This window comes from Gossypium hirsutum, chromosome D06 (genome assembly GCF_007990345.1).
Source record: "Gossypium hirsutum isolate 1008001.06 chromosome D06, Gossypium_hirsutum_v2.1, whole genome shotgun sequence".
In the NCBI taxonomy this organism is placed as follows: domain Eukaryota; kingdom Viridiplantae; phylum Streptophyta; class Magnoliopsida; order Malvales; family Malvaceae; genus Gossypium; species Gossypium hirsutum.
In genome coordinates this window covers 51,576,959-51,649,047 of record NC_053442.1, presented here as the reverse complement: position 1 = coordinate 51,649,047, position 72,089 = coordinate 51,576,959, and the positions used below count along the sequence as shown (strand labels likewise).

The following is a 72,089-nucleotide window of genomic DNA, read 5'->3' as shown; positions in this document are numbered from 1 at the left end:
GAAGGATGGGACCATGTGCATGTGTATCGACTATCGGCAATTGAATAAACTGACTATCAAGAATAAGTATCCTTTGCCGAGGATAGATGATTTATTTGATCAGTTGCAAGGAGCTTCGATTTTCTCTAAAATAGATCTTCGTTCTAGGTACCATCAGTTGAGAGTTAAAGAGGCTGATGTGTATAAGACTGCGTTTAGGAGTCGTTATGGTCATTACGAGTTCCTATTGGGCTGACAAATGCACCAGCAACCTTCATAGACCTGATGAACCGAGTATTCCAGCCCTACTTGGATTGGTTCGTGGTGGTATTTATAGACGATATCTTGGTGTATTCAAAAACTGAGAATTAGCATAATGCACATCTCTAAATTGTTCTATAGATTTTAAGGGAGAAACAATTGTACGCTAAGTTCAGCAAGTGTGAGTTCTAGCTGCGAGAAGTGACATTTCTGGGTCACGTGGTATCTGCCAGGGGAATTAGGGTTGATCCTCAAAAAATTGAAGTCGTACTGGATTGGAAACCACCTAATACTGTATCTGAGATTCAAAGTTTATGGGTCTGGCAGGGTATTACAGACGTTTTGTTGAGGGGTTTTCCTTATTGCTGCACCTCTGACTAAGTTGCTGCATAAAGGGGTACCGTTTAATTGGACTGATAAGCATCAAGAAAGTTTTGAGAAATTGAAAAAAGTTCTAACTAAGGCCCTTGTACTGATACAGCCAGAGTCTAGGAAGGAATTCACTGTTTACAGTGACGTATCACACGTTGTTTTGGGTTATGTGCTAATGCAGGAAGGCAAGGTGGTTGCTTACGCATCTCGTCAGCTTAAGTCTCACTAGGCGAATTACCCTACTCATAACTTGGAGTTAGCCGCGATGGTATTCACACTGAAAATTTGGAAGCACTATTTATTTGGTGAGAAGCATACTATCTACACAGATTATAAGAGTCTTAAGTACCTCCTCACTCAGAAGGAGCTGAATCTTAGGCAGGGAAGATGGATAGAGCTGCTTAAGGATTATGATTGCTCAATTGAGTATCACCCTGGTAAGTCTAACGTGGTAGCTGACGCACTGAGCCGTAGAGATATATCTGATTTGAGAGCGATGTTTGCTCGTCTCAGCTTGTTTGATGATGGTAGCTTGTTGGTTGAGCTGCAAGTTAGACCGACGTGGACTGAACAGATTAAAGGTAAACAGTTTTTGGATGAGTCACTAGTTCCTCGTTTCTGATAGGTTGAGAATGGGGAAACTTCAAATTTTAGGTTGAATAGTGAAGGAGTACTGTGCTTCCCTGGGAGAGTCTGTATACCAAGGGATAATGATTTGAGGCCGTCTATACTGTGAGAGGCGCATAGTAGTCCTTTTGCTATGCATCCCGGCGGGAATAAAATGTACCATGACCTTCGTGAGTTATATTAGTGGCCTGGTCTTAAGCGTGAAGTTACTGATTTTGTAAGTAAGTGTTTAACTTGCTAGCAAGTGAAGGCTGAACATCAGTTACCTTCAGGGTTACTACAGCCAGTTAAAATTCCATTTTGGAAGTGGGACAGAGTAACCATGGATTTTGTGAGTGGGCTGCCCTTAACTCCTACCAAGAAGGATTCGGTATGGGTTATTGTAGATTGATTGACTAAATCTGCCCATTTCATACCAGTCTGTATTGATTACTCTTTACAGAAGTTGGCTAAACTGTATGTGGCTGAGATTGTAAGACTGCATGGGGTATCAGTTTCCATCATATCAGATAGAGATCCTTGGTTCACGTCTCAATTCTGGAAGAAGTTACACGAGGCTTTGGGTTCAAGCCTGAACTTTAGTACTGCGTGTCATCCCCAGACAGATGGTCAATCGGAAAAAGTGATTCAAGTACTGGAGGATATGTTGAGGTGTTGTGTAATGGATTTCTAAGGCAATTAGGAAGACTATTTGCCGCTAGTAGAGTTCGCGTATAATAATAGCTACCAGTCCAGTATTGAAATGGCACCGTACGAGGCATTATATGGTCATAGGTGTCGTACTCCTATTTGTTGGACTGAGGTAGGCGAGTGGCGAGTTCTAGGGCCAGAGTTAGTTTCTGATACCGAAGATAAGGTAAAATTGATTCGAGACCGATTGAAGAAGCATCTGACAGATAGAAGTCGTATACAGATTTTAAACGTAAGGAGATTGAGTTTTTCATGGGGGACTTCTTATTTCTTAAGATCTCCCCATGGACAAAGATGCTGAGGTTTGGACGGATGCGTAAGCTTAGCCTTAGGTTCATTGGGCCTTACCGTATACTGAAGCGTGTGAGACCGGTCGCATATCAACTTGAGTTGCCTTCAGAATTAAACCAGATTTATGATGTTTTCCACGTCTCCATGTTGAGGCATTATCACTCTGATCCCATATACATAGTACTAGTTTAGGAGATCAAGGTCAGGTCAGACCTGACCTTCGAGGAGGAGCCAGTGCAGATATTGGACCATAAGGTTAAAGTACTGAGGAAGAAATCTATTCCACTAGTCAAAGTGCTTTGGCGTAATCATAGTTCAGAAGAAGCCACGTGAGAACCTAAGGAGGCGATGCGTCAACAATACCATCATCTATTTTGATTAGGTAAATTTTGAGGCCGAAATTTTGTTGAGGGGGTAGAGTTGTAACTCCTTGAAAATCTAAGTCTTTGATTTTTGCTTGTTTTGACACAAATTGCTTGTTTGCTTCAATGGTTAAGTGATTTGGGTGTGTATGGGGGTGTTTTAGAAGCCTAGGTTCAAGTGTTGGCTTTTGTAGAATTTTTTGCTTTGCTCTTAAATGAATCTAGATACAGGCATATATGCCTTATAAATATTAGTGTTGGGTTTATGACACAAAAGAGAGCTTGTGGTCTAGTGGCAATGTGGTGTGTAGTGTAATTGTGAGGTCTGAGGTTCAAGTCCTAGGTTGTGCAATGGAGTATTTATTTTGCTGCTGGAGCTGTGTGGTGGACTGAAACACACCTAAGAGGAGTCTAAATGGAATTTGAATGGAGTTGCTGGGGGGAGTTGAGGAGAAATTGGTGGAGTGATTCAATGAGAGATAAGGGGAGAGATTTTAGGAGAAAATCAAGGAAAGTGAGGGGAGAGCAGAGGTGTGCCGAAAATGAACTTGTTACTCAGGAAAATTTAGCTAGAGGGCATACTGCTCATTTTTGTTTTACTCAGGAAATTAACGGTTGTGATCAATTGTGGTTATTCGATGGTTTAACTGTGTAAGTGATTAATTGGAGATTGTTGGTTAAGTGTAGGTTTCCAAGGCGTGGGAGGTTTCTTGGCAAATAGAATCCAGGTGTGTAATCACACCCTCTTAACTACAAATCAGCAAAAGTCGAAAAGCTAGAAAAGATGGCGTACGAGACCATATGAGCGTACGAATGCTTGTGTGGTAATTCGAGCCCACGAAACATGGTGTTGGACTGTAGAGGCGTCCATGAGCATTTTCATAGGCTTACGCCGTAAGGAGCCACGTTGGGCCAAAATGGCCCGTGTGGTCCCAATCGGCTTGTTGGCCCCACACGGATGAAATCCACAAACTGTGGCAAATACTGTACTAGGCTATATAGTTCCCATAATCGTGGCAAATTCTGGGCTGATTGGGCCGCAAGAACGTGTGGGCCCACTTGGGCCGAGTAATAGGCCTCGGGCCCATACACACTGCTTTGCCCATTTAGGTTACCTTAGTTGCTCGAGGTGACTGTGGACCTTTCGTGAGGTCAATAAAGTGACCAAAATACCCTCATAGACTAAATGACCGAAATACCCTCGTAGGGTAAAATGACTAAAATACCACCATAGGGTAAAATAACCGTTATACCCTTAGGAGATTAAATGACTGTTATGGCCATATGTTATGTATGACTGATTTGCTCTATGATATATGTGACATTCTGCATACACGTATGATTTAGGACATGACATACTGCATGGGGTTGGGATACTGTATTGGAGGAAGTATACTGTACTAGTGGCTCTACCATATATACTATTACTGGCAACTTTGCTGCGATATTGGTGTGTTGGCTGGGTGGGTCGATTTTATCCCCACATGGTGTGTTGGTGGTACGGAGTGGTGTGTTGGCTGGATTGGGATAGTTTGCATTATTACACTGTTACTGTATTGGGCTAAGGCCCACACTGTACTGATACTAAATAGGGCTCATGCTCAGACTGTTACTGCATGTTGTATACTGTTTGATTGATAGGGGATTACACACTAAGTTTTCATAAACTCAAATTTTCCTTTTAACTGTATAGGTAATCCTCAGCATTAGACGGTTTGGTGCTGCGAGGGACTCGGAGGTGGCCACACAACTGCAGCTGTACTACACTTGCTTTTATTTAAATTATTCTATATGTTGGGTTTTTTTATGTAATAAGGCCTTTAAGTTGTTTAAATTTTTAATTGGGTTTTTGCTTACTCACTTTAAACTGCTAGTTTAGGAGAAGACGAATTTTTAAAATAATTACTGTTTTCAAAGACATGAGTTTTAAACAAAAAGGATTCTAAAAGCTTCCGCGATTTTAGATCAGCTTATTATAACAAAAGCAAACAACAAGGCAAACGTTTTAGCTAGATGATTGTTAAATAATAATTAAGAGGTTTTTAAAACTTAAAAATGAATGTTCTTCCAACAAGTTTAATTTTTGAAAGGCACTTCAATGTGACACGCCAGATTCGACCATAACGTGCAGGCCAGGTTTGGGGTCTTACGAAGATTATGAGTTAGTAATTGATTATCATCCGGCAAAAGAAAATGTTGCTGCTGATGCATTAAGCTGGAAATCTTTGTTTGCTCTACGTGCAATGAATGCTCAATTGACTTTATCTGACGACGGCTTGATTGTAGCTGAGTTCAAAGCGAGACTGTTGTTTTTGCAGCAGATTTGTGAAGCTCGAAATGTTGATAATGAAATATAAGCAAAATGAGATCAATGTGATTTAAACCTTGATTCAAAGTTTCAAGTTCATCCCGATTACTATTTAAGATTTCTGAGAAATTAGAGTTGATTCAGATGATTTTGAATGACGCACATAGTAGTCGTTTATCTATTCATCCAAGAAGCATGAAAATGTATAATCATTTGAAACAGCTTTATTGGTGGCATGGCATGAAACGTTATATTTCAGAATTTGTTTCAAAATTTTTAATCTATTAGCAAGTCAAAGCTGAGCATCAGGTATCTTTTGGGTTACTGCAGTCGATTATGATTCCCGAGTGGAAATGGGATAGAATCATGATGGATTTTGTATCGGGTTTGCCTTTGTCACCGAGTAAGAAAGGTGCGATCTGGGTAATTGTCGATAGACTAACTAAGTTGGCTCATTTCATTTCGGTACATACAGATTATTCACTTGATAAGTTAGTTGAGCTATACATCTCTTAGGTTGTGAGGTTGCACGCAGTACCTATGTCCATTTTTTATATAGAGATTCGAGATTCACATCGCGTTTTTGGAAGAAATTGCAAGATGCATTGGGTGCAAAGCTGCACTTTAGTACTGCTTTTCATCCGCAGATAGATGGTCAATCTAAGCGAGTTATACAGATACTCGAGGATATGTTGAGATGCTACATTTTTAAGTTTGAAGGTACGTTGGAGCGATACCTGCTATTGATTGAATTTGCGTATAATAACAACTATCAATCGAGTATAAAAATGGCACCGTACGAAGCGTTATATAGTCACAAATGCCGAACACCTTTGTACTGGACTGAACTTAGTGAGAATAAGATTCACGGGGTTGATTTGATCAAAGAGACTAAAAGGAATGTGAAACTGATTCGTGATAGTCTGAAAGCAGCGTCGGATCATCAAAAATCGTACGTAGATTTGAAGCGGAATGATATTGAGTTTCAGATCGAGGAAAAGATGTTTTTGAAAGTCTCTCCATGGAAGAAAATACTTAAATTCACATTGGGCCTTATGAGATCAGTGAGAGAATAGGTCTAGTGGCATATCGGTTAGCGCTACTGAATGAGTTAGAGAAAATTCACAACATTTTTAATATATCGATGCTTTGACGATACCGATTTGATCCCTCACATGTGATTTCTCCTTCTGAGATTAAAATTGCTGTGACGTATAACGAAAAACCGATCAGAATATTAGCTCGCGAGGGTAGAAAATAGATAAATAAGAAAATTTCTTTAGTGAAAGTCTTATGGTATCAACACGGGGTTGAAGAAGCTACTTGCGAAACCCAGGATGCTATGAGAGAGCAATACCCGAACCTATTCACTGGTAAGATTTTCGGGGACGAAAATCCCTAAGGGGGAGAGTTGTAATAACCCGTTTTGGGGTCAAATCAGAACAGTTATTTCGGGACCACAAATCTGAAGTTAAAATATTAATTTTATTATTATATTAAAGTTTACAACATGATATAACTATTAGGTGAAAGTTTCGTAAAGAAATTTTACTGTTTGAATGCTTAATTCGGTAAAAAGGACTAAATCGCATAAAGCATAAAAGTTGAGTTTTAATAGCTAAAGATATTAAATAGCTATAGGGCTTTAAAGTGGAAGTCCTTATATGGTAATTAGACCATTAGAGTTGATAGTGGATTTTAATGGCTTGGCATTTGTGTAATTTTTAAAGTTTATAAAGGTTAATTAAGTAATTAAGTAATTAAAGTTAATAATAAATAAAACCACATTAAACACCATTTTGTATCATCTTTCGTCAACAGAATTTTACAAAGAAGAAAGCCATTTTTTGTGCTTAACTTTCGGCAATCTTATATCCTTCAATTTGGTATGTATTTTTAACCTGTTTTTAATTATTTTTATGTTTTTGTGATCGTTGCAACTAGTACTAGCTAGCCCGTGTCTTCGATTTCAAAACTGTTAAAGATTTTGATAGTTTTCATTGATGAGCTTATGTGTTCTTTGATGTTTAATGGTGAAATATGAATAGTTTATGTTAGATTTTCATATTTTATAAAGTGATTTTTGATGAAAATGCAAATTAGGTATTAAATTGTGAAAAGATGAAAATGTGGGGTTAAAAGTGGGAATTAATGTAAAATATGGGCTGCTAGGGGCACTATGGTAATTCGGCCAAGCATGGGTCTTGTTGAATTTTATGAATTTTGTGTATTTGTGAAATAGGGACTAAACTGTAAGAAATATGAAAGTTTAGGGCCAAAGTGAAAATTAGCTTAAATATATGTTTTTGGACTGAATTGAATGATTATATGATTAAATGAGTTAATTCTGAATACATATAGATCAAGAAAAGTAGAATCCAGAATTAGATCGGGGGGAAAGGCAAAATTATCAAGTAATCGATCCGATTCGTCAATTCCGAGTACGAGGTAAGTTCATAAGTAAATAAATGTTTTTGAATTTAAATGTATATGTTTTATACATTTCCGAATTTGATTTGTATATGGATATAAATTGCTGAATTTGATTTGTATATGGTTATACATTGCCGAATTTGATTTGTATATGGTTATACATTGCCGAATTTGATTTGTATATGGATATTCATTGCCGAATTTAATTTGTACATAAATATACATTGCTGAATTTGATTTGTATATGGATATATATTGCCGAATTGATTTGATCATTGGATGACTGGTTTCATGCATGAATTGATTTAATTACGAAGTCGAAAGCTCCGAATGAACCTTAGTAAATGTATTGGATATTGATGTCATGATATTAGGACTTCCGAGGTGTGATTTCGTGTAAGACCATGTCTGGGACATTGGCATCGAAGTGAAAAAACGTGTAAGACCATGTCTGGCATCGTATATGATTCGTATAAGACCCTGTCTGGAATAGTGGCATCGATATGCGTTAACATGTAAGACCATATCCGGGATATGACATTGTACAAGTTTTGTATGATTTCCATATGATCTTAACAACTCCGAATGTGAATTTAAGTTGAATAGTTCAGGTATGTGTGAAGTTATATGTTCATGCAATTTTAAGGTAAGTTTAGTACTTCATGTGATAATATGCAATTATATGAGTTAGTTAAATGTTTTTGTGTTTGAGATTTATTTGAATTCGACCTAGTTGAATTGAATTATAAATATCATTGAGATGATTAAGAAAAAGGTTAGTACGAGACGATACAGGTACGTACAAAACCTATTTGAGTATTTAATAGAGAAAGATAATGAAATGGTATTTGATCATGTTTTAAGACATGAGAAAGGTTTGTTGTAATTGTATATATGGTGATGTTATGTACAATTAGTTGAATTGTATGTATTTGATGTATTGAATTATCCACTTACGAGCTTACTAAGCTATGAAGCTTACTTCGTTTTATTTTCTTATGTTTTATAGAGAATCGAGGCTAGCTCGAATCCAAAAGTCGTCGGGAACATCATCGAGCTATCGGACATCTAAGTTGGTACTTTTGAATTGTATATATATGGTATATGGCATGTATAGGCTAGTGTCATCTTGGTATGTTTTGAGTTATGATATTAGCCATGAGATTTGGATTTTAAAGGTTGGTGTGTATTTTTCCATATGACTTGGTTATTTAAGTATTGAGAAAATGCATATTTGAACTTAAGATGAATTGATGGTTTTAGTAAGTTAAATTGATATACTTTTGAGTTAGGTTGGTACTAAAATGAAAATGAAATGAACGAAGTTTATTAGTTAACTTTTATATAGTATTATGAATGTTGTTGATCAATTTGATAAGTAACTGTTTTAGGCATTATTGAAATATGTTTGAATCTGAAAATGTGTTGGTTTCCATATTGATTCTAAATTGGTTGCAGTTAATATTGCATGGAAGGTTAGATATTTATAAAGGGGTTATATTGAGTTCACAAAAAAAAATTTCTTTGAGTTTTCGAATTAGTCCCGAATCACTCCTAACTCGTATTATAGACCTCAAGGGTTTATCTAAGGGACTTTAAGATTATTTTTTATTATATTTGATAATTATTTGTATATTAATTGTAAATTGCCCGATAGGTCTAGCAATGCTCCATAACCCTGTTCCGGTGACAGACACGGGTTAAGGGTGTTACATCAAAAGTCTATCAAATTGGAAGACAAAAGGTGTGTGTTTCTCACTGATCCGGTTGACACATTCTGGGTGTCAAAATTCTACAGAGAAAGTAGTAACACAGGTAAGTATTATAAATACTTAGTAAGCTCATACAATATAGGCAATTTACTTACCTCAAATACTTGTCACATAATATGCAGTATGCAAAACATTTATTCCTATCAAGCATAATACAACATCATCGAATAGGTAAGATATTTGAATTATAATTACATATAATCTCAAAAAACCATATGTTAAGCACTAGTCAATTTGCATTTCATATCCCTATCATGTTCATCTTTTTCGAATATCAATTTCATAGTTCCAAAATTTTCAATATTTTATTATTACCCAATGAAACATCATAAAAGAACTCAGTACATAAGTGAAAAAATGTCAAATGTTCGTCTGGGTTAACCATAAACACCAGTGTCAGGTTACCTGTTCGGGCTAAACCTACACAACAAATAGCCTGGTTAGGGCTTAATATACATGTAAGGTTACCTGTCCGGGCTAAACCTATAAAATGATAGCAGGTTACTCGTCTGAGCTAAACCTGTGTCACATGTATCATCAGGCATCAATCCATAACCTCGTATATGAGACTTTTACTATGTTCATTAGGATTTAGTTTCAACACTTCTAATTTCGTATTACTCCATTACGATTAAGTCTAACTTCAACTCGGGTACTATCTCTTAATCAATCCAAACTTTCAATAAAACATTAATATACATTAAAATATAATTGAACAACAATTTAAACCTATTTATACTGTAAGAACTTACTTGGCAAAACAACAATAAACACAACGGTAGGGACTATTTTGCGATTTTCCCTTTTTTCGCGATTTTCCTCCTTCTTCAAACCTTGATTTATAATATAAATTTACTTTAATTTCATCACTCAAATATCATATAACAACCTGTTACGAAATATATGTAAGCTCAATTTCTTTTTTTGATTATTTATTCAAGTTTTACATTTTATTTAATTTAGTCCCTTAAACAGAAAACATCATAACTTTCGAACTTGACCTTCGATTTCAAAACCAATCTCAAATTCATCCTTAGCTAACTTACTAGCAGTACATAACATATAATTTTCACCCCACTATTTACAAATTTTACATTTTAGTCCTTAATAGCTAAACTATCAAAATCTCACTTTACAATTTAATCCTAATATCATTTAAGCTCAATATGCAAGCAATTAACACTAGAACATCCAAAATCCTTTAATGGTAACTTTTCAAATCATAAAATAGTCTCTGGGCTAGCTAAATCAAACTCTCAAGATCTCAAAAACATAAAATTTACGAAAAATGGACTTAAAAATCAATTACGTACATAGTTGGAAAGCTTGGAAAGGTTCGACCATGGCTGCCTATTTTTCTTTCGTACTTCAAACGGTGGAAACAAAGAAATGGTGAAGATGACCATAATGTTTTAATATTTTTAACATATTATAATGTAATTTTTAATTTATTTTACACATGTTTAACTAAAAACACCTATCCAACCGTCCACCATAAGTAAATATGGCATAATTTCCATATAAATCCATTCAATTTTACCATTTGCCACATTTAATTAATATAATTCATTACTGATTAACTTTTACAGTTTTGATGATTTAGTTCTTATACTTAAATTAATCATCCAATAACTAAAATTTTTGGACCAAACTTCAATTCACCTATATAACAACTCCATAAACACTTAGGTCTCGATACCTCATTTTCGAAAACCACTTGACTTTAGGATCGAACCACTTAAACTTAATTAGTTATCCAACTAATAAAACTTATTAGCTAAAAGTTCACTATATCATTATACTTGACTCATAAATATTAAATAATAATATTTATAGGCTTACTCGTCGGAATTATTATCCCAAAATCACTGTATCTGACACCACTGAAAAATGGGTTGTTATATTTTTGTTATTTCTCATATTTTCTCAGGAAACAAATAGAAAAAAATTCCAACTACCCAAAAACTTTATTAACTGTCAGGTTTCAATAACGAGTTTTTCATTTTAGGTCTATTGGGTAATTCGAATCTCTGTAGCCCGAATTTGAGCCTGCTTCTTCCATGCTCAAGAATCAAACCCAGTACCTTCTACGTCGAACAAAGAAGCAGTAGCAGTAGCAAAAGGTGAATGAGAGGAATTGAAATCAGCCATTGAAAGCAAATGTGTTTAGCAGAGAAAAGAAGAGAAAATGAAATTGGGAAGAAGAAAGGTCACTGGGAAAAAGAAATAAATAAATAGTTTTAAAAATATTTTTATTGATTTTTAATATTTTTTAGATTATGATATCATCATGATGTCATTTATGCCACGTGTCACAATCTTATTCTACCACCTATTATGAACTTAATAGCGTTAGACTCAGGTACCGATTTAGTTGTTGGAAAAAAAATCGAGCACCAATCTTGGATAAAAAAACCATAAATACCAATCTAGGAGAAGTGGACAAATTCGGGTACCAATTTTATATTTAACTCATTGCAATCAAATAAAGCTACTAAATATTTCTTATTTTATGCTTCATATACTTCAAAAACCGAAAAATTAATTAAAATTATTATTTAAATATTAAATTAAAGGATAAACTATATAGATAATCATCCAAAATGAAAATTGCAAAATGTGCACTCACATTATATAATTTGTTCATTTCGATTAAAATTATTAATGGAAATCCTACATGAATTTTTTAATAATAAAATTATTTATAAATTTTCAGCTAATATTATAATTTTCATGTCAACCTTTACAAGCACCCACTTTTGTTCCATCTTCCTCTACTTCATTTTTCCTAACCCATTCATTCTCTCTTATTATCACCACTAAGATGATAACTATTATGGCAATGGACATCATCTTCCCTGTTATCGCCATTATTGTTGATTCATAGAAGTAGAACCTAGTTTTATCCATAATTTTGAAAAAAATATATCAGATTTTGAAAAATATTTGATTTTTATAATTTTTATGAGCAAAGAAATGGTCACTAACTCAATGACAAAGAGCCTAAAACTGCAGAACTCAACTGGGATTTTGTTTTCTAAGCAATTGCGGGATACCCGAATGGGAAAGTTTTAAGTTTTTTTCTTTCTAAATCAACTGGAATTCATCACCAAAATAAATTAATCATGTTATACACTAGTGATCACCAACATGAGTCCTTGATAAGATCTGGGTCACCTACTCGTAACCCAAACAGGAACCACAAAAGGACAATAGAGGAGTTCGTATATTTATCTCGCAAGGAGAGCTCACAGATACAGCTCAAAAAAATGAGTGAGGAACATGACCCCAGTTCGAATATACCCAATATGCTTGCGGAAGGCTCAAGGTGCTCATAGAAGGGAGACCACGAGCTCTACAGGTGACCCATAGTGAAACACGTGTCCAACGGGCCTAAAGCCCACTTAGAATGTCAGTTCCAGAAACAAAGAGGACTGTGTACACTAGAAACGACCCTGGGCGAAACACGTGTCTAGCAAGTGTGGAGCCTGTAAGAATGTTAGTCCTAGGAACGATTGAGTCAAGACAAAATAGTGGGGTCATGTCGTGAGCTGTGATAGTATAAATACCTGAATACTCCTATTGATGAAACATGAGAAAAAGTGACTAAACAATTGGTGTGCGGTGAGCGTGGACAAACTTCCAATCATTAGATTTCAAATAGTTCGGTTTGCTTTTCTTCAATCGGAGAATAGAAATGGCTCACCCAAATGAGAATTTTCCCGTCAACATTTCATCAGAATAGGTCGGAGCCTCAAGCTTTGACAGACAGCATAATGAAGTGGATTTGTTTGTCAGATGGTTCGTCGATAGACCGAAGAACTTCTGCAATACAGTTCGTCAGGGAGTATTTGACCCCCTAGACTTGAATGCTTCCACCGACTAAGGGTTGTCGCTTCCTCCTAACCAACAGGCACCCCCACAACAATTCTTTGCCCTCTAGGAGCAAATGAAATTCATGATGAAGCAAATTGCCGTTTAGGAGGCACAGTTTGAGCAATAATAGGCTCTTCAGTAGGAGCTACTGAAGTAGAATGAGGAGTTGAGAAGAAAGGTGCATTTTGATAACTCTGGCTTCCACGACAATGTGAACACACAGGACGAGGTCCCGGGCATGTAGGTAAAAAAGTGGCAAAAATGAGATGGATGAGTTACGGAGAGATATGAGGGTGTTACACCCTGAATCTCGGGACATGGATTAGCTGTTCTGCTCTAACAACTCATTGGCCTGAGATCACAGCAGTGAACTTGCTGCGTAAATTCAAGGTCCCAAAGGAAATGTTCAAGGGAAGGAGGGACCCACGATCCCACTTGATTCAATACAGCGACTACATGAATGTACTAGGCGCATTAGACACAGCAAAGTGCTAGGTCTTTTTATGCCAGTTAAGGGAAGCGGCAATGACTGATATTTGTCCCTTTCCCTAGGGTTCGGTTAGGAGCTTCTCACAGTTGAGGTAGATGTTTTTAGGAAGACTTAGAGCCCACAGAGCAATCATGAACACACATATGGGGTTAATGTTAGTAAAGCAAAAAGAAGGTGAATCCCTCTAGGATTATATGAAGAGGTTCCATGCAGCAACCCTCAACACAAATAATTTGGAGGACTAGTGGGCCATAGATGCTTTTATAATACTCATTTACTGTTAACAGATCGTAAAGTTTGGCTGACTTGTACGAGCAAGCCCACAAGTTCACGTAGCCAGAGGAAATCAAGAGGGCATCCTGTAGCACCTTTCAAAGGGAAGATAGACAATCTAGGAATAGGGAAGGAACTCGCAGTAGGTAGGGCCCTCCCGGCCATTCTTTACGAGTAAGAAATGATAGGCCACAGAGAAATCAAGCTCAAGGTATTTCTCTTAAGGTCCGCTATAACACCACTAACCCGTCTCCGTCGTCGAATTAGGGTTACGGAGCATTACTGTACAATCGAAAACATTTTAACATTTTAACATTAAATAATTTAATCACATCATAAACTATTCATTCACAAGCACACTATCCCAAAATTGAGCCCTCGAGGCTCTAAAAATAACTTAAAAGTAATTTGGGACCAATTTGAAACAAATAGGAAAGTTTGGGAAAATAATGCAAAATTTGTAAAACAGGGGTCACACGCCCGTGTCTCAAACCGTGTAACCTTTGAACTAAAGACAAACAGCCATGTCCCAGCCCGTTTCCTCGTCCGTGTAACTCTCTGAGTAGGGTCACACGGCCGTGCCACATACCTGTGTGTCAGGCCGTATAACTCTCAAAGTTTCCCCACCCGCCCATGTGCTAGGTCGTGTGTTAGGCTATGTAACTCACTGACTTAGAACCTTAAGAAATTCTCAGATGACACAAGGCCATGTCACCAGCTGAGTCACACGTCCATGTCTCAAGTTGTGTGAACCCAAATTTCACTTAAATCAAGGCATTTTGACATTCAACTCATTTGTGCACACTTTTAATGGGACCTAAACAACATCCAAACATATGTCAAAATGTCATTTCAAGATCTTAGATCAACTAACCAATATGTTATTCAAAGGTACCACAATTATAACACAACGGTTACCAAAACATGTGATTATTACTTAATTTCGTGCATAAAGACTTCATTCTATTATGTGCCTAAAACACAACATAATTGAACATTTCCAAGTCAACATCTTGTACCGAAATACCATACAAATCAATTAGCAAAAAGTGACCAAAAGGACTTACCTAATCAAGCATTATATGTCCATCAACCATACTTAAACATCAAGGCACAAACATACCAAATTACCATTTACATATTCATCAAAGCACCATTATAAACCACCTTATACATGTTAATATTGTCACTTCCAAACATAATAACCTAGTTCAAATATGAACTAAAATATGTCACAAGTAACCATTTTCAAACTATCATCAGCATGCCAAGAAAACGATATCAACATGCACTTTAAAGTAACCAAAACCACATAATTTGGTAAGGTATCAAGGTGTACCAAATCAACATAGCTTTCCAAAGCTTATACATACCAAAACACCATTAACACATGCACCATATTACCATTACAAATCACCCTATACATCCCATTATAAACCTTAGCCAAATTACTCAAAAACTACCGAATTGTCCACTAGATAGTGTGATAGATCTCTGACAAACTTCCAACCAATCGAGCTTCCGATAATTTGTAAAACAAAGGAAAATAAGTACGTAAGCAATGAATGCGTAGTAAGCTCATATAAACCTTTAAAACATAACCTACCATTTACATAATAAAATTTATATAATAAATAAAAACTGTTACCAATGTCGTAAGCTTAGTAGAAGCCTATATATAACACCTTCAAACTCATAAGTTAGTATACTTGTTCATGATACATGAGAAATCAGCCATGTATAAACATAACAGTTAATTCATCGTCGTTACCATACAATCCTGATCCATTTCATTTCCTTACTTACCGTTTCCAATACAATGAGTTTAATATAAACTATTCAAGCATCATCAAGCTCACATGTTAGTAGATTCATTGAAAATCATACAAACTCATTTATAACCTAAATAGATTTCATAAGATTCATTACATAAGCATCAACCTTTTCATATAGTTATGAACCATACCATTAAGTTACTTACCGTTCCATTCCATTTCTTACCTGTTGAACCATCTAGAATTACATCGGATACTCGGGAAAGCTCACACGAAGTGTGCCTTTATAAATAATTGTAACCTTTTCTTTACATCAATGCTCACTCGAGTTGTGAAATGGGCCTACTCACACAAGTTGTGGTCAAAATGTAAGCTACATGATGTTGCTCACACGAGCTGTGGGTCAGAATGTAAACTACACGATGTTGCTCACACAAGCTATGCAGGGCCTTAGCCATCAGTAGGACATTCAAGACCAGCACCCGAAACATGAAATCCCTAATGACAAGTCATTTGTATCCTACGAATTCCTAAGGTTCAACCGGGACTCAATATCCATCAGTTCATCATAGCATTGATAAGGTTATACATCGATCCATTCACATTTAAAATAACATAGTAAACATTCAAATTAACCAACATTAATACGATAATCATTCATACGAACTTACCTAACTAAATTGCAGCAATGACTAAATACAATAGCTATTTGGTAATTTTCTCTTCTTCTTGATTTATCACCCGTTCTTGATCTAAAATAATAATTCCATTCAATTTACTAATTATAATAGAAAAATCAATTCATTTTATGCAATTAAGTCATTTTTAACATTTTTACAAAATTGCCCCCAATATTTTACTTTTATACAATAGTCCCTAAGCCCAAAACATGCAAATTGATCATTTTTATTCAATTCCAAGTTTAGGTGAACTATTTAGAAACCTAGTACAGCCCATATTTATTGTTAATTTATAACAAGTCCTTGTACTTTTACTAATTTCACATTTTAGCCCTTAAACATTAAAATCACCAAAAATTAATTAATAAAATACCTATATTTAACAATAAAGCTTAATAATATATCAAAAAATTTCAAGAACACTTCAATTTCATCCATGGTAAAATTCCAAACATTAAAAATTTAACAAATTGACCTTCGGGTTAGCTAGATTAAGCTTATACGATAACAAAAACATAAAAATCATTAAAAAGGGGTACAAAATGGACTTACATGCATAAATTTGGAGCTTGGCTGAGCTTTAATTAAAAAAATGGCTTCCTTCATTATTTGTTTCAGTTGGAGAAGAAGAAAAGAGAAGAAAACTTTTGTTTTATTTATTTTATTTATCAAATTACCTTTTTACCTTTAATATTTTAATTTAAAAAATTACAAAGTATGTCCATAATTTTGCACTATCAATATGCATCGTATATTTACCATTTAAGTCTATTAATTCACCTTTTCATAACCATTTGACCCATTTAATTAAAAGAAATCAACTTTTTCATCTTTTACAATTTAGTCCTTTTTAATTAATTAATTATCTAAATATTAAAATTTCTTCACAAAAATTTATACAACCTTAATAACATTTCGTAAATATTTAATAAAATATTTACAGCTTGGTTTATAGAAACGAGGTCTCGATACCTCATTTTCTAAAATCACTTGACTTTAGGGTTATACCACTTGAACCCAATTATTTATTCAAATAATTTAGGCCAATTCAAAATTTATTTTAATATCATATTTATTCAAAATGTAAATAACATTTACAAACTTACCCATCGAATTTGTAGCCCCAAAACCATTGTTTCTAACACTACTAAAAAATGGGTTGTTACATCCCTAAGAACCTCAACCAAAGCACGCCAAAAGATACATCCCCTAGAATAGGTTTAAAGCTTACACCCCCTTGAATGCCACCCGTACCTACATTCTCAATCAAGTCAAGAGCCTTGGCATCTTACCTAAATCACCCCCGATGAGGAGCACGACGAGAAGATTGAATTCAGGGGAAATATATGCCTTCCATGATCACATAGGGCACAAAACTAAGGATTTCTTCAAGCTAAAGGATGCTATAGAGAAAGTGGTGCAAAATGGCGAACTCTCAGAGTTTGTAACTCATAGTGGCCCCAACAGGGTCAAGGCTCATGCAACGATCCCATGGGTAAGTAGAAGCTTAGAAGTACCATCCAAGTGATTGTAGGCACAGATGAAGAGTGGATAGGTTTCAATGAAAATAAGAGGGCGCATATGAAAAGTTTGATGTCGGTTAGCACTCCCAAGAGGTCGTGTCAACAGGAAAGGTAGAGTTTTGAATTTAGTAGTGATGATGGGGAGTTAGTCTGTGACGAAGAAGGTAATGATCTGATAGTTTTCTCTGCAACAGTTATAGGTTTCGAACTCAAAAGAATACTTGTAGATAGTACCAGAGCAGTTGAGGTATTGTCCTGGGATGCATACCAGAAAAGAGGGCTGAAAGAACTAGAGTTGTCTAAAACTAGTTATTTGTATGGATTTGTGAGCCATTGCGTTGAGGTGAAAGGCTCTATCACCTTATTAGTCACCTTAAGGGATGACAAGCACACAACTATGGAATATGTTTAGTTCTACATGGTAGACCACCTAATGGCATACAATGTTATCTTCGGGCGACTGATAATTAGGATGGCAAAGATGGTGGTTGCAACATTCTATATGAAGATCAAATTTCTGATGAAAACTAGGGTCAAATTCTTACGCTCAAATTAGTGAACTGTAAAACAATGCCATATGTTGTCTACCAATCAAACAAGGGAGCCCATTGCCGAAGGACAGAGTTTGTAGGAAATAGTAAGGGATGAAGAGAAAAGCAAAAAGCCTGAGGTCGTAAAACACATTAAGACTTTGTAGCTATTTTGTGAAAATGAGAAAAAAAACCTATCAGAATCTTGTCAGTGTTGGTGGCAGAAGAAAAAGCATGTTAGTCCGATGTTTAAAGGATAATTCAAAAATTTTTGCCTAGTTAGTAGTGGATATACTAGGAGTGGACCCTCAAATAATCGTCCACAAGTTGAATGTCCTCTAAAAAGCAAAGCCAGTGAAGCAAAAGAAGAGGAAGTTCAGGCCGTCAGTAATAGAAGGAATAAGGAAAGAGGTAGCCAAATTCTTGTCAGCAGGTTTCATCAGGGAGGTAGACTTTCCAGATTGGGTCTCCAATGTGGTCATGATGAAGAAAACAAATGGAAAATGGAGAATGTGCATTGACTTCACTAACCTCAACAAGGTGTACCCTAAGGACAAGTTTCCTCTACCTTCTATTGACCATCTAGTCGATGTTTCTACAGCTCACGGGTTCATAAGCTTCATGAATATTTTCTCAAGCTATAATCAAATTCTTTTAGATCAAGATAACTAGGAAAAGATGACTTTCATCACCAAAGAAGAGTTTTTCTACTATCAAGTTATGCCTTTTGGCCTTAAGAACGTGGGAGCAACTTATTAGAGATTAGTAAATAGAATATTCAGAAACCATATAGGTCACATGTTAGAAGTCTACATGGATGGCATATTGGTAAAAACTGGGTCAATAGGGGAGCATTTGCGAAGCTTGTCTGATACTTTTGCAATTCTAAGGGCTTACAACATGAAGGTTTTTAGGCTTCCTGATTTCAGAAAAATGGATAAAAGAAAACACAAAGAAGATCTAGGCGATAATGGAAATGTCTCTACCACAAACCATAAAGGACATACAACCCCTCACAAGCAGAGTAGTGACACTCAACATATTCATCTCTAGAATGGCAGACAAGTGTCTCCCTTTCTTCAAAGTTTTAAGAACCTTTTTCTCATAGATTGAGGAATGTCAGGCAGCCTTCAAAGAACTGAAGTTGTATCTTACCTCCTCTTCACTTTTGAAATCATCTCGGGTAGGAGAAACCCTTTATCTATATTTGGTTACCTTAGAAAAAATTATTGCAGCAGTGTTAACTAGATCAGAGGCTGTTCATCAATTTCTAGTGTATTACATCTGCAAAGTACTCTAGAACGATGAGTTGAGGTACTCAAAAATAGAAATGTGTATTTTTGCTTTGATAATTGTAGCTTGAAAGTTATGGTCGTACTTCCAATCCCACCAAATCGTTGTTGTGACCAACCAACCCATGAAAGAGGTGTTGTCCAAGGAAGATACTTCAGGAAGGGTAACAAAGTGGAGTATCGAGCTGACTAAATTTGGAATATACTTCACTCTGCGGACAATGATAAAAGGGCAAGGGCTAGCTGATTTCATGGTGGAATGCTTTTTTGAGAAAGCTATTTTCACAGTAGGTAATATAGTTTGCAATTTGAAATATCGGATAATGAATATCCTATAAAAATTGTATGTCACATGAACATTGCTAACAATTCAATCTCTTATATATTTTATGACGAAGCATGATGAGTTTAAAACTTTATACTAAGATATCTATTTTCACTTGTTGTGTTCCATTTAGTAGCTAACCACCTCCAGAAAGTGTACACGCAACTAAAAATTCAAAAAGTTGGCTAGTTTATATCGATGGCTCCGTAGCGAAAACAAGATCAAGAGCAGGTGCACTCATAATTGACCTCAGTAGCAATGAATGGCAGTACGAATTATTATTTGAGTTTCAAATGTCCAATAACACTTTTGAGTATGAAGCTCTAGTATCATAACTACAGTTAGCATGCCAACTAAGAGCGAAACACCTAATTGTACACACAGATTCACAGTTGGTGGTAAAACAGATGAATAGAGAATAGGATGTAAATAAAGAGGTGCTAAAGAAATATCACACTATCGCAATCCAGTTGCTTGCGAGGTTTGACAAAGTTCAAATTAAACAACTCTCAAGAAGTGACAACATACATGCCTATAGTTCACACTATGTATCATTTATCGTCATCGAACAAAGAGGTAAAAATACTACTCGATCATAGAGAGACCCTGAGGTATGACACACTACGAGTACAATGTATAGATAAAAAGGAAACTTGGATGACTCCAATAGTTCGCACTCTCCGAGGTGAACAAGATAACAAAGACAAGAAGGAGCTCGCAAGGCTACAATGCAAAGCTGCAAGATATGTCATCATCACAAATTATAAATACCTATATAACCCCTAATGCATGAATTGAGTATTTGAATGTTGCAAACTCATTTAATCGCATAATAAATTAAAACAACATATTTTGTCCTACGTTTGATAGATACACCCATCTGGAGGGTGTACTATATAGAAAAGGGTTTTCACATCCACTACTGTGGTGTTTATCACCACCTAAGGCTGAATACATAATGCGGGAAATTCACGAGGGAATCTGTGGTGATCACTTGGGGGAAGATTTCTTGCACAAAAAATCTTTATGCAGGGATATTATTGGCCAAAGATCCAAAAAGACATGCATGAATTAGTTCACACATGTGATTCCTACTAGAGATATGCCCAAGTGCAAAGACAACCAACAAAACCTCTTCAGATCATGTCGATCCCTTAGCCATTCACAACATGGAGAGTCGACATGCTTGGCCCATTCCCTATAGCTACGACATAGAAGAAATTCATAGTGGTTGCGGTGGACAACTTTACTAAATGGGTTGAGGTTGAAGCCTTGGCAATCATCACTGAAAAGAAAATAAAGTCTTTGTTATGGTAGTATGTTGTGTGTAGGTTTGGTGTGCCACATTTGATTATCACCGATAATGGCACGCAGTTTTAAGAAAAATTTAAGAGCTTTTGTACCGACCTACATATTGCTCTGGCTCATAGCTCTGTTAAGACACCGCAGACGATTAGACAAGTAGAAACTATAAGTAAGAAAATCTTAACAGCCCTGAAGAAGAAAATGGGAGAAGCTAAGGGCTCATGGTTAGAGGAGAAACAACTCTCTCCCTTGTTTATGGAGCAGAAGTTGTAATCCCTGCAGAAATTAGTATGATGTCTCACAGAACCCAACACTTTGATGAAAAAGCTAACCAGGAGACTATCAAGCTCAACCTTGACCTGATTGATGAGCTCAGGGAAACAGTTAAAGTTAGAAACGCAGTACGCGCTCAGCAGATGGTCCGCTGCTACAACATCAAGGTTAAAAACAGGCAGTTCCAAGTGGGTGACCTTGTCTTAAAAAATATTGAAGCTAGTTTAACATCTTTGCAATAGGGAAAAATGGCTCCAAACTGGAAGGGCCATATAAAGTCGTAGAAAAAATTGTTTATAGTGCATAGAAGTTAGCAAGGATGGAAGGCACGATTGTCCCGTGAACATGGAAAACCAGAAACCTAAAAAATACTATGTATAGTCCCTTACTCCTCAAGTAAAAGATGTTTTCTTACTAACATTTGTACTCATCAAAAACCCATACAGTTAGTAAGAGTTAAAAGCTCTCAACTGTCATTCTAAGGCTCACAGGTTCAATTCTGCAGCCCTCAAAATAGTTAGCGAGAGTTAAAAGCTCCTAGCTATCATTCTAAGGCTCTCAGGTTAATATTGCAGCCTCCAAACAGTTAGTGATAGTTAAAAGCTCCCAGCTGTCATTCTAAGGCTTGTAGGTTCAATACTACAACCCCAAAATAGTTTTTTTAACACCTCATTCTACTTGTACAACACCCCAGTCTACCCCCTCATTTCTAGAAACTGCTCGCGATCCCTCTCACGAAAGGCTGTGAGCTCTTTATAGCAAGCCTCAGCCCCATCGACATTTTCTTTAACTCTTAGGCTAACTGTAATAACCTTTGCAAGAAAATTATTTAGAAAAGAGGTAAGCTGGGGAAACAGAGGCACCTCGTAACCACCCAACGATCCAGCACCACGTATTTGGTCCTTAACAGCCCTAAGAGCCAAAACCTTAACATCTTCTATCACCCATTGTAGCTCTCTTGCATTCAAATACCTATGAGCTAAGAAGAGCTCGTTATCTTCGACTACAACTTCTTCAATAAGAGGTGGAGAAGTAAGAGCATAAGGTGAAGCTGGAAGAGAACGGCTATCAACAGTAGTAATGGAGAACTCACCCGCGGAGCAGAGTTCGCAGGAGAGGTAGCATTAGCGATCACCATAGCGGAAGCCCCAACAGGATCTTCTCTCCTTTTTTAACGATATTCTAGTCTCCCATTATCCGTCTTCTCCTCACTACTAATTACCATGTTGACGGCTTCCACCCCAGTTCTACGCTTTTTGCGCGCTACTAAGAGTTTAGTTCGTAGGCCCAAAACATTTTATATCTCCTCAAAAGTGCTAAGTGTTTCCTCAGAGTCACTTCCTGAAGCCTGAGTTATGCCTGCACCACCAAAAATCCTAACACTAATGGGAGCAATTAACAGATTAACGGGAGCAACCTTTTCTGCCCGTAAGGAGGCCACCATTCATAGACAATGTTTTATCCCACAATAACTGTAGAAGTAGTTTGTGAGATCCTCAAGAAGAACGGTTAAAATTTACCCCAAGTCATCATTGTTAACACTCCAAAATTCCATGTGGCCATAACCGATTTTCAGCAGCTTCCCCTAAGGCTTCGACGACCTCTCTACTATCACCTGGCTTGTACCCGTTAGGAATATAGAAACACATTTCTCATAGTGATGAGGTCCTCAACAATCAAGGGACTCGCTATGAAAATCCTTGCCAGCTGAGCCTTCCCACAATCTATCTCTATGGTTCGCTTGAACAAACACATATCCTAGCTCGACATGGACCACTCTATAGGAAAGCCGAACCCATCGACAACCTTGTATCTAATCCTAATATGTTTCTCCCATTTTATCTGAAGGTTAGTGCATTGGTTCATAACTATTGTTTCGCATTTCAGACGAGGAGAGAAATAATAGAAGCTTAGCCAATCCCCTCTATTCTGTGTAATAGCCCATTTTTAGTTATGTTAGAAATAGTTGTTTTGGGACAACAATTTCGACGAGTAAATTATTATTTTATTATTTATTATAGGTCTACCGGATTATATTAAGGTCGTACTAAAATTTTATTAAGAAATTTTAAAGTTTACATAGTTAATTTGGTAAAAAGGACTAAATCGCAAAAGGTGTAAAAGTTGAGTTCTATTAGTTAAAAGGGTCAAATGGCTATGAAACTTTAAAATAAATTACTTTAATGGTAAATAAACCATTTAATGAATTAATGGATAGTTATTGATATTGTTTTGATGAAATTACGATAAATTTTTAAGGTTAAAATGATAATTAGGTAAATAAACTTAAAACTAAATGAAATTAAAACAAAGTATCATCTTATTCTTCTTCCTTAATCGATTTTAAGAGAGAAGAGACTCCATTGTTGGTAGCTTGGTTCGGCTAGGCTTAAGTAGGTGCATGGTATGTATTTTTAAAACTGTTTCTAATGATTTTTATGTTTTTGCGTTCGTTTTAGCTAAATCTAGCTAGCCCTGGAGTTAATTTGTAAAAATTTTAAAGGTTGAGGGTTATGCCATGGATGCTTTTGAGTATTTTTTGGTGTTAAATGATGGATTGTGAATCTTTGTTGTAAATAAACAAGTTTTGTTAAGTGATTTTTTTATAAAATATCATTTAGGGCTTTATTTGTGAAAATAATAAAATTTCATATTAATTTTATGAAATGGTGGTTTAATTGGGTTAGTATAAGTCCCTCAGAAATTTATCTAGCTTTAATGTAGGATTAAAATGGTTAGATTTTAATTTATGTGCTTAAGGACTAAATTCTGAAAAGTTAAAATGTTAGGGGCAATTTGATAATTTTTCATAAATATGAAACATGGATTCAATTGAATACCAGAAGTATTTAATTGATTAAATTTACCTATTTAGATCAAGGTAAACCACGTTAGGACTTAGATTGAGGAAAAGCTAAAGCTTCGGACTAGTTCGATTATATCACTACGACCCTAATTGTCGAGGTAAGTTCGTATGAACAATAATAGTATTCTATTATTTAAATTGAATGTTTACTATGTTAGTACTAATGTATATGGATCGATATACAAATGTATCAATACTATGATGAATTGACGGATATTGAGTCCCGGTTGAACCTTAGGAATTTTTAGGATAAAAATGACATGTCATTAGGGATTTCATGTTTCGGGTGCTAGTATTGAATGTCCTACCGATGGCTGAGGTCTTAAATTTGTTGCGAATACCCCACAACTCGTTTAAGCAGTATTGTGTAGCTTACATTTTGACCCACAGGTCGTATGAGCAGGCCCATTTGACAACTCATGTGAATAAGCTCATTTGACAGCTCATGTGAGCAACGATGTAAAGGAAATGTTACGGTTATATGTAAAGGCACACTTTGTGTGAGCTTTCCCGAGAATCTAATGTAATTCTAGATGGTTTAACAGGTTTGAAAAGGAATAAAATGGTAAGTTTTCAAATAGAATGTATCATGAACTTATGAAAAGGAATTATGACCTAAATGATGAGATTATATATGCAAATCTACTTGTTTATGGATGAACTCATTTGAACCATGTACAAGGGTACTAACTTGTGATTTTGATGATGTTGTATAGGCTTATGCCAAACTTATGGTCTTGGTTGATTTTATACTTATGCTTCATATTATGCAAATGAAATGGTACATTATGTTTTGGTTTATACGAGCTTACTAAGCAATCGTTGCTTATGTAGTTGTTTTCCTTTGTTTTATAGATTATCAGAAGCTCGATTTGGTTGGAAGCTTGTCGAAGACCTATCACACTATCCAGCAAGCTTTTCGGTAGTTTTTGAGTATTTTGGCCAAGGTTTATAACAGCATGTATAGGATGGTTTATAATGGTGTTTTGATGAATATGTAAATGGAAATTTGGTATGTTTTGTACCTTGATGTTTATGTTTTCTTGATGAATTTGTAATGCTTGTTAAGCTATATCATTTCGGTCACTAGTTAAGGCTCTTTATGGTATGTTTGGAAAGGTTTGATAATGATCATTTTTTGTTAAGTTTTGGTAAGCAATTGAACTAGGTTATGACGCTTGAAATAAAGGAATTGTTGATTTGTTTTGGCAAGTTATGTTTGTATGTTAATTGTGGTGTCTTTGAATGGTATATTGGTTAGTTGAGTTAGGATCTTGAAATGTCACTTTGATGTGTATATGAATGATGTTTTTGGTCCTTTGAAAGTGTGCACAATTGGATTGAATGTTGATGCATGAAATGATTTTGAAATGGCTTGATTTTAGGTAAATTTTAGGTTCTAATGGCCTAAGACACAAGCGTGTGACTCAACCGTGTGAGGCACACGGCCGTGTGTCATCTGAGGATTGCTTAGGGTCTAATTCATTGAGTTAAATGGCCTAGAACACGGCCTAGCCATGGGCATTTAGGGTAACTCACAGAGTTACACAAGCTGGCACACGAGTATGTGACATGGTCAGGCACAAGGGCGTGTGACATGGTCGTGTAACCCTACTCAGTGAGTTACACGAGTGAGGACACAGGCTGGGACACTGCCATGTGTCCTTATTTCAAAAGTTACATGGCCTAAGTTCATGCCACACGGCCTAGGGCCATGTCACACGGCCTAACCACACGGCCGTGCAACCCTTGCTTTTGTAATTTTTGCATGTTTTTCCTAAGCTTCCTGTTTTGTTTCAAATTAGTCCCGAATTACTCCTAAGCTATTTTTAAGGCCTCGAGGGCTCGATTTAGGGATAGTATGCATGTATATGAATGTTTTATGATATTATTAACGTGTTGAATGATATGATCATTAAATGTTTCTGAATGTACAGTAATACTCTGTAACCCTAATTCAACGACGGAGACGGGTTAGGGGTGTTATATTTACTGGTATCAAAGCTATGATTTAGTCGATTCTCAGACTGAATGTAACATGTATGTAGTCTAGAAATACATGCCATTATATAACCTGTGATAGTGTGATAACTCCTGACTCAAATTGAACTATGTTTTCATATAGATAAAATGTCATCCAACCAAGCTGATTCCGATGAAGTAGAAAGGAATACGCAAGCCTCAGTTCACGAAGTAGCTTCTAATGGTAGTGGGCCTGTAATTGAGTGCTAGGGGGTGAGGCTAAAGAAGTCTTCTTCCAGATGATGTCTAAATGGTTCATAGAGTTTGTGAGAATGAACCCGTTGGCTCAACGATTTGTTGCCATTATTCCTCAGGGTTTGGAACAAATACGTACAAGCAAGCCTCCAGTTGATAAAATTCGAGAATATGAGACTGAAGAGTTCCGTGGTACAGTCGAAGACGATCCAGAGAAAGTTGAGTTCTATTTAGAAAACACAGTGAGAGCTTTCTATGAATTATCCTATACACCTACAGAATGTTTAAAGTGTGATGTATCGTTACTGAAAGACTTAGCTTATCAGTGGTAGAATACATTGATAGTGGTAGTATCGAAAGACCGTATGAACTAGGATTTCTTTCAAATAACATTTATAAAGAAATATGTTAGCCAGTGGTTCTTTGACAAGAAACACAAAGAATTTCTAGAATTGAAATAAGGTTTTATGACTGTAGCCGAGTACAAGAGAGAATTTGTATGACTTAGCAAATATGCTCAAAAGTGTATATCATCAGAGGCTATTACGTGTACCCAGTTTGAGGATGGTTTAAATGAAGATATTAAGTTGCTAATCGGGATTTTTGAGCTGAAAGAATTCGCAGTTCTGGTTGATAGAGCACACAAGGCCGAAGAACTCAGTAAAATAAAAAGAAAAGTAGATTCTGAGGCTCGTGATACCGAAAAACAACCTGTGGGAAAATTATTTTCATCTCCATTGAAGAAACCAAAGCAATTCCACAGTCATTCATTAGCTTTAGTAGGTTTCTCGAGGAAAGATAAAGAGAAGCAGTGATCGAGTTCAAGACCTCAGGCTACGTCTGTAGCGAGTGTGGGTAGTGTCAGAAACAAAAGGCATGAATGTTAGCAATGCAATAGACGACACTTTAATGAATGCAGATTGAAAGATGGGACATGTTTCATATGTGGCTCTTATGATCATTTTCTCAAAGATTGCCCGAAAAGGTCAGATAAAGAGAAGGTTTAGAATACTCGTTCGAGCAATACGGCTACGAGAGGAAGACTGCCCAGAAATAGTGGTAATGTAGGTAACAGTGGAAGTGGAACAAAAGATTCTACTTTTAGATCTAAGGCACGGGCACTAGTTAGGGCTTATGCGATTCGTGCTCGAAAGGAAACTTCAGTGCTTGATGTGATCATTGGTACATTTTCTATCTTTGATACTAATGTTAATACTTTGATTGACCCAGGGTCAAAGCACTCATATGTATGCAAAAATTTAGTGTCAAATAAGAAAATACCTTATAAGTTTACTAAATTTGTGGTTAAAGTAACGAATCCTTTAGGTCAGTATGTATTAGTTGATAAAATCTGTAAATATTGACCTTTGATGATTTGGGATTGCAAATTTCCCGCTGATTTGATGTTATTACCATTTGATTAGTTTGACGTGACTCTGGGTATGGACTGGTTAACTCTGCATGATGCTGTTGTGAACTGTAGACGAAAGCATATTGTGTTGAAATGTCAGAACGGTGAAAGGATCTGAATTGAATCAGATAGATTGGATGGTACATCTAATGTTATCTTAGCTATAAAGGCACAGAAATATGTTAGAAAAGGTTGTGAAGCGATCTAGCTTATATATTTGATTCTAGTGTTTCAAAATTGAAATTAGAATCGATTTCGACTATATGTGAGTTCACTATTGTGTTTCTAGAGGAGTTACCAAGGTTATCGCCAGTCAGAGAGGTTGAGTTTGCTATTGAGTTAGTTTCGGGGACATCTCCAATATCTATAGCTTCGTATAGAGTAGCACCTACAGAGTTGAAAGAATTAAAAGCACTGTTGCAAGAGTTAACAGATAGGGGCTTTGTTTGGCCTAGTTTTTCTCCTTGGGGTGCTCTGGTATTATTTGTTAAGAAAAAGGATGGGTCAATGTGATTGTGTATCGACTATCAACAACTCAATAAAATTACGATCCACAACAAATATCCTTTGCCACTTATTGATGATTTGTTTGAAAAGTTGAAAGGTACGACAGTATTTTCAAAGATTGACCTTCATTCTGGATATTATCAGTTACGAGTTAAACACTTAGATGTGCCGAAAATTACTTTCAGAATCAGGTACAGACATTATGAATTTCTTGTTATGTCATTTGGTTTAACCAATGCACATGCTGTGTTTATGGATTTGATGAACAGAATATTAAAGTCGTTTTTAGACAGATTTATGGTTGTGTTCATTAATGATATACTGATTTATTCTCGAGATGAAATAGAGTATGACTAGCATTTGAGAATCGTTCACTTTGCATGAAAACAGTTGTTTGCTAAGTTTAGCAAATGTAAGTTCTAGCTCCGAGAAGTTTGATTTTTGGGACACATAGTATCGACAGATGGTATTAGAGTTGACCCAAATAAAATATCAGCTATAGTGGACAGGAAGCCTACAAGAAATATTTCAGAAATCAAAAGTTTTTTAGGTTTAGCCAGATATTATCGAAGATTTGTTAAAGGACTTTCAATGATTTCTATGCCGTTGACGAAACTGCTTCAGAAAGACATCAAGTTTGAATCATCTAAAAAATGTCAGCAAAGCTTTAAACAGTTGAAAGCGTTGTTAATTGAAGTCCTTATGTTGATTCAGCCAAAGTTTGGTAAGGAATTCGTAATTTATAGTGATGTTCCGTTAAAAGGTTTGGGCTGTGTGTGTTGATGCAAAAATGTAAAGTGGTAGCATATGCTTCTCGACAGTTCAAACCGCACGAGAGAAATTACCCGACTCATTATTTAGAGCTTGTAGCTATTGTATTTACCTTAAAGATTTGGAAACACCATTTGTACGGAGAAAGATGTCATATTTTTACGGATCACAAAAGCTTCAAGTATTTGATGTCACAGAAAGATCTGAACTTGAGACAACGTAGATGGCTTGAATTACTAAAAGATTACGATTTGATTATAGACTACTATCTAGGAAAATAAAATGTTGTTGTTGATGCTTTAAGTAGAAAATCTTTGTTTGCTTTACGAGCTTTGAGCACATTGTTGATGTTGATTGATGATGGTTTTATACTAGCTGAGTTAAAAGCTAGACCGACGTTTTTACAACAAATTTGTGAGGCTCAGAAAAATGATGTTTAATTGATTGCAAAACAGAAACAGATTGAGTCGACACCTGATTTAGACTTTCATGTTAATTCAAATAGTAGTTTGTATTTTAGAGACAGAATTTGTGTTCTGAGGAATTCTGATGTTATTCAGAAGATTTTATAGGAAGCTCACAGTAGTAGTTATCGATACATCCTGGTGGAAATAAAATGTACGGTGATTTGAAACAGATGTGTTAATGGTCAGGCATGAAATGAGAGATTTCAGAGTTTGTATCAAAATGTTTGATCTGCCAACAAGTTAAAGCTGAGCATCAGGTACCTTCCGGTTTGTTACAGTATGTGATGTTTCCAGAGTGGAAATAGGAACGTTTTACAATGAATTTTGTATTGGGATTACCTCTATCTTCAAGAAAGAAAGATGTTGTGTAGGTCATTGTAGATCATTTCACAAAATTCATACATTTTATTTCAGTGTGTACGTATTATTCGCTTGAAAAATTAGCAGAATTGTTCGTTTCTAAAATTTTTAGATTGCACGATGTGCCGGTATCTATTATCTCTAATAGAGATCCACGATTTACATCTCGATTTTAGAGTAAGTTACATGAACCTTTGGGTACTCGATTGCATTTTAGTACAATGTTTCATCCACAAACCGACGGTCAATTTGAGTGAGTAATTCAGGTACTCGAGGATATGCTTCGATGTTGTTGGAAGGTAATTGGGAGAAATTTCTTTCATTGGTTGAATTTTCATACAATAACAGTTATCAGACGAGCATTAAAATGGCACCGTACGAGGCTTTGTATGGTCAAAAATTTTGAACTTCATTATATTGGACTGAGCTAATTGAGAAAAAGTTATTCGGTGTTGATTTAATTCGAAAAACTGAAGAAAAGGTCAAAGTAATACATGACAGTTTGAAAGCTACTTCTGATCGTCAAAAATCTTACATAGATTTGAAAAGGAAAGGTACAGAATTCCAAGTCGGCGACAAAGTATTTCTAAAAGTATCACCTTGGAGAAAATTTATTTGGTTTGGCTGAAAAGGAAAGCTTAGTCCGCGATTCATCGGGTAGTATGAGATCATTGAGAGGATTGGACCAGTAGCTTATCGGTTGGCTTTACCTTCAGAGTTAGAGAAAATTCATAATATGTTTCATGTGTCAATGTTACGATGGTACCGATCAGACCCTTCACAGGTGATTTCACCTGTAGATGTTGAGATTCAGCCAGATACGTCGTATAATGAAGAATCGGTCAAAACTTTAGCTCGGGAAATTAAAGAGCTAAGAAATAAAAGAATAGCTTTAGTTAAAGTTCTCTAGCAACGTCACGGGATTGAAGAAGCGACCTGGGAATTGGAAGAAGCTATGAAAGTGAAATACTCGAACTTATTTTTTGGTAAGATTTTCGGGGACGAAAATTCCTTTAGGGGGAGAGTTGTAACTAGAGGTGATCATGGGTTGGGCTACCCAGCCCAGCCCGATGGCCCGCCCGAAAAATGGGAGGGTTCGGGTAAAAATATAGGCCCGAAATATGGGTATGGGAAAAAAATATGGCCCGTTTAGAAAAAGGGTCGGACATCAGCTAAAACTGTTTTGGGCCTGGCCCGGCTCGAATTACATATTAAATATATTTTTTTTATTTTTAATCAAATATATATTTTTTATATATTAAATATATATTTATTATGGGTTGGGTCGGGCCGAGCTTGGGCTTAGAATTTTCTTTCGGGCTGGGCTCGAACCTAGAAAATAGGCCTAAAATTTTGTCTGAGCCTGGCCCGGCCCATGATCACCTCTAGTTGTAATAGCCCGTTTTTAGTGATGTCAAAAATAGTGGTTTTGAGACCACAATTACGATGAGTAAATTATTATTTTATTATTTATTATAGGTCTACGAGATTATATTAAGGTCGTACTAAAATTGTGTTAAGAAATTTTGAAGTTTACATAGTTAATTTGGTAAAAAGTCGTAAAAGGTGTAAAAGTTGAGTTCTATTAGTAAAAGGGTCAAATGGCTATGAAACTTTAAACTAAAGGACTTGAATGTTAAATAAACCATTTAATGAATTAGTGGATGGTTATAGATATTGTTTTGATGAAATTATGATAAATTTTAAAGGTTAAAATGGTAATTAGGTAAATAAACTTAAAACTAAAAGAAATTAAAACAATGTATCATCTTATTCTTCTTCCTTAACCGATTTTAAGAGAAGAGAGACTCCATTGTTGGTAGCTTGGTTCGGCTAGGCTTAAGTTGGTGCATGGTATGTATTTTTCAAACCGTTTCTAATAAAATTTTTTATTTTTGCGTTCGTTTTAGCTTAATCTAGCTAGCCCGGGGGTTAATTTGTAAAATTTTTAAAGGTTGAGGGTTATGCCATGAATATTGTTTAGTAGTTTTTTTATTTTAAATGATAGATTATGAATCTCTGTTGTAAAATAAACAAGTTTTGTTAAATGATTTTTGATGATATTGCATTTAGGGATTTATTTGTGAAAATAGTAAAATTTCATATTAATTTTATAAAATGATGGTTTAATTGGGTTAGTATAGTTACTTAAGAAATTTGGCTAGCTTCAATATAGGATTAAAATGGTTAGATTTCAATTTATGAGTTTAAGGAATAAACTGTGAAAAGTTAAAATGTTAAGGGCAATTTGGTAAATTTTCATAATTATGAAATGAGTATTCAATTGAATACTAGAAGTATTTAATTGATTGAAATTACCTATTTAGATCAAGATGAACCATGTTCGAACTTAGATCGAGGAAAAGTTAAAGCTTCGAACTAGTTCGATTATATCGCTACGCCCTTAATTGTCGAGGTAAGTTTGTATGAACGATAATCGTATTCTATTATTTAAATTGAATGTTTAATATGTTAGTACTAATGCATATGGATCGATATACAAATGTATCAATATTGACGAATTAACGGATATTAAGTCCTGGTTGAACCTTAGGAATTCTTAGGATACAAATGACATGTCATTAGGGATTTTATGTCTCGGGTGATGGTCTTGAATGTCCTACCGATGGCTGAGGTCCTGTATTTGTTGTGAATACTCCATAGCTCGTTTGAGTAGCATCATGTAGCTTACATTCTAACCCACAGCTCGTGTGAGTAGGCCTATTTCACAGCTCGTGTGAGCAACGATGTAAAGGAAATGTTACGGTTATATGTAAAGGCACACTTCGTGTGAGCTTTCCCGAGTATCCGATGTAATTCTAGATGGTTCAACGGGTTTGAAAATGAACAAAATGGTAAATTTTCAAATGGAATGTATCATGAACTTATGAAAAGGAATTATGAACTAAATGATGAGATTATATATGCAAATCTACTTGTTTATGGATGAACTCATTTGAACCATGTACAAGGGTACTAACTTGTGATTTTGATGATGTTGTATAGGCTTATGCCAAACTTATGGTCTTGGTTGATTTTATACTTGTGCTTCATATTATGAAAATGAAATGGTACATTATGTTTTGGTTTATACGAGCTTACTAAGCACTCGTTGCTTACGTAGTTGTTTTTCTTTGTTTTATAGATTATCAGAAGCTCGATTTGGTTAGAAGCTCGTCGGAGACCTATCACACTATCCAGTAAGCTCTTTGGTAGTTTTTGAGTATTTTGGCCAAGGTTTATAATGGCATGTATAGGATGGTTTATAATGGTGTTTTGATGAATATGTAAATGGTAAATTTGGTATGTTTTGTGCCTTGATGTTTACGTTTGTTTGATGAATTTGTAATGCTTGTTAAGCTATGTCATTTTGATCACTTGTTAAGGCTCTTTATGATATGTTTGAAGAGGTTTGATAATAATAATTTTGTGGTATGTTTTGGTAATCAATTGAACTAGGTTATGATGCTTGAAATAAGGAATTTTTGGTTTGTTTTGGTATGTTATGTTTAGATGTTAATTGTGGTGTCTTTGAATGGCATATTGGTTAGTTAAGTTAGGATCTTGAAATTGCACTTTGATGTGTGTATGAATGATGTTTTTGGTCCTTTGAAAGTGTGTGTGAAATTGGATTTGATGTTGATGCATGAAATGGTTTTGAAATGGCTTGATTTTAGGTAATACTCTGTAACCCTAATCTGGTGACAGAGACGGAGACGGGTTAGGGGTGTTACATTCTTAGCCTTTAACAAATACAGGCTCTGGAAAACGGCGAGCTCTGGTACCTCATTTCAATAATGGAGGTCAATGAAATACGACACTACAATCCACCAGGAGAACCCATAGAGTTGTCCAAGAGCAATCCTATACTCACTCAGGAGGCTGTAGAAAAATGGATGAAATGGTAGATGAAACCTAGCCCCTAATTCGTGAAAGGGAAGTAGGAAACCACCGTCGCTTGTGTCGTTAAGGCTATGCTCCCCCTAGGGAATAGAAAACTCATACACGAAATAAGGAATCTTGATCCCTCGTACACGTAAACTCTGTCTCATCTCTTCATACATGATAGTACAGGGAACAAGTTTAGCCTCGATAGAGGTCTTGGAAACACGATGTCACGGTGGACAATGGGGCAGTAATCGGTCGCCGACTCCTCTCATTCTAGGCATATTTGACGAATGAAAGATAAGAAAGAAACTGAGAAAAAAATTTTACCTTAAGAAAAATATTCAGTTGATTTCGATTTCAATAGTGAGGAAGCGTACATCTTAGGGATCTAGAAAACCCCTTTTTTAAAGAAAATTTTCCCCGTGCTTTGACGGTTCGAATAGCCGACAAGTACACATCAGATTCCAATGATCGACGCGTATCTTACAAGCTACAATAAATGTGAAACTATGGCCCTAAGGAGCGCCACTTTATAACACTCTTTAGGCCCAATAGGGGGACTATTGTTATACACCAGTGATCACCAACCGGAGTCCTAGATAAGATCTAAGCCACCTCCCCGTGACTCGAATAGAAATTGCAATAAAATAGCAGGAGAGTTCATAGATCTAGCTCGCAAGGCGAGCTCACGGATCCAGCTCGCACGAATCGAGTGAGGATTGTAACCTCGGTCCGCATATACCCAAGGTGCTCACAGAAGGGAGACCATGTGCTCTGTAGGTGACCCAGAGTGAAACACGTGTCCAATGGGCCTAAAGTCCACTCAGAATGTCAGTCCCAAAAAAAAAAAGAGGACCGTATACACTATAGGCGACCCAAGGCGAAACACGTGTCCAGCAGGTCTGAAGCCTGCGCAGAATGTCAGTCCTAGGAACAATGGAGTCGAGACAAAATAGTGGGGTCAGATCATGAGTTGTGATAGTATAAATACCCGAATGCTCCTATTAATGAAACATGAGAAAAAGTGACTCAACAAATCATAAAATAAAGAGAAATGGGAATAAATTCTAAAAATCAAGGATTTCTTAAGCAATAGATATAAATTTGAATAGGTGGGTTTTAAAGGGACAAGGAAAATGTAGATAAAACTTACAAGAGAATTTAAAGAAGGGGTCTAAGAAAAATGACCATTTTAAGGACCTCACAAACTTGGAAGAGTCAAAGGAAAAACGTAGATTTTCTTTTGGTATTCACTTTGAAAGAGATAAAATAAAAAGAGGTTCAGCTGAAAGGAAGTTGAGGAAGATAGAACAAGAGTGGGTGTGCTTGTAAGGGTTGAAGAAGCTAAGTTGGTAGCTAAGAAGGTACAACAACATATCATGAAGTGTTAGAGTTTATGTGACCTAAATCTCATCACTTGTTGAAGAAATAAACATAGTGGCAAAATAAGGGGATCTGTGGGGGCGAGAGGCCGAGGGTCATAAGCCCATTAAGCACAAAACTAGACTAGGGTTGTGATCGGTACGAACCATACCACATAAGTTGAGTCTGTATAGAACTACACTTCTACTATTTAACTTTGATTAGAACAAGATTTTTCAACCCTTATATAAATGTAGTCGAAACTCCTTTTGTATCATTCGGTTTTCAACATTGGTGAATTTCTTCTCCTTTGCCCGTGATTTTTCCCCGAAAGAATTTTCACATGAAATCTGTGTGTTTTTTTCTTATTGGTTTACAATAGTTCTACTGTCATTATTGACATTTATTATAACATGGAGATAATGGAGGAATCTAGATATGCAAATGCAATGGTGTTAGTTAATTATCTGTAGAGGTTTCAACTGCAAACTGATGAACAATTTTTATTTTTTGCAGACCATTAATTCAATTACTGTAAATGGAGTTGAAAAGGATGAAACTTAAAAAGGTTGTTATGCTTTCAAAACAAAAATTGTTTCAATCTTTTTTTCTGCTTAAAAAGTAACAGTGGCATGGAAATTATAATATTTGTTGGAAATTCATAAATAATTTTATTATTCACAACAAAAATTCAACAATTTTAGTGGGAGTGATTAAAACAAACAAATTATATAACATGAATGCTCATTTTGCAAATTTTATTTTTTTGGATGCCTAATGAAAATTTTTAAAAGTTTAGTGACTATTTATATAGATTATCCTAAATTAAATCATAATAAATGGGTTACTATTTAGTACACGAACAATGTATGTTTTTATTCCAATTTAGTACACGAACAATGTATGTTTTTATTCCAAAAGTAGTCTTGAAAATTTTATATGTATTTTTTTTAAAATATTTATTTTTTATTATTTTACTATGCCTTTATAAAACACTTGTCAACCCCTGACCCTACTTGGGAGTTTAAAAACTCCACTAGCAGTGTATCAAATAATTTCCCTTAAGGGTTAGTATTTTGTACATGGCAATGTACTTTTTTTATTCCACAAACAACCTTGAAAAATTAGCATGTCTCTTTTTTTAAAATATTTATTTTTTAATATTTTATTATATCCCTATAAGACACTTGTCAATCCCTTATCTTGCTTGTGAAATTTAAAACCTTTACTGGTAATGTACCATATAATTTCTTTAAGGGTTAGTATTTAATACACTTGCAATGTACTACTTTTTTTATTTCACAAACAACCTTAAAAAATTGGCATGTGTCTCCTTCTTTTAAATATTTATTTTTAATATTTTACTATATCTCTATAAGACACTTGTCAACCTCGGACTTTACTTGTAGAGTCTAAAAATTCCATTAACAGCATACCAAATAATTTCTCTTAAAGGTTAATATTTAGTATACTTGTGTGCACTTTTTATATATAATAGTTTAAACATTTTAAAAACAAAAGAAATTGGATGGTGATAAAGGGTTTAATAATTAAATTAAGATAATTGAAAAATATTTTTTTAATTAAAAAATGTTTTAATCTTTTTAAATAATATTATTTGTAAAATTTTAAAATTTTAAAAAATAATAATAGATAATAATCAAACAAACTAGTTTAAATCTAATACAATTATTTTTTTTCTTTTAATATATAAAAATTCGAATAAGAGATTCAAAATTCAAGTTAAACAAGATTGAAATATAAAGGAAGTACAAATTTTAAAGAGTCGGTCAAGCCAAAGCCCCTATCCGAAATTAACTCAAGCTCAATTAAGGTAACAAATATTATTTTTCTTATTTTAGGATAAACGGCGATAAAAGTATCAGAGAAGTATTTGTACTTATGGACAGATTACATTTTGGTCATTCTATTGAAAAATAGATAAATTAGCCCTTTCGTTAAATTTTATCTATTAAATGATGATGTGAAATGTTAAATCTATACTGAAAATTATTTTTTATGGGTAAACTATAAAAACGGTCACTCAACTATTAATTAGCCACGATCTAGTTGATGTGGGCTCTTTTTATTAGTCTAATAACAAAATTAACTCTCTAATGTTGACACATTCTATCAATTTGATCCTAAGTATAAAAAAATTAACAAATTTAGCCCTCAATATTTACAAAATTTGTCATTTTAGTTCTAATTCTAAAAAATCAATAAATTTGGCCCTCGACATTTAAAAAATCTATCAACTTTGTCCTATCTCTAAAAATTTTAAAAAATATATTTAAAAAAATTTAATTTGAGCCCTTTATAACTCATTGGCTAACCCATGTGAGATATTAAAATAAGAAAAAGAGCACCCTCTTTCAAGTCACTTGCAAAAGAGCTCTAAAAAATTGGGATAAAACACAAAAAAAATTTAAGATCCAAAAGAAAATGAAGGCATTAAAAATGTTATATGTTCGTGTAGTAATGCAACCAATTATTCCAGATAGGTTCCAAATCAATTGGTTTGGTCTAGTGTGAAGCTTAAATTATAGTAAAAGAAATTGTTACAAATGACTTGAAGGAGATTACTCTTTTTTTTTTAATATCTCACATGGGTTAGTCGATGGGTTATAAAGGGCGAAAAATTATTTTTTTAAATAAAATTTTTAAAATTTTAGAGTTACAACTAAATTGATAGATTTGGTAAATGTTGAGGACAAATATTTAATTTCAAAAAGTTTAGTGACTAAATCAAAAAAATGAATATTTGAGTAACCAAAATAGAATGAAAGCCATAGTTGGATGACCATTTTTATAGTTTACCCATAAAAAAATAATTTTTAACATGGATTTAACTTTCCACAGGATCATTTAACTGATATAAGTTGACGGATTGACTAATTTGCATATTTCAAAAATGTATATGGGTTAATTTGTCCATTTTTTCAATAGAAGGGCGGAAATACAATCCCTTCCTAAATAGAGGGACTTCACTGATACTTTTACCGATAAACAATTGATTGTAATGTAGAATATTAAAAAAACAAATAAGATTCCGTCAAGAGAAATTTTCAGGCATTAGCAATGAAAGAAGAAGGTGGAGTCGCTAACGGAATCCTCCATCATGCCCAACAAACACAGCTCCGTACAACTCAAAAACCCAATTCTGCAAAAAGGAAATGAAAAACTTGTGACAATCGACTCTGCTGGGGATCGAACCTAGAATCTCTGGTTCCGTAGACCAGCGCCTTATCCATTGGGCCACGGAGTCAACTGCTTTTGAATGCCTAAATATTTTACTAAAACTGTACAATTAAAGGAATGAAAAATTCTTTTTACACCTATTAAATTTTAATTATAACATTTATTAAATAGAAAATAGTTAATATATACTGAGGTACCTAAACTTGGTAACTTATACCTAAACTCTTTTTTGACCTAATTGGTATCTAAACTTGGAAACAGGAAGCCAACTTGGTTTTTTTTTTAGGTACCTGGCTAGCACACTATTAAAATAAGATGATGTGAAATTAACTACCAATAGCATTAGGGGTGAGCAAAACTCGATTCAATTTAAAAAAAATTGAATTTTAAGTTAATTAAATCAAGTTATTCAAACTATTCAGTAAACTCGAATAAGTAATTCGAGTTTCGAGTTCGAATCAAGTTAAATTCTACAATTCGAAAATTTCAAATAACATATTGGTGTAAATACCCTTTTGGTCCCAAGAGCAAATTTGTTTCTCTCAACAAAATTTACAAAAAATAGTCAAAATAATTTTCAAAAATTCAAAATAATTTTTAAGAGTCAAAATATTTATAAAAATTCTAAAATTTATATTTTTTAAAAAATTATAAAAATTCCAAAATAAATTATAAAAAAATATAAAGAAAGTTAAAAAATTAAAAATTTTTAGAATAATAATTTTGGGTTCTAAATAAGTTAATTAAACATTCAAGTTTATCATACTTTTTTTTTTGCTTTGAAAAAGTTTTCAAATATATATGATTTCAAATTTATTTGATCTAACATGAAATTAGTTATACTCTAACAAGATTTTAATTTGACATGTTTAATTTTTTAATTTAACTCGAACAATTTCACTCCATTCGATTCGACTCAACTCGATTCAAAAAAATTTCAAATCGAGTTAGAATGATAAAATAGGACTTGTTAACTCGATTAACTTAAAATATTTTCACTCGATTCGATCGAACGCTCACCCCTAAATAGCATGATGACTTAGGGGTATAAATGAGACACTAATATTCGTAAACTACTCGAGTTTGATTAAAAAAGTCAAATTCAATTCGATAATTATCGAGCTGAGCTCGAGCTGTTGATCGAATCAAGTTCGAGCACCTTAATACTCAGCTCGAGCGGCTTTAGAGCCTATTTGAGGTTTTATATTTTAAATATATTTTAAATATTTATACTATAAAATTACATTTTAACCCTTACTATATATATTAGCTTAATAGTTTTTTTTTCCATCCTAAAACCCTTGTAGCTACACACCCCACCCTCTTTCTCTATCGAGTGCCGACTATCGCACAAGTCACAACCCTTTCTCCACCTTAACGGCACAAGCTTGATGGGAACGTGTTTTTAACCGACGACGACAACATCTACACCCTAGAGTTGTTTGAGAGCTTGAGAAGTATTAGGTAATTCTATTTTTATTTTTTTTCTTATTTTTGAAGGAATCTTATTTTTTAAGAGTTAATGAAAGATTACAAATTTGGGTTAAAAGTGGAGTTAGGTAATGAATGTTGTTGAATTGTTTTTACTGACATCTTGTTTTAATGGCAGTAAGTTATAGATTTTGGTTTAGTAGTTGGTGATTGACTATCTGAAATTTATTGTCATAACCTAATAATAAAACTTTTTATTTTTGGATTAAATCATCTTGATTAGAACAAAGTTTTGTTGTGATATTATCGAATAATGTGTAAGTGTATACAGTCGTCAACAAGTAATAAAGTAGTAAGTATAAAGTTATCGTCTCCACAGAGACTGTATTGCATAAGTAAGGCAAAAATTGTGAAATTATCAATTGACAAGTTGGTAATTGAAATAATTAAAAGTGAATTGAATTAACTAATTAATATGATTAATATTACTAAGTATGCAAAACAAATAAGAATGTTAACATAGAATAATAAGCAATATACAATAACACAAGTTTAATCACAATGACATGAAAGAGCTAGAAAAATTGTTTTCCTTTACTTAAAATTATTAAAAACAATGTTAATTATGTTACGGAAAAATCGTGGCAAATTGACTATTTACTAACCCAGAATTTATAAGTTATGAAATCATACTTTTTAACCTATAAGTTTCTTTAGCATACTTCTATGTTCAATTAACTTCAAAGTTTCATAAGCACACATTGTATTTAAGGGTTATACAAGGTAATGATATTGCTAAATATCATTACTAATTCAACCATTAAGAGATTAAACATGCACCATTCAAATAGTGTCTACTAATTACCATCTTGTTTGGATTAAGTAATTAGTTCATATGCTTCCCTACATTAATTATGCATGAGTAAGCATGTTCATGATATTATCTGAATGAATAAACAACTAATGCACATAACAACATCAAAAGAGTATTAATAACATAAGCTAAAGGATTTTAATCATTTTAGCATCAACAGAATTAAGTCATTATCGTTAAATTGAAAGCAAAAGAGTAAATGATAATCATGTTTATCAACTTGAACAAAATAAAAGATTAAAGGAAAAGAAACTATAAGCTGATTTTGGTGGTTTTCATGGCACTACTCATGTTACTCCTCATCTATTCTCCTTTGCTTCAATGCATAAATGCTCTAAAAGTGTCGAATTTGGCTGCTCTTAAAACCTCTAAATTGCTTTCTCAATTCTATGTTGGTTGCTCTCAAATGTGGTGTGAGTGAGTGATGATTGAAGTGTACCTAGTGCCTCCCTTTTATACTAGTGAAACCCCTTGATTCTTTACTACTTTTTGCATGGTCATCCCTTGAATATCTCCATGTAGGTAGCCAGTCCTTGATTAGTGAAGGATGAGTGGACGACATGCTTTGCTAAGTTGAGGAAATTGATTGAATTGTGGAAAGAGGTGGACGATCACCTTGATTTGTAGAGAAGGAGGTCCTTGATTCTCTCCATGCTGATTTGGTGGTTAAATTAGGTGATTACCAAGTCATATGGACGGTTTGGGCTCCTTCCTCCTTTAGTAGGTTGTCCAGACTTGTTAACCCACTTTAGAGCTGGGTCAAGAAGAGTTTTGAGGTCCAATAAACATCTTTAGGGCGTCCAAAGATGACAACACATCACCCCAATATCATAAGCCTTTGTGGGTCAAATGAGCCCTATTTAATAACTTGACCTATATGGGGCGTTCTGGTGCAATGGTCATAGGCTTTAATCCGCAGCCTGTGACATTCTCCCCCACCCATTCTCACAACCCCCTCGTTACGTCCTTGAAACGACACTAGTTGGACTCATCTCGAAACTCTCTCGATGCCTCGATCGGTTCCTGACTAGCCTCTCTGTTAGGTAGTCCTGCCTTTTGAAACACTTATCTCGACTTCCATTGTGTAATACCCCGAAAATTTTTATAGTAAGATATTATCTTTGATATAGTAAGGAATTAAAGTGACAAAAAGGAGAATTTTGAGTTATGACAACATTGGGAAGTATATTATGACATATTAATTAAAGAAAGGATTAAATTGCAAAAGTAAGAAAAGTTTTGTTATCAAAGAGTAAATAGTCAAAATTTGAGGGGTTAAAGTGTAAATATGAAAAAGTTGAAGGACCAATAGTGTAAATATTTTAAGGGTGGAATAATCTAGAAACTAAGGAAAATGGATGAATTGGGACCAAATTGAATAGATGAAGAATTATGAGGGACTAAATCGTAATTTTACCAAATTAAGTGATGACTCAAGGATGGAATTTAAAAGATCTAAAAGACAAAATGGTCAATTAGAAGAAAGATAAATCTAGAAAATAATGATGATGTTGGAAATATTTTAGATTAAATAAATATTAGTTTATTAATATTTTAATTTGATTTTTAAATGACATTTTCTCATTTTATTATTATTTTATTTAGTATATATATGTGGAAGAAAAGATGAAGAATGATCTTCCTTTCCCAAGCATTTCAGGTTAGAAGAGAACGGAAGAAAGAAAGTTTTTCTTTCTTTACAATTTGTCCTTCCACCAAAAATTTACCATTTTCACCTAGAAACCAAAAGAATTTCCATAGCTACCAAGAGAGAAAAATGTTAAGGAGATTATGGAGAGCTAGAATATTAAGTTAGATTCGGGAAATAGAAGTTGGAGGAGAGAGAAAATTTAAGTTAAAGATTGAAATCAATAGAGCAATGTAAGAACATCAAGGTTTCAATATATTTTTAAGTTTGATATTATTGAAAAAGTATGAAATTGATGTTAATGTAGGGTTTTATTATATAAGGTTATATGTTCTTGATATGTTAGTGAAGGGAAACAATAGGAATTGATAGAAAATATTGTAGAGAAAGGAAATGAGGGTGTTATAAATTTGATTATCAACATCTTGCACTAAAACAGTTTTGGATAGCAGCAGTAGGTTAACTTTGAAAAATCACCATAAATTGTGAAAATTGAATTAGAGGATGAAAAAAATATGGAATTAAATATTATTGAGTCTAGTTTCTCATAGAAGAAACGGTGCAAGTAATGGAGCTGTAAATCATGAGATATAATGAATTTTGTTAGATAAGGTTAGAATAAATTTGGGTTCCCTTGTTCTGACTTGGAAAAATCATTAAAAATTGTATAAAAATAATTATGGGTTATAATTTATATATTTAAAATCCTTAATCAATATAAAAAAATGGGGACATCATCTGAATTCTATACAAAGAGATAATTAATTTTTAGTGACGAGGGGTTGGAACTGTCGAACAGTGAAACAGTGAAAACTTTAAAGAATAAATTGTACTTATTGGCTGAACCAAAAATTCTAAAAATTTTATGGTAAGAATATATGTGATTTTAGTTTCAGGGAAAATTAACGGATCTTAATTTGGAGCTCTGTAGCTTGAGATAGAAATAAATTAGTGACTCTGACTCAGACAGACAACTTGAATTTACTTACAGGAAAAATAGTGATAGTATGGATAATGTTGTTTAAATGTGTTATACACATTAAGGATGTGGAATGGAGAGAAGGAGGAGGAAATATATGAATGATTGGTGTATAATTGGTCATATGCTTGATTATAATTGATAAACGATGAAATAAAAATGATGCTTATATTTGTGCATTATTGGTCATGGTTTAAGCTCATGTGTGAAAATAAAGTTTCATAGAATATGTGTATGGTATATTCGGTATATGATTTGGCATGAAGTAATGTCATGAATGGTTTATGAATTAACACATGTTGGTAAGTTTGATACATGAATAAATGTTGTGCTCATCCATGCTTATAATGTTTATGCTATATGTGTATTTGGCTAACATATTTGGCGTACATGCTTAGGCTTTGGCCAAGTAGTGGTTGAAATGGTAACATATTTAGTTTTGATCATGTAATCTCTAGTGAAATGGTTTATCATGTGGTTAGTTCCAAAAAGATTTATGTTTAAATACACTAGCTTACGACTATGGTTGAATGATATGTTTATACCTTGTGTGATGTGCATAGGAAACGAGTGTGGAAAGATAATGAAATAGTAAGTTCATATGGCTGAAATTTAATGATTAAATGTTAATTTCATGAATTATATAATGTATGATGAAATATATTTATTGTTGAAATGAGAATAAAATAAAAATACGAAAACTGAATAAATGATCAAATTGAGCGGAACACCGGATTTGAGTACTTCTGATCAGTGACAAGTGATAAGTAGTAGCTTCAGCTACACTTATCTGATCAGTGGCAAGTGGCAAGTGATAAGTGATAGCTTAAGCTACACTTATCTGATCAGTGACAAGTGACAAGTGATAAGTGGTAGCTTTAGCTACACTTATCTGATCAGTGACAAGTGGCAAGTGATAAGTGGTAGCTTAGCTACACTTATCTGATCAGGGACAAGTGATAAGTGATCATACGTAAGACCATAGTTATACTATGGCAAAGTTGAAGTGAAGTACTCAATTTTCCGTAACCGTTTCCTAATTTGATTAAGGATGGTAAGTGACAAATGGGCCCAAAAGAATTATAGTAAATGGATAAGTGGTAGTGAATTTATACCAGGATGATGAGTTGAATTGATGTTGTTATATAAGCTAAAGTGATATTTTCATTGCAAAAATTGATAATTTCATAAATGTGTTAATGAATGGTATAATCAATAAACGTTGAGTTAAATGATAAATACGTATTAGTATTGAACTTAATGATTTGAATTGTGAACATGAGAAATTTGGGAATTGAATGAAATGGAAATTAAGTATTGAATTATTAAGGCTTGTGAATTGCATGAATATGTATCGGGTCTCGTAGGTCCTATTTATTATGAATATAATAATTTGAGGATATATTATGAAGAATTATAAAATCATGTTAATACTTTGAAAGTTTTAATTTAGATAAAGTTTTATAACTCGGTTAAATACGTTTACAAGTGTATGTGTTCTGGTAATGCCTCGTACCCTATTCTGGTGTCGAATACGGGTAAGGGGTGTTACACGTTGTCTCCTAACTCAAACTGTTTCTCTCCTTTTTGGTACATCTTGTTCGCAAAAGCTTGTTGCTCTCACTTTTCCACCTTATGACTTGCCTTAGACCAGTCCCCTTAATCCACACAAATAGGCTTTGGTGTGGCTATGTTCAACATCGAGTTAACTTTGAGCATTCTCGCTAACTCTAGTTTGTAAACCCCTTAGCTTATCCGCTTCAAAACTTTGAAAGGGCCTCTATGTCCTTGCCAAGCCAAGTCAAAATTAAAAATACTACCAAAGTGTTTGAGATGTATCTCACTCGTTGCATTTACTTAGCTGCCCAATTTGCATCGACATTTTTCTCTTAAAGTCTGATGCACTAACAACTTCTCTCTTAGGTGGTAGCCTCACTAATAGCTCAATAGGCTTCATATTAGTTTGTCACCCCTCTAGAATTTCCAATGGGGTCTTTGTAGCACTCCTCAAATCTATTGAATCAATGTTCTTTCCCTCATGAACATCCTTAGCTAGTTGGATTGCCGACAATACCGTTGTTCACCCTTCATGTCTTGATTCACCGGTACAACACATTGTTGTTATCGAGTATTTAGGATGCATATACAGTCGACAAAAAGAAGAAAAGAGCATTAATCTTGTCAAGGAAATTTAAGTCAAGGACAAATTTGTAATCATCCAAGTGAATTACCTCTAAGTCTTCCTTGCCTTTCTACTGACCGTTCTGTAGCTCAACTCATTGTGTTACTCCCACAGTTGGGACCTATTTGGAATTAAAAGTATTAATCTTCTTAGTTGATTCACTAACTGAGAGACAAAGTTTACCCACAGCTTTTTCTGATATAAATAGGTCTAATGCCCCCGTATCAATAAGAGCACTCTTTCTTTGACCTACAATGTTGATGTCCACATACATCAACCCTTTCAACTTGTGGTCCCTTTTCGCTTTCATAGAATTGAGTATCATTAACCCAAGCTTCAAATCCTCACTCTTTGGCTTTGCTTCCATTTTTTTTATTGATCACGAAAGTCTTGGGTCGCTCTGAACAGTCTCGTATCCTATGCGAACCATAACACAAGAAGCACTTCACTGGCTTCTTCTCATTCTCATTGCCCCTCTTGACTTCAACCTCATGCATAATTAAACCAATCCTCATTGAAACTTTTTCTATCTTATCATCCTCTTTTATAGAAAAAAACACGGATCGTTTTGGAAGTTTCTCACCAATGTAGACCTTCACAAATGAAGCATTTCAATGGCCCCTTCTTATTTTCCCATGACTTTTTAGGTTTCCTTTTCCCATTTTGTGGTTTCCCCTTACCATTATGACAACCATTATCGTTACTAAACTTAACCTACCCACATTCATCTTCCCTATAACTTCCCTTCTTTTTAGACTTGGAAGACTCAAACTTGTATTTCTTCGGAACAAGCTCGATTAAAGACTCTACTACAATCATGGCTTTCGATAGTTCTTGGACCCCTAAACATTTCTATTCCTACTTAACCCACAACTTTAAACTATCCATGAAAAAGAAGAATGTCTCTTTCTCACTCAAATCTGTGGTTTGGAGCATCAATTCACTAAACCCCTTCAAATAATACTGAATTGTTCCTTGTTGCGAAAACTGATGCAACTTAGCCTGAGCCTCCTTTTTAGAATATTGAGGGTAAAACTACTCATTGAACTCATTTTGGAACTCTTCCCAAGTCCCAGTCACAACATGACCACGCTTTTCATTTGTGGACCTACAACTCCACCAAAGAAGAGCAAAATCAGTAAAATATCGAGCAATAGTATTTATCTTAGCATCATCATCCTTGATGTTGTCACATCCTAAAAATTGAGTCAGTAGAATTCGGTATTAGATAGTGGGCTCGAGAAAAAAATTAAGTTTAATATTATAGGAATTAAGATAGAATAAAGAAATTAATTAGTTAGTAATAGTAAAAATAATAATAATTAAATTAAATAATTATGAAATTAAGAATCATGGCATTAGTAAAGATTAATAAAGACTTATTTGGAATAGTGGTTAAAGTAGAGGTTAAATGTGTAAATTAAAAACTAGTGGTTAAAAGGGGAGCTATTAGAACAAGGAGAAATAAGAGAGGACTAAGAAGGCAAATAACCCAAATTTTAAAAAAAGTTAGTTGGCTATAAAAGGCCACACCTATTGTCTCGTTATTTTTATTTTGTTTCCCTCCATCCTTTTTCATTTTAAAATTTTGTTAGATCTAATATTGAAAGTTTTCTCTCAAAAATTTCTACTTCTTTTATATTTTCTTGGCATCCAAAGATTCTCTATTCTTTCAATTTTGCAAGAAAATCACTATTTTTTCTCCAATTTCTCACCTAAACTTGGCTCATTTTTGCTCAATTGGTACAAGTTCGTGGACGTTTTCTAACTAAAGGTAAATCTATTATTTTCTTATGTATTAAATTTTTATTAGGTGTTTTTAATTTGAATTTTCTTAGATCTAAACAAGAAAATTAAAGATCCAAGGTTTTTAAAGCTATCTTTTGTATAAAAATGGTGAATCTCATAATAAAGAGCTAAGAGATGTTTTTAAAATGATTTTCAATATATTTTGATGAGATTAAGAGGTTTACAAATTCAATTTATCAAAATCTTTAAGTAATTGCATGAATTAAATGGTTTTCTTTTGAGAATGAGGATGAACAATGTTTTTTTTGAAAAAAATATTAATTAAAGAAATTGAGCAAAGCTAGATATCTAGATCTATAATTACACTTTAATTAGGGGGTTAGGAGGTAGAAATTAAAGATTTAATTAAGTTAAAAAAAAGAAATTAAGCGAAATAGATTGTACGAAATAAGTCGAATAAGTATGTGTGAGTGGAGAGCCGTTGTATGAACACAAAGAGATAAGCTAGATTATTTTTGAATGCTTAGTAATATGTATATTTTTGTCTGAAGCTGAAAACGTTGGTGGAGCCTCAATAAACTAGGATAAAGGCAAGAGAAAAGTTGTCTAATTCGACGAGCCATGGTGAACTACAAGTGAGTGCATTTTGTATATTGTGTTTTTGCATGAAGCAGGTCCCTTGTGGTATGCCAACTTTAGCTTTTCTTAGTTCAAACACTTGAAATTTTGTTTGAATAGTTGGGCATGCAAGCTATGTAAAATTAAGGGTGCCAAATCAAGTGCATATTGTTATTATATAAATATGCAAGTTGTAAACTGTAAATTTTGACATGATAAAGATGATGGAACCATTAATTGTTGCTGAAGTGCTAAAAGGTAGGTGTTGTTTATATAATATATATATATGAGTGGGGTTGATAAATATGTATGTGTGGGTTGTTATACATATATTATATTATATGTGTGGGTCATAATATATATACTTATGGGTCTAGTTCTATATATATTTATGGTATTTTAATATATGCTAAAATTTGACGTGATAAATGTCACTAAATAAATATGTATAAATGTGTAATGTATATATTCGTATATGGTTATGTAGTACTTGGGAATGGACATAAAAATAAATAATATAATGCAGACTTTATAACATGCAAATTCTATTGATGGTGCACATTCATGCATGCGCGAAACTCGTAAGTGAATTATGAGTTTTATGATATTACGAGTTTTGATTAGTGAAAATTTTATATTATTGTGAAACGCTAAGTGCGAGCCAATTATATTGTGTAATAAAACGTGATTAATTAGATATGTTGGCAATGTGAACACTTGAAACCATTGGATATCATTAGCATGCCATAGGATTGTGAGTACTCACCCTTTTTATTATGTGTTGGGCATTGTGGCCCGGAGATAGCGTTGGAGAGATAAGGGAATGTTGAGCATAGCTCCATTCACCGTAGATAGCGTGGTGTGTTTGGAGAGTGTGAGCATACGTGCTACACTTATATGGATATAGCGTACGACTTTATGAGTCATGTGGTGTGTTTTGGAGATCCTTTTATCCAATGAGATTTGACTATGTTTCATATTCACGAATTGCCAATATATCACTGTGTTGAGTATGTAATTTGTGTTATATGTGAATTGTTAAAGTATGTTTAAATCCTAACATGTCCAGTGTGTATATTTGTGTTGTATGCATGTGTACTTACTAAGCTTCTCCAAGCTTACACTCCTTACTTTACCTTGTAGATAAATAGTTTGCAGGCTAGCGGGGAGGGTGGCAAATCGGTGATCCATCGTAAGGCATTTTTTTTAGAGTATGTGTGTTGAGATTTTAAACTCAAAAGTGAAGGCAATGTGGGTTGTTCCAAGGGTTTAGTACTAAAATTAGACTTAGACTTTTTAAATAAAAAATTTAACGAGTTGTAAACGAACATTACAGACTGTTTATTTTTTTGTGTGGGATTTTTTAACATTATAATTGCTTGCTTGATTGCTTGTTTAGATGGTTTTATTACTTGATTAATTTGATGATAATTAAATAAACTAACAAATTTTTGCAACTAAGGGAGACTGTCGAGTATTAAGGCATGCCTTATACCTTCTGATTGTGTGAATGAAATGATTAATTTAGAAAAGTATGCACTTAGGTCTAATTTCCTATATGAAATATTCTGCATGTGGTGTGTACGGTTGGTTGGTGTGGTTCATAAAGTTTTAAAGGGAGAGTCACCTCAGTGGCTCATATAATGTTCGAAATTTAGGTTGGAACCGTCCTGGTCAGGTTTGGGGTGTCACAAATGCCCACGTGGAATTATTACTCCATCTCCTATAAGAAATTGTCTACTTCCCTCGTAGACCTTGCTCCTTTAAACTTCTCTAGTTTGGGGACATTAATATCTGGTTTAGTGTTGCACTCAACACCCTTTTACCCATAACAGCTTTGCACACAATAAGCTCTCCTTTAAGCTCCTCAATTTTTGTGTTCAAAGCCGTCACTATGGGTTCATTTTCATCCTTCATAGTTGTCATCCTAGCTTCAAGAGCATTTTTTTTCTGTCAACTTACCCATAGCAATATTGAGGAGCATTTCCATTGCGTCTATATTGGAACTAAGTGCCTCCGCCACATATTCCTTGAACTACTATTTCATCGGGTTTAATTCATCAGTGCGTGTCTCCACTACTTCAAATGTTTCCTTCACTTCCCTCATGGATTCCTCAAGATGGACCATACGACTTCCTAAAGCCGACAACATATCCCTTTATCTGCTTTTTTGCCCTTCCTAGGACAGGTTTTCATTAGGGCATTCTGCTCATTTGCTTCTTGCAACATCTCAACGGAACCATCGAACCCTAGCTCTAATACCAACTGTCATGGGGCTAGACCTTTAGTTTGACAAACCGCGTGGCCTTAGATGATATCTTGGGTTCAAAACCTCTCTAAGTTAGCCTACTCTCGAAAACTGAAAGTTCTTGCAAAAATTCTCTAAGGCACCAAATTATAATAGAAGCAAACTCGAACAAAAGAGCAACAAAAACAGAAAAGCCAAAGAAAAGTGATGCCCACAAGATGTTTGAGTAAATGCTCTCAATGTATTCTTTAGCAAACATGCTTTCAATGTAATCTTTAGCATAGAAAGAATAAAGTGATTACAAATGAATGGGGAGGCCTCTATTTATAATCGAGCTCCCCAGAACCAACAGTACAGATTGAGTTATATTGACGGTTAAGATTAGAGTCTATTTACAATTGAGAGCCGTAAGGGATTTAAATTCGATACAATATTATCCCTTTAGGATTTACACTATTTATCCTTATAACTCTAGTTATACTAGAGAGTTTCATTAGGCCACCAAAGCTTCAAGTAGATAGGTTTTTCCACGGGTTCCACGCATCAAACTAGTTCCTGTTGGTCAAGTGAACCTTATCTAATAAATTGATCTCTATAAAGCATTTTGTGAGTAATGGTCACCGGTTTTGATCTGCAACCCATGACATATTCACCGTGTTTCGTAAAATGTCATATTGGCTTGTTTGGTAGGTTACCTACACTAATAAGAATTATTCTTTTATACATGCTTTTATTGTAATTTTATGCATAAATTATTAAATATTGAAAATTATCTTATAACAAATTTTATTTAAAAAAAATATAGTTTAATGATTTAATTTTAGGTTAACGAACTATATGTTAATTAAATTATTTTACTTAACCTTTTAAAATAGAAAATTTATTAATTTGAAATTTAAATAAATTAATTAAATGTTCATATTTAAATTTTATTAATTTTGGCTTAAATAAGTATAATGTGAATTCTACATTTAAATATTAATTAATTAAATTAAAATTAAAAAAACTAGTAAAATTATAAATTTAGATGACATGATTATTAATTTTAAAAAATTAAAATGTATTTACTATGCTTACCTTTGATGGTTATGGTGTATGCTATTGGTAGGTCAAGAAATCAAATTATAAGCCAGAACTCATCCAGCTGTTGCTGCTAATAGCTAAAGTGTTTTCTGCTCCTGAAAGCGAGAAAATTACAAAGAAAATGCCAACTAAGCCATTCCCATTATTCTTAATTTATGTTTTAAGGCTACTAACCACATTACTTGTATGTTAGATTATGCCTTAAGATTCCTAAATAATGCCTACTTATCATTGTCAAGAATCTTTCAAGGTGTTTCTTTTAACATGATATATCATTTCTAAATTGAAATAAACTTATAAAATATTGTTCTAGGTTTATAGCTTTAATTAACATATATTATATTTACTCTACTATTCATATTTTTCTTCGTGATCATATCTATAATGTCATGTTAACTTATTATTTCTATATATTTCTCATTAAAAATTCAATTAATGGATTAACGCCTATCATTTGCATCAAGATTGAAATTTTAGAATTTGAAATTTATAGGGATTTAAAAGAATCTAATTGAAAAAAATGGACTAAATCTATAACTATACACATAGTACAGGAGTAGTAATTGACTTTAACCAAACTTGGCTCAAAACTAACAGCATGTTTAGTTGGTATGAATAGCCATTCCATTCTTTGCCTATTCCGCGGGCTAAAGCAGCCATTTGGTTCATCGTTTAGGTGATTCCACGGAATTGCTATTACAGTCTCATTCGTTCAGCTCACCGTTTAATATTCAGGGATTGGGGGTCTGAATACCTATTCAATACCACACCGTTTAGGTTTTTAAACCAAAATAGCCTGCCTCTCTTCTTCCCAAAATTCTCTCCAGATTTCTTCCTCCCCAAATCAAGCATCCATTCGCCCTTCATCTTCATCTCCCCAAATATTGTAAAGGGTACGTTTTCTTTTTCTTTTTTTTTTCCTGATTCCTTTTAGTTAAAGTTCTTTCACCTCTTTCAACTTTTCTTTTCCCCTTTCAATCCTAAGTTTGATTGAGACTTTTTTTGCTCAATCTTTTTTAATTTCTTTTTTTTTCTATTTTGTGTTTCTCAGGCTACTCGTAAGTCGGCACCGACAACTGGAGGTGTGAAGAAGCCTCACCGATATCGCCCTGGAACTGTAGCTCTACGGTTAGACATCAAATCACATTTTCTTATTCTTGTTTACACGAATTGAACTTATGATGTTTCCATTGGATGCAGTGAAATCCAGAAGTACCAGAAAAGTACTGAACTCCTCATCAGAAAACTGCCTTTCCAAAGGCTCGTTCGTGAAATTGCCCAAGACTTTAAGGTAATACCATTAAATTCCAAGTTAATTTTACCAGAAAAGTACTGGTAAGTTAATTTTACCTTAGCACACCATTGCTGCTTTACGTTTTCTTATTCTTGTTTACCTTAGCACACCCTTAGCAAAGTTTTTGTAAATTTGATTTAGGGGTTTTTTTTAAGGTTACTGTTTTGGCCAAGAATTTGTTACTGTAAATTTCATTTTTAGGGTTGATAATTAGGTCATTTCTTATTTCTTTTATTTGTTAAAGATATGAATATATGTAAGTGTGTAATGGTGATTAAAATTATATTGGAATATAATTTTAAATGAAATGCAAAGTAACAAAATTAGTGGCAAATGAGATCTAAGAGCTAGGACTCAAACCAGATATCAATTTTCTTTTTTGGGTAAGTTGTAACTTTTCCTTATCAACAACTATTTCATAAAGACCAAAACATGCAGAATGTTTAGGTTTGTACTCTGTTGTTTGGGCTTCTTTTCTAGGATTGCATCCTTATTTGATATAAATCACTTGAAACTATATATGCCTTTGATACATAAACAGCTTATTGGCTTCATATCCAGGGTGGAGTTTGTGATTCCGACTTTGGGTCTGCATATGGCTGTCAATGCATGTGCAGCAGCAGCAGTTGCAACTTCTATGGGTGTCCTCTTTCTCAAGTTGGAAGATCCTTATCTCGATACATTCCTGTTAGTATGAGGTCCGAGTTTGTTGTAGCTAAAAGTGGCATCAAGATAGTGAATGATGCTTTCAATGCCAATCCCATTAGCACCAAAGCCAGCATCGACACGTTGAAAAACATCAATTGTGATGGAAAAAGAGTTGCTATTCTTGGGGACATGTTTGAACTAGGTACTCATGAGATCATGAGGATGTATTAAACTATTGTCTTGATGGTTGTATTGATGTAGATGCCATTGCTGGGTAGAGGTTTCATTTAGCAGTTGATAATATGAATTTAATGAAGAAGATGAAGGTTGTACATGCTGTTGAAACAGAAAATCTTATTCCTAAAATCTTGGAACTGTTTGAATATGAATGATGTAGTAGTCCTCGTGAAAGGTGGGTGTCAGATGCAAATGGTGAAAGTTGTGGATGTAATCAAGGCAATGCCGAGATTCACTCAACCTTCATGCTCGGGTTCGAAGAATTGAAGGCAACAACAAGGATGACAAATCTGATAAAAACAACTGCTCAGAATCGAACTCTTAAAACAGAGTCATTACCATGTCTTAAAACAACTTTTTGTGTTTATAATATTTGGATGGTATAATGACATGATAGATTGTCATTACAATATTGTAACTTTTTGTTAATATGAATATTATGTTTGGATATGAAATATAATTCTCAAGTTATTTATTACTTCTAATATTTTTTTATTGTAGAATAATTAAATTATTTGTTTCACTAATTATATTTTAGCACATTAAATATGTATTGCAGTTTAAAAATAATAAAGTAGATTATATATTATTTTTATAGTATTATATATTATGATTTTAGTAAATTCATATAAGAATAATTATATTAAGAATTTTATTAAATTATATATTATTTTATTAATTTATATTTAATAATAATTATGTTAAAATATGATTAAATTATTTATTATTTTTATTAATAATTTTATTAAAATTTAATAACAACTACAATAATCATCAACCTAAAAAAAATTCTACTAAGGGTATTCTAGTCATTTTAATTTTTTTTCTTATGCTATTACAACATCATTCCATTCAACCAAACACACGAATACTATTCTATTCCATTCCATTCAACCAAACAATTGAATTACTTATTATAGCTCTATTCAATTACAGCTCTATTCCATTACAGCGAACTAAACGTGCCCTAGAATTTATCAAATAAAAGTATAAGGACTAAATCTACAACTTTTGTAAAGTACAAAGACTAATAGCAGAATTTGACAAATTTAATAAGGTATGATATAAGATGATTGTGAACAGGAACTAGGAACTTAAAAATGATTTTGTTAGTGGTTAAACCAACAAAACGTAGCTGTCCAATACTTGATTATTACCGTAATCTTTGCCTATAAAAAAGGCATTTCAAATCTCTAATTCATCGTTTAAGTCAAGCTCAAAACACAAGACTCACTTCAATAGCTTAGCTTCTCTCTCACTTTGTAATTCTTAAAGAGGGCGTACCAGTTTTTGGCTCGGTAGGAAATGGAGGGTAGCAAGGTGGCCATGATTTTGATTGTCTACATTTCGGTTGTTACTGTTTTCGCCACCGGGATCACCGCTTTGAGGGAAGATCAAGGGGCAATTCCACCATCACCAATGGAAAGTGGGGGAGTGGCTCTGGGTGTTCCTGCTGCACTGGCTTAGCTTCAATGGTTGCATGGTTCTTTTGAATTTAATTCCTTAACTTTACATTGTCCAAACTCCAAACCCCTTTCCTTTTCTTTCTTCTTTCAAGTTTGTTTATGTATTGACTATCCTAATAACATTACCTCTAATAATATAGACATGATCTGCTTCAACGATAGAGATAATATCCTAGTGGTTCCCACGCATATGCTGTCCTCCAGATAGCTTTAAATGGTTCTGCTCTGCATTCCGTCAACAAGGAGATACAAGATAAATAGCAAAAATTTAAAACTTTCAGAGCATCTTCAACATCAGTTTTCTTGACCTGCCATTTTACACACAACAATGCATATAAAAGTATACAACTGAAGCAACAACAAATGTTGATGATGGCTTTTAAAAGTGGGGATTTTGCCACAACCATCATCATCATGCTATTAATGCCCCTAATTAAAGGATATCCCGTTGTTCAAATTAATTTCCCCTCCATCAAGTATGAGTAAAACCACAGCTTTGTTTATCCAAGGAATAACCAAGAAGGTCAAATTTATCATCTCCCATTGCCATCTTGTAATTGTTTTCCGGTTTTCAGGACTGTAGTCCCTTTGTTAATCAGAAAGACATTATTGGGTAGCCTATAAGGGAAGTCCCACATTGGAAAATCGCTCTTTCAGGATTTAGTTCCACAAGAGAGGTAACCTTGATTTTTTTCCTGGAAATGCTTTATACGTCACGAACTCCAGGCTTGCAGGTCATCCTCTAGAATTGATAAGATCTGGTGATCTCTGTACTGGGAGAGACCCATAAGTTGCCATTTTCTGCTTAACCCAGCAGCTATGCTGCCTGATACTAGTTAGGAAATGAATCATTATTGGACTTGGAGGTGATGTTTAGATACATCCCGATTGGATAAAATTAATTCTAGGAACTTATATGTATATCTAAAACGAAAGAAAGGGCAATAAGTAGATGGATGAAGGAAAAGACAACAATTGGGTGGTCGATACGTCTTCCCTAATTCCTTGCCTGACTCCATAATCTATATTTGACTTGACCTCCCCTTTTCCATTTTCTTTCCTCTTTTCTGCGACGAATACACCATACATACGCTGTCAAAATCAGCCTCTCTCTCTTTCCTCCTTTTCTTCTCTCAGCCCAGACAGAGAGTGAGAGATAGAGCGGTTAATGCATTTCTCTTTCCTCTTCCCATTTCTGCAACGTATACACACCATAGTATGATTCAGTTTTCGTGGAAACTGAATCAACAGTTATTTTATAGTAAAACATTTCAAAGAATCTTGCAGAACATGACTCTATGGCCTAATGGGTAGAGCGGTTAATGCACTTCTCCTTCCCTCTTCCCATTTCTGTAATGTATACACACCATAGTATGACTCAGTTTTCGTAGAAACTAAATCAACAGTTATTTTATAGTAAAACATTTCAAAGAATCTCGCAGAACATGACTCTATGGCTTAATGGGTAGAGCGGTTAATGCACTTCTCCTTCCTCTTCTCACTTCTGCGACGTATACACCATAGAATGACTCGGTTTTCGTGTAAACCGAATCAACAGTTATTTTATATACAAAATTTATACACATATCTCAAAACACGAAACCATGTCCCAAGGGATAAGGCGCTAGTCTACGGAACCAGAGATTCTGGGTTCGATCCCCAGTGGAGTCGACATTTTATTTTTCCTGTTTTTTTCCCTTAAAAATATCTGATAATCCATGGATTTAAAAATACATTAACGGGAGCCTATTTCTAAATCTCACTGCTCCTGTTTTAACCACAAAAATACAATTATATAATACTGAACCCCAAAAAATAACATTTATATAAAATGTGTAAAAATTCAATTAAGTTTTTTAAAAAAAATTACATCCAGTTGAACTCTACTCACAAAAAAAAAAAAAGTTGTTAAATTGATAGACACTCTCCTTCATCGGTTTCATCATTAACGGGAGCTTAATTGATGAAAGTAATAAGTTCACAGAGTAGCATATATTTAAAAAATGTATATTCAAAATAAATTTAAATAAATTATTATTAAAAAATTATTATAGAACTGTAAAAAACATATAAAAAAACTTATAAAATCATAAAAATTATTTACTTATTTTTATTAACTATATTTTTTTATTTAAATTACAATAATAGGGTAGAACCCGAACAACAAACGCGACACGAACTCAAGTCACACCTAGGACAATGAACACCCACATGAGGACTTCCTAAGAGGTCATTCATCCTAATACTACTATCACCCAACCTCATTTAAGTGTCACATAATGTTATATTATACATATGAACTTCATGATACATGTAAAATTTTCTTTGGTTGGTTTAGCTTACTAACTATGTTAACACTAAGTACCATAATAAAATATATATGTATTGATGTTAAGCATTATTAAAATGCAATATCACATAAATTAAATCCTGTGTCATGATTCAATCCAACATAAATTTAATTGAAAGATGATTCATTTTATAAAATAAAATTTATTATTATAAATGTCCATATTTTTATAAATCAATAAAAAAATTACTAGACTTAATTTTAAAAATTTTAATTTTATCATTTCAACTAAAACTTACTCTACATTTGATTTCTATATAAATAGATTTAGTTGGACTAAAATATGAATGTACTGAGCTTTGGAGCATCCTGCGAACCGAAGATCATTGATATGATATTTTGATTTAAATAGTCCAGTCTTCTCAATCACTAAACAGAATTTAGAGCATAACATTAAGAGTAGTTTAAAGAGGGGGATGGGGGAAATGACTCCTAAGCGCTTCCATTTGACTTAAAACTTATTATTACAACACTAACTGTTACATTTTTGGCTCAATTATTGATGCAAGCCAACGCCTATCTCTCTCTCTATCTTCCCTAACCAATGCAAAACTAAATGACAAAGACTTTCAAGGCTTGAAGGCCGAAAAGGCAACCACTGAGTTGTGTCCACCAAATCCGAATGAATTCGAAATTGCTGAGAATCATAAACAACTCGGTTAGACTTATAGGGTTCTGGTCTAAATCAACTGAAGCAGGACAGGATCAGGATTCAGGAGTCTTACCAACATTAACTTCGTGCTGTTTCTTCTGGTTGGCCACAGTGTCAAACTCAACTGAAGGCTCTGGATTCTGCATTAAACAAATGCATACAATAGATCACTTCATCTATACTGATAAAGCCAGATGTGATCCAGACAACCATTGTTGGGGATCAGCAATACATGGCAACAAGCAACTAGCACATACAAATTGATTTATGGAGGGATGCAGCCATCCTGTTGTGATGGCCTTCACTGTGGCAATGGCTTCTAAACCACCCGATGCGCCCAGACAATGCCCTATCATGGACTGAAACAAGAAGCAAAGCAATTAGCCAATTGCAAGGTAGAAACATTAGAGTACACAGTCACCTCAAATTTTGCAAAACTAGGGAGAAAGGAAGGTACCTTTGTTGCATTGATTTTGATGTCTGATGTATTCTTGAATACCTTTTTAATAGCATTGATCTCAGCTAGGTCACCAGCAAGAGTAGAAGTTGCATGTGCATTGATGTAGTTAACCTGAAAAATAGGACTTGCTTATCTTGCACAATTTCCACCTTTGAAATTATGCATAAATTTCAGAAAATAATTACATTCTGAACCCTATAATTTGCACTTTTGCATATGAAGTAAACACCACCACCACTTAAGTATCTTAACCATTAGGTCAGTTCTCTTTGTAGTCTTAACTTAAAATGAAGCCTAGATCTAATGGATAATATGACAGGTGATGAAAGAGAAGGTAATTAGATGCACTTTTCAAGGAGACTCAACTCAAAGAATGCCGCTATATTTACCATAAAACAGACAATTCATTGGAGCTTTAGTTTTTCTAAGAAAATGCTTGCAAAGGTGTCAGCAAAACTAGATGGAAAGAAACAACATAACATACATGACCATAAACATCTAGAAACAATACCAAATTCGATTACTCCAATATATTAAGAGAGTTGGGTGAAAAAACCGAGAATCACCTCCTCAGGGGACACACCAGCATCTTCAAGACTTCTCTCAATGCATGAAGACACCCCAAAACCATCAGCTCTTGGATCAGTCATGTGATGAGCATCACAATTAACAGCTCCACCCAAATACTCAGCAATAATTGGTGCACCTCTTTTCATTGCATGTTCCAAGCTTTCCATTACCTAGAAAGCAAAACACAGAATATCTCATAATAGAAGCCCATTGCATTTCCATCCTCATCAAGACAAGACAATTGCATAACTATAAAGCTAAATAAGTAACAACGGAACCAAAAAACTGTGCATAAAAGCAATAAACCATTAACTCAAGACCATGCCTGATTAACCAAGTAGTTCAATGTGATAAAGGACAGAAATTGGTTTTGATAATAACATAAACATTTATACTTCATTCCTACTGAACACCACAATAATGAGTATGAAAGTTAACACAAACAGTGAATTAGGCTCATCTGTGTCAAACAAAACACTACAAAAGTGACGGATTTTATATTATAAAGGAACCAGTCAGTATTTCATTGAATGTGCACACACCCAAGAGCCAGTCTCCGTGAAAGGTGCACCTTAAACCTGGGAGAAAATGCCTACTTCTCTTAACAACAGTATCGCATATCACCAATGCAGACAAAACACAATGAGAAATTGCTTACCGGAAATAGACAGCATAACAATCAACAAGAAGCTAAATCATGCATATATAGGAGTTTGGTGCATAAATGCAAGCTTACCAAAACACCAGCACCTTCACCCATTACAAAGCCATCTCGATCTTTGTCCCATGGTCTTGAAGCAGTTCGAGGATCATCATTTCTTTGAGACAATGCCCTACAGGCAACAAAACCTCCCAGCCCAATAGGAATGATTGCAGCCTCAGTTCCACCAGCAATCATCAATTCAGCCTCACCTCGACGGATGTGATTAGCAGCAGCATAAAAGCAATAATTGGAGGTAGCACAAGCAGTTGAAATTGAATAATTGGGACCCATAAAACCAAGTTCAATTGCAAGCAAGGCAGATGACATGTTTGTTATAGAATAAGGAATGAAGAATGGTGTTATTTTTCTATAACCTTTCTCTATCAAATTTTGAACGCCATCAGAGAACACCGTAAGGCCACCCATACCAGTTCCAACAAGCACTCCAGTTCGCTCCTTATCAATCTGCAACAAGTACAAATTCAAAAATTTCTTAAGCACTATGGGAGAATACAACGAATATATAAGCTAAAAAGAGCCAGAATAATAAATACAACATCCCGTGGTACTCGCATAATTCTAAGAATTGATATCACTCTCAGCTCTCAAGATTTCTACTTTTCTTGAATCTTTCATTCTGTAGGGTAAGCAATCATCCATGAGGATCATAAACTTAGTCAGGAATTTTGCCTTTCTAAACACCATGTCCAAGGAATATTTCTGGTGGATGCATCACATTTGAACGTAAAATTAGTAGTGTGATGAATAAATCGCTTTCAAATATATGATCACATTAATATTATTGCGGACAAAAAAGCTATGAGCATATCGAATGACCAACTCAAGAGTGAAATTGAACAAAACAATTCTGATGACCCCATTGCTTACATCACTTTATGAATCAGATATGATGAGTCACAAAGTATATAACACAACAAAGATTCCTTGGAACTGATTAGGAGAAAGCAGAAAACGTTTTTTCTTAGCAACTCCTTTGCATAAAAATAATGACAAGTTGCAGATAAAAAACACTTATAAACTCAAATAACACAAAAAAAAAAACCTGCAGCAAGCAAACATGCAGTAACAAGCAAAGAAAAGCATCAGGATACGTAGAATTAAGCTACAGTTGAAAGGATTTCGAGCGAATAAAGAAACAACTCTCTGGTGTAAATGTTGCACATTGTGGAAGCCAATAAAAGAATAAGCTTCGGATCTATAGTTAAAGAACAAAAACACAAGCGAATCAATAGCAAAGCAAGAACCACCCATTTCTTAGAACAAGTCGATTAATGAAAAAAAAACACTAAAGAAGAAGAAAAAGAACCTTGGATAAGTTATCGGCGCCGAGATCAGCATCTTCCAACGCCTTCTTGCCTGCAACAATGCAGTACCTCAAGCAATCGTCAAGCCTCCTATCGTTCTTTCCATCAATGTAACTTTCAGAAGTGAACCCCCGGATCTGACCGGCGAACCGAGTAGGAAACTTGGAAGCATCGAAGCGGTCGATGATTCCGATCCCGCTCTCTCCAGCCAGCAGCTTTTCATAGTAAGCATCCACATCGTTCCCAAAAACGGAAACCAACCCCATTCCCGTAATAACGACCCGTTTCTTGGGGTCCTTCTCGCGCTTGGGAGCTGAAACAGTGGGGGATGAAGCGGTAATGGAAGAGAATTTCTTGGCAGGCCTGGGAGGGAGTGTTGATACATTGGGAAAATGGGGATTGGGTTTGGGGTTTTTAAGAGGTTTTAGAGAGGAAGGTCGAAGAGAAGAAGAAGGTTGAAGAGCTTGCATGGTTGAAGGCCAACGCCAAGGCGATGATAACAATGTGAAGACTGAAGAGAAAAGTAAGACGTTTAATAGACAGCCAAATCTAATTGCAAATATTTTCAAATAAAACAAAAAATCGTAGCCAATGCGTTGTGTTAGTGTGTTTATATATATAAATTATAAAGGTTGAAATCTTGGGTTGGGAAATTCTTGAAGTTGGAGAGGGCGTTGAGCTACACTTGACAACCAGCTACTTACGCAAAGTGGGATCCATTAAAACTTAAATAAATCTCAAATCTCTTCACGGTTGATCCATTGGTCGAGTTGTGTATGCACGTTCGCAGTGATTTGTACAAGCAAGAATGATATGAATCGGAAGTTAGTCCCACCGTAAGGAAATTACGTATCTGTGAATGGGTATAATGGGCTATGAAAATTAGGCCTGCCGCAGTTTGCCAAGACAAGCCCAATACTTTATTACTCGACCTAGCGCGTTGAAGTCCAAATCCCAACTTGGTCCGATCCGACTACAAACAGGCGAGTCGTGGCGCTGTGACCCGACTGAGACTTGGCATTTAGCAAAGCAGAAGCTCTCGGTCCAGACTCCAGGCTAACCACAAAAAAAAAAAAAAAAAAAGAGGAGATGGTATTGGTAAAGAAAGCTCCAATCAAGGTCCAAAAGTTCTCCTTCGTCTTCAACCTCCGCTGCCTATGCTAGGTTATCAACACCCCCCAATCAGTATTTCTCCCTTTTATTTATTAGGTTAATTTGTTTTTGCCGGTAAGGGATTTTCGGGGTTAACAAAGTATGTGTGTTGTTAGGAAAATGGTGTTGAGGATAAAAATCAAGTGAGAAAATGAAGACCGCAGCTCAACAGAGTCGTAGTGAAGCCCCAAAATGAAGCAGAACGGCTTTTTTTTACTTTTTGTGAGTAATCCTTATGTAATCGTTTACGATCATAGATTATTTCTTTAATGTTTTAGCCATAATTTTCGTTTCGGGTGTTGAAATGAAGTCACTTTGTATGCTTGTTGACGGCCTTCATCATGCAACTGGTATGCTGGTTCTTAAGTTAAGAGTTTACGCTATATGAAGCCTTGGATGTCCTACCTTTTTCAAATTCATATAGAATATAATGTATTTGTATACATATATTCTGGATGGTGAACATTGGTGTCTGTATCAAAGAGTTTGCCTGCTAGTTTTTGTTGATAGAACCCAAATCTAACTGATTTTTCCCTTTTTTTATACTGAAGGGAGGATTTCACAAGGTATTTCAAGAGCAGAATCCGGATATCAAGTCAATGCGTGATGTATTTTATGGTCTGGAAACACAAATCTTAAGCCAGCATATGAATCTATGTCTTTCTGTCTCTAACATATATGTTAATGGATACTGCAATGTATTGTTTCAGATTGGAAAAGGCCTGCGGTGAGAAGTGGAAGATGATGACATATGAGGTTTGTGCTTTGTAATCTTGAATTGGCTCTCTTGATTCCCTATTGCTTACAAGTTCATTTTATTTCCATATGAATTGACCATGTTCACCATTGTAAATCATAATCTGGTTGTTCTCATGCCGTTGAAAACTAGCCGTTATGATAATTTATATTGACCTCTTGTGGATATGTTTTTAAGAGTTAGTTGGTGGAAACGGTTCTATTTGAGTCCGAGAGCAATGCCGTTTTTAGTGATGATAAATTGTCTTGTTCTGGTTAAAATAATAGCCCATGATCTGTGTGGTGCCGACTTGTCAGAGCCTACTTAAGCCTACTTAAGTTCTCTTTGTGTACTAGATGCAAAATAACGGTTGGCTTGTCACATTTGCATAAAATAATAGCCCATGATCTTTCTGCACCATACTTTTAAGACGCGCATATTATCTCTTGGTGATAAAATTGTACCATTTTTTCGTTATTTCCATTAGTTCCTTGGCCTGGCTAGGGGTGCAGAAGTTAGTAGCTTGTATAGGGATAATGTGGCAAGAATGCCAATGATCTTAAGGGTTTATTGTTTATGTATTCCTGATTTGGACAAGATAAAAATAAAGGACCATAGAGAAAATGAGATACCAATGTCAGGGTTGTTTAACATTTTAATTTCAATTTCATCTTTGATAGGAAAAAGTAAAATATTATGTTATCGCAACTGAGAAATGAGCAGAGTTTGATAGAACCGTGGAAGAATATATTAAATGAAAGGTATATTGCTTTAGGTTTTATATTGTATTTTATCCTCGAAGAAAGTCTTTAATATGTATTTGATGAAGAACTGCAACAAATAAGCAGTAGCTATCTTGCTCTACATTTCCCTTGCCTGAAACTGGTGAAGATCAAGAAACTTTAAAATGATTCGGACTTTGATGAATAAACCTTGGGGTTGATATACTTAGAAATTCACTGTTTCAGTAGGAATAGATGCAGTGGTTATGATTTATAAGATTTATATTGGTGAATTGGATTCGGACATGACTGTATCGTTTTTATGTTATTTACTGCTTGGAGGTCATCATTATGTTATTACCGTGAGGACTTATAGTTCATATGACCATTGTTCAAGAAAATATTCATGAATTTGATGGCTATTAAGATCTGATACTTTTTTTAATCTGCTTTTATTTGAGGAATTTGGATCCAATTCTATTCAAGAACACACCATGATCTACTTGTATGTTTTTAATTCAGAGATTTAAAAGCATGGTGTCTGTAGCAACTTTGACTACTAAGTTATTAAGATTCAGCTTGTTTGGTAGCCATTTTGGACAAGAGCAGCAAAGAAGATGATGCTTCAATCTCGCTCATTCGCTGTTTGACCCTCTCGCGAAGCTGCCCCATTGCTTTCCTCATCTCAATAAGCTCATACAGATTGATCTCGTTAATAGGTTTTCGGAACTTGGATCTTTTACGAGCCGCCTTGACCGCCTCATCGAGCATCTCTCCTCGCTTCATCTCTGCCTGCAGCTTGTTGAGAATGGCATTAAGTCGTCGACTGAGCCTTTCAACTTTAGCCTCTCTCTGAGGCTGAGCAACAAGTTGTCTTGGAATAGAAACTCTCGGTCTCAGGTTCAGAGTTAGAAACTGCTCTGCCACCGCCTCAACGCTTGGATGCCCAAATGAGTAAGGCTTGCCGCCGGGGGAGAAAACAACGATGGCAACTTGAGCAGCGCAAAGGGTAGCGAGCTCGTTCGCTTTCTTGAATAGCCCCGAGCGGCGTTTCGAGAAAGTGACCTGCCTCGAGCCACTATCCTTCACCATTTTCATCTCGATTTTTCGCCGACCCATGATTTTGTGTTTTCTTTCAGAAATATTTTGATGGCATAAGATGTGCTGAATACATCAACATTTATAGTAAGAAATCAGTGAAAACTTGAAGGCCATTTGAATTGGAAATATTTCTAAATTATTTGATACTGCCAAATACTAAATAATCTTTCATTATTTTATGTATAATTAATTATCTCAACATGGAAAGAATTTAAGCATGTTTTCTAATTTGGGTTAGTCCATTCATTATGGAACTTTTAACATTGTTTTGTTGGCACAATTTAATTTTATTCTAAAAATAACAAATTATAAAAAGAAATTCAATCTTTAGCTATTATTCTTGGATTCTCACTCTTTTAAATCATATATCAACTTTTTTTGTGGGGACATTTGGTTCATTTGCAAGGTTAAATGGGTGATTTTCTTCTAGAGAAACTAACCAATTTTGTTTTTAAAGAATAATTAAAAAATGAAATATGAATAAACCCTAAAAGGAATATATATATGTAACTACAAAAAATAAAAAGATGGCACAATTCCACCAAAACAACTTACCATACATTCATTTCCTTTATTTGGCAATCATCTTAAAACAGTGTGTAAAAGGCAAACCTACCAAAACAAGGGTTCATTCTTATCTCCACTCCCCACCCAAATAAAAAATCCACCCATTTTTAAAATCATCCATTAAGTCTTATCTGGTATGCATTGTTAAGAGGATGAGGGTTTGAGTGCACTAAAACACATTATTCGAAGGACTATTGATAGTTGTAGGCATTATCTATAATCAGATTATTCAAAAAAACTGATGTACTTCATAATTACAATTCTAACAAATTGTTAAATTAAAAAAAAGTCATATTGTTTTTAGTTCTTTTATACAATTCCTATAACCATTTATGTCCTAAATTTACCCCCTAAACCCTTAATTTGGAAGATAATATACGCTTATGCACGTACAAATATACATTCTCATATTACAATAACAACATTACCAATTGAACTAAGGTTCAACCGATAATTTTTAACTTTTTTTATTCTATTTATATTAATGAAAAATATAATTGTAGCATGTACATATCTATAATATATCTATAACATATATAGAAGCACGAGTTTGAAGAAACATTTTGAATTGACGAGAATACATTTTTATTATTCATTATATTATTAAACTAACAATATATATAAAAAAGTTTTTATTTATTTTTTAATAATAGAGTTTTTATTCAATTATATAGATGAGTTAAAGTTGAATTCAACATGTTAGGAATAAGTAATATTAATTAATTATCGATAATAGATTAAATCATATCAATAATAACTTTATTTTGCATAGAATTTTTATTGCTTTGAACTATAAAATTGAGTATATTAATTAATTATTAATAATAGGTATTATTTTAAATTAATTACCTTTTAATTAGTGTTAAAGTTATATACCAATTAGAATTAATATTTACCATTATAAACAGCATTTGCTACTTAAGCATTTTCAAGCAAATAACATCTAATATCACCAAAAAAAAAGAGACAAGATTATTAACATTGGTAAGTTTGAAGTGTCTAAGAAATAATGGAGTTTTCAAAGAAGAAATTTCAAGTTATATTCAAATGACAATATCACGGAAAGAAATAAAAGATCATTTTAATCGATGATGAGGTAAACTTATAATATTCTAAATTTATTTTAAACTTATTCCTCATTCTATTATTTAATATAATTTTAATTTTACTTTATGCTTTTTATTTAAGGTTTCATATCATTTTTAGCCCCTATACTATATGGAAATTCTCACTTTTAACTTTTTTTTACTATTTTTTTAATCACTTTGTTTCGTCTACTTTCATTTTGTCACTCAATATAACCTATTTACCATTTTCTCTAAAAAAAGTATATGATGTGGCTATTTAAACCAATCAAAAGCTAACAAGTTAATCCACATCATTTTAATGACTAAAATGCCATTAATAATTTTTTTAAAAAAAATTCATGAAAAATTCATTTCTTTTCGAACATGACATGTTTTGAGAATCTAGAAATGTACTGTTCATCTTTAAAATGGGAACAACACAAAATTTTGTCAATTTTTCAAGAAAGATGGAAGCTCATAAGACCGAAAAATGGCTGCTCTAGCTTCATTACTACTCAGCATCCCAGATTGGTCCAAGATTCTTAAAGCAGAGTACAAGGAACATGGTGGTGATGAAGATGTTGACGAACAACGGCCACGGTGTCAGATCATATAACAATGACGAACTGAAGGCTTGAATTTTAGACCCTCAATGAACCCTTCTATGTTTTCCTTTGGTTTTCTAAGAAAACTAAGTCGGCCAGTCAAAAGAGGATGAAGGTAGCCTTTGATTAGAGCTCAGACATCAGAATAAGCTAGTTAGTGGAAGTAAGAACAAAGTGAGGTGCTAGATTTTTACTTGGGTTTTGAGTTAAGTCGAGAAAGAAAATAAGAAAAGGGAGAAAGATGACGTTCTAAGCTTGGTTGGAGGAATGGCGACAGTGATGAGCGGTGCAACAACGACAGTCGTGCGACACCTAATATTTCAATTTTAGGAAAGAAGAAGAGAAATTAATAAAGAACAAAAAAAGAAATGTTTATTATTTTTAGAATTGAGTGACCTAAATCCTTATTAAATAAAATACAGTGGTAAAATAAAATAAAAGTAAAATTCATATAGAACTGCACTTCTTTTATTTTATTTTATAATAAGGTTTTTCAACCTTATTACACTTCATCTATTTGATATCGATTAGAATTAGGTGTTTCAACCTTACTACACTCCTATTAGAATATGGTTTTACAAGTCTATAAATAGACACAGTCTACTTCTCTTGTATTCATTCAAATTCGACTTTGTGAATTATCTTCTCCTCTGCTCGTGGTTTTTTTTCGAAAGGGTTTCCACGTAAATTCTATGTGTTCTTTATTTTTTTTCTTTCTCTTTTCTTTGTGATACATTGTCATTGTCGATGTTCTATTTTTCACAAATTGGTATTCGAGCTTTCTGGGTTGCTTATCTCGATCACAGTAATGGCGTCGCTAAAGTATAAAATTTCATTGTTGGATTGCAACACCAGATTTGTGTTGTGGCAGATTAAGATGCAGGTAATTCTTACGCAGATGGATCTGGAGGATGCCCTGCTAGGAATAGATAAGATGCCTTCGACTTTGACGAATGAAGAAAAGAAGCGTAAGGATTGAAAGGCTTTGATGCAATTACATCTACATTTGTCTAACGAAATTTTGCAAGATGTGATGAAGGAGAAGACCGTCACTGCATTATGGAAGAGGTTGGAGCAGCTATGTATGTTGAAAACTCTAACCAGCAAGCTGTATATGAAGCGTCTTTATGCTCATCGTTTGGAGGAAGGTGCGTCTGTGCACGAACACTTAACAGTGTTTAAAGAAGTTCTCTCAAACCTTGAAGCCATGAAGGTTCTGTATGATAAAGAAAATCTAGGGTTGATTATGCTTTGTTCGTTGCCCCTGTCTTATTCAATCTTTAGAGACACGATTTTGTATAGCCACAAGTCTCTCACAGTTGATGAGGTTTATGATTCTTTGACCTCGTATGATAAGATGAAGCATCTTGTGGTTAAAGTATATTCATTTTAATATGTGGGGGACATCCAGAGTGCCTTCGAGAGGTAGAGCTAATTATATGTTAACATTTATTGATGATTTTTCCAAAAAAGTTTGGGCATTTTTCCTGAAGCAAGAAAATGATGTGTTTTCCGCATTTAAGTCTTGGAAAACTATAATTGCAAAACAAACAGGAAAACAAATAAAACACCTCCATATAGACAATGGCTTAGAGTTCTGTTCTGATGAGTTTAATGAACTGTGCAAGTCGGAAGGGATCGTGAGACACTTAACAGTTCGTCATACTCCACAGTAAGACAACATTGCAGAACGAATGAATAGAACGATCATGGAGAAGGTTCAATGTATGTTGTCAAATGCTAACTTACCGAAGTTGTTTTGGGCCGAAGTAGCCTCTACTACATGTTTTTTGATCAACCAATCTCCATCCATTGCCATTGAGAAAAAAACTCCACAAAAGGTATGGTTTGGTAATCTTGTTGATTATTCTGATTTAAAGATCTTTGGGTGTCCTGTGTATGCTCATGTTGATAATGGAAAATTGGAATCGAGATCCATTAAATGTGTTTTTCTTGGTTACAAAGCTGGTGTAAAAGGGTATAAGTTATGTTGTCCTGAAAATATAAAAGTTGTGATTAACAGAGATGTTGTTTTTGATAAAACTGTTATGCTACCTAACTTATCTCTTAAAGACTCTTCCAATAAAGAACAACAAAAGTAAGTGGAATATCAGATTAATCCAGAATCTACAACAAAGTCGTCTCTTCAAGCTAGTACAGAAATTCATAATAGAGCTGCTTCTTCACCACAATACTCTATTGCCAAAAACAGAACAAGAAGAGAGATTAAACCTCCAAATGCTAAGGTTGATCTAGTTGCTTATACTTTAAATGTGACTAAAGATATAAATGCAAACCAAGAGCCATCTAATTATTCTGAGGCGATTAGCTGTGAAGACTCAGAAAAATGGATGTTTGTTATGCAAGAGGAGATGGAATCACTCCACAAAAATAGAACATAATCTTGTGAAGCTTCCTAAAGGCAAAAAAGTTGTTCGTTGTAAATGAGTGTTTAAAAAGAAAGAAAGGACTACAAAAGTTGAAAAGCTCATATATAAAGTAAGGCTTGTTGTAAATGGTTACAGTTAAATTTTAGGTGTGGACTTCATAGATGTGTTCTCCCCAGTTGTGAAGCATAGTTCGATTCAAGCTTTTCTCAGTATTGTAGCCATGCATGATTTGGAGCTTGAACAATTAGATGTAAAACTTGTATTTTTACATGGAGGACTTGAAGATGATATTTACATGCAACAACCAGAGGGCTTTACAGTCTTAGAAAAATAGGACAATGTTTGCTTCCTGAAAAAGTCCCTTTACGATTTGAAATAGCCACCAAGACAGTGGTACAAGAGGTTTGATTCCTTTATGACTTCTCATGATTTCAAAAGAAGTAGCTTTGATAGTTGTTTAGTTTAAGAAAAATAGTGATGATTCTTTTGTATATTTACTCCTTTATGTTGATGACATGTTGATAGCAACAAAAGATAAAGAAGAGATAAGAAAGGTCAAAGACCACTAAGTGAAGAATTTGAGATGAAAGATTTGGGACTAAATATTGACTTGATAAAAATGGTTAATTTGATGAATTTCGAGTTAAGGGACTAAATTGTAAAAATTGTAAAAGTTTAAGGTAATTGTGTAAATTTTAAAAAAAGGGTATTAATAGTAAAATGGATTGAAATGTGAAATTTAAGCTGAAAATTGAGAAATTTTATGTTTTAAATCAAGATCCTGTAAATACTCGTGTGAAAGAAAAAATTACGGAATAGTCGCTAAACTTCTGCAACTACTATAATTCAATCCAAATAAGTTCGTACAGTTTAAAATTTAACATCTATATGATTTTTTGAATAGTATAACATGATACACTATATATTCAATTGTTGATAATGAATGATTATTTTAGATTTGTTATTGAATTTGATGTTCGGATTGGATTGAACGCGGGATAGAGTACAGTTATGGTATGGCGTGTTGTGGGGGATTGGAGTGGAGAGGACTTTGGAGAGATTTATATATTTATTTCTCGAGTAAACCAAGGTTCAGCATTTATTACGAACTCTTGTATTATACTATTTGTTTGGCATGTTTCGGTTAGACTAGCTCTTATGAGCATTGGTTTGTTTCGGTTGGACTAGCTCTTGTAAGCATTTGGTGTGTTTTGGAGGGATTAGCTCGTATGAGCATTTGGCGTGTTATGGTTGGATTGAAGATGTGCTCCTATCCGTAAGTCGTTCTTTGAATTGAAAATCTCTGTAAGATAATTTGTTTAATGAATTTGATGGATTTGCTACACATTTGAGTATTAAATTAAATGTATGTGATTTATCTGTTAAGATTTTGGATGATAGGGAACCTTCATGGTTGAATTGATATTGTTTGAATTGTTGCATTTATTTTGGTAAGATTTATTGTTCAGATATTTCGAACTTACTAATATTCATTGAGCTTACTTGTGTTATTTAATTCTTATAGATACTCGGAATGTTGGATGATCGGATTGGCATTCAAGTCACACTATCCAGCATAACTCGGTAGTTTTGGGGACGTTTATTCCATATTATATGCAATGTAATAGGTTTGAATGTTGATACTAATGTTTTGGATATGTAAATAGTTAAGTATAAACTTGGTTGTATAAGTTGTTTTGGTTGATACATTTTTGGTACTTTTGATGTCTTAATAATATGTGTTAAAGTGGCTATGTGATGCATGTTAGAATGGTCAAATTAGTAGGTGATGAATTGATTATAACATAACTAAGATATGGTATGTTTAAGATGGTATTGAATTAGATGTTAGATTTGAGTAAGTGATAAGTTGTGTTTGAATATTTGTTTTGATATAAAATTTTATATACTTGTGGTACCAATGAGGGTACATTGGTTAGGCACTTAATAGGTTGATTTGGTATGTTTTTTTTGGCTTGATTAATGTCACTTTGAATAGGTGTTTTGTTTGGTAAATGGTTTACTTAGGACCCAAGTAAGCTTGAAATGGTAAACTTATTGTTTAAGGATCATTTTAGGTCTACACCGCCTAAGACACAGGCATGTGTTTCAGTTGTGTGTCATGTGACACGATCGTGTGTCCCTTGTAGATTTAAGGCTCACAAGTCAGACAGTTACATAGCCTAACACATGGCCTGGCATACGGACATATGAGGCTATTTCGAGTGTTACACAGCCTAGCACACGGGCTTGTGGCTTGGCTTTGTGACTTAACTTAGAGAGTTACACGGGCGAGGACACGAGCTGGGACACGGCCGTGTGTCCCTATTTCAAAGGTTACATGGCCTGAGTCACAGACATGTGTCTCAATCTTGTGAGGTACACGGCCGTGTGACCCTTATAGTTTAAAATTTCTAACTTTTTCTTGAAATTTCCAAATGTTTCTGATTTATCCCCGGATTGTTTTTATAGTATTTTTAGGGCCTCAAGGGCTCGATTAAGGGACATTATGAATGTATTGAATGTGATTAAATTATGGTTGCATTGATGTATGAATTGATTGGTTTATTATTCTGTAATTAAACCATTTGTGCAGGTAGATGAGACCTGGCTATACGGCAAATATACGTAGATCCTATTTATTTCAGTTGCTCAAGACAGAAACAAGAATGTGCTCCCAATAGCGTTTTCCATTGCGGACAAGAAGAACATGGAATCATGGGATTTCTTCCTCATGACCTACAG

The 72,089-nt window shown here is 34.3% G+C and overlaps 2 protein-coding genes, 2 long non-coding RNA genes and 1 other non-coding gene across 5 annotated transcripts; 2 read left to right on the top strand and 3 right to left on the bottom strand.

The window, feature by feature from the left end:
* Positions 1-38,481: 38,481 nt before the first annotated feature.
* Positions 38,482-38,554, bottom strand: TRNAR-ACG (transfer RNA arginine (anticodon ACG)). The gene has a single exon. It is a non-coding gene; the product is annotated as a tRNA-Arg (tRNA).
* A 13,309-nt stretch (positions 38,555-51,863) lies between these two features.
* Positions 51,864-53,956, top strand: LOC107901850 (uncharacterized). The gene is made up of 4 exons (XR_001685467.2): positions 51,864-52,192; positions 52,351-52,427; positions 52,500-52,590; positions 53,155-53,956. It is a non-coding gene; the product is annotated as an uncharacterized lncRNA (long non-coding RNA).
* A 3,651-nt stretch (positions 53,957-57,607) lies between these two features.
* LOC107901847 (3-oxoacyl-[acyl-carrier-protein] synthase I, chloroplastic) lies at positions 57,608-61,601 on the bottom strand. Its single transcript, XM_016828007.2, has 7 exons — positions 61,007-61,601; positions 59,713-60,144; positions 58,973-59,146; positions 58,404-58,517; positions 58,204-58,305; positions 58,020-58,086; positions 57,608-57,931 (listed from the first exon to the last, which is right to left on the bottom strand). The coding sequence occupies exons 1-7, from the start codon at positions 61,472-61,474 to the stop codon at positions 57,864-57,866; spliced, it is 1,425 nt and encodes a 474-aa protein (XP_016683496.1). The 5' UTR covers positions 61,475-61,601; the 3' UTR covers positions 57,608-57,863.
* Positions 61,602-62,061: 460 nt separating this feature from the next.
* Positions 62,062-62,913, top strand: LOC107901849 (uncharacterized). Its single transcript, XR_001685466.2, has 3 exons — positions 62,062-62,378; positions 62,708-62,774; positions 62,867-62,913. It is a non-coding gene; the product is annotated as an uncharacterized lncRNA (long non-coding RNA).
* Positions 62,914-64,136: 1,223 nt separating this feature from the next.
* Positions 64,137-64,987, bottom strand: LOC107901848 (agamous-like MADS-box protein AGL29). Its single transcript, XM_016828008.2, has one exon. It carries the CDS (start codon positions 64,731-64,733, stop codon positions 64,182-64,184), a length of 552 nt encoding a protein of 183 aa, XP_016683497.1. The 5' UTR covers positions 64,734-64,987; the 3' UTR covers positions 64,137-64,181.
* Between the last annotated feature and the right edge of the window lie 7,102 nt (positions 64,988-72,089).

Excerpts from the sequence above, each read along its gene's own strand:
- LOC107901848 (XM_016828008.2), bottom strand. The coding sequence starts at position 64,733 with ATGGGTCGGCGAAAAATCGAGATGAAAATGGTGAAGGATAGTGGCTCG.
- LOC107901847 (XM_016828007.2), bottom strand. The coding sequence starts at position 61,474 with ATGCAAGCTCTTCAACCTTCTTCTTCTCTTCGACCTTCCTCTCTAAAA. Across the intron at positions 58,518-58,972 it reads CTGGTGTGTCCCCTGAGGAG|GTTAACTACATCAATGCACA; the intron begins GTGATTCTCGGT and ends CCTATTTTTCAG. Across the intron at positions 57,932-58,019 it reads ACAGCACGAAGTTAATGTTG|CAATTTCGAATTCATTCGGA; the intron begins GTAAGACTCCTG and ends TATGATTCTCAG.